The sequence below is a fragment of the Amphibalanus amphitrite genome, unplaced genomic scaffold, assembly GCF_019059575.1.
Source record: "Amphibalanus amphitrite isolate SeventyFive unplaced genomic scaffold, NRLGWU_Aamphi_draft 000756F_arrow, whole genome shotgun sequence".
Classification (NCBI taxonomy): Eukaryota; Metazoa; Arthropoda; class Thecostraca; order Balanomorpha; family Balanidae; genus Amphibalanus; species Amphibalanus amphitrite.
The window spans coordinates 227181-297310 of record NW_024882250.1 but is presented as its reverse complement, the minus strand read 5'-3'; the positions used below and the strand labels follow the sequence as shown (position 1 = coordinate 297310).

The 70130-nt window shown below is 52.3% G+C and overlaps 4 protein-coding genes across 5 annotated transcripts in view; 2 read left to right on the top strand and 2 right to left on the bottom strand.

Moving 5' to 3' along the window:
- The window catches only part of LOC122365661 (protein turtle-like), a 20526-nt gene extending 19214 nt beyond the window's left edge, over positions 1-1312 (bottom strand). The window contains exon 1 of the mRNA XM_043337069.1: positions 1267-1312. Coding sequence (XP_043193004.1) covers positions 1267-1312 — 46 coding nt within the window. The remainder of the gene's footprint in view (positions 1-1266) is intronic.
- Positions 1313-30680: 29368 nt separating this feature from the next.
- LOC122365654 (farnesoate epoxidase-like) lies at positions 30681-33355 on the top strand. Its single transcript, XM_043337062.1, has 3 exons — positions 30681-30780; positions 31457-31629; positions 31939-33355. The coding sequence occupies exons 1-3, from the start codon at positions 30696-30698 to the stop codon at positions 33151-33153; spliced, it is 1473 nt and encodes a 490-aa protein (XP_043192997.1). The 5' UTR covers positions 30681-30695; the 3' UTR covers positions 33154-33355.
- A 3224-nt stretch (positions 33356-36579) lies between these two features.
- On the top strand, positions 36580-58064 carry LOC122365664 (N-acetylgalactosaminyltransferase 7-like). 2 transcript variants are annotated; one of them, XM_043337076.1, is made up of 11 exons: positions 36580-36632; positions 40194-40371; positions 40799-41031; positions 42419-42585; positions 43258-43465; positions 44544-44720; positions 45042-45159; positions 45615-45740; positions 46114-46335; positions 56050-56274; positions 56501-58064. In XM_043337076.1, exons 2-11 carry the CDS (start codon positions 40228-40230, stop codon positions 56639-56641), a joined length of 1761 nt encoding a protein of 586 aa, XP_043193011.1. In that variant the 5' UTR covers positions 36580-36632; positions 40194-40227; the 3' UTR covers positions 56642-58064. The 2 variants fall into 2 exon arrangements, with proteins under 2 accessions (XP_043193011.1, XP_043193010.1); XM_043337075.1 differs by lacking the exon at positions 36580-36632 and adding an exon at positions 36864-36891.
- Positions 58065-59500: 1436 nt separating this feature from the next.
- On the bottom strand, positions 59501-69750 carry LOC122365666 (phenoloxidase-activating factor 3-like). The gene is made up of 7 exons (XM_043337077.1): positions 69586-69750; positions 68050-68132; positions 62914-63081; positions 62470-62639; positions 61440-61581; positions 60587-60676; positions 59501-60041 (listed from the first exon to the last, which is right to left on the bottom strand). Exons 2-7 carry the CDS (start codon positions 68123-68125, stop codon positions 59728-59730), a joined length of 960 nt encoding a protein of 319 aa, XP_043193012.1. The 5' UTR covers positions 68126-68132; positions 69586-69750; the 3' UTR covers positions 59501-59727.
- Positions 69751-70130: the final 380 nt, after the last annotated feature.

The following is a 70130-nucleotide window of genomic DNA, read 5'->3' as shown; positions in this document are numbered from 1 at the left end:
AGCCGCATTCAGAGCAGAGGAGACCGTACAAATGATTTATCCACCCCTTGGGCCAGGCACTGGGCGTGATATGGGCCTTGTGCTGGTGTATTTGTGTGCTCCTACGTAGCCTTGTTTCCCCACTGTCGAATTAGCGCCTAATTGGACAGGTTCCCGGCACACGGACCTGGTACATTATGCCTGCTGCTGTACGGAATTTCACAGACGCTTGCTGCTATGTAATGAGACATATAGCTAAGGCAATAAGCCCCAGCACGAGTAAATAGCTAGCCGTGGTGACTGCATTTGCAGTAAGGTCACCTGTGTGAATTCATAACTAACGCAATCTTTAATATATGTTCCAAATAATGATATGTCAAATAACTCATACCGATAAGCTCCTACCATTTGCTGCGTTAATCGAAGGCAGAACAGTAAGTGCAAAGAAAAGAACACAATGGTGCCAACTGGGATGTTTCCATTTGAAGATTGTCTTTTTGCGGAATGTAACGCTGTGGATAATGATAGATAATCTTCTTTCAAAGGTCGCCGCGGACGGCTATAAGTTTAGAAATAATCCCCAGTTGGATGGTTGTGAGCTTTAAGTCTGGATTTCCTGTCTTCCTATATGGACAGATGTCACCAAGGTTGCGTCAGAACGCAGAGCACTGTTGGGTTTTGTTTTAAACGGCAGCTTACTTACTGGAGTAGCCTTATATTATAAAGTTCAGGTTCCGTGTGGCCGAGTTTTGAGGCCGTGAGGCGCAGACTAGACTCTCACACCAGCGCCCATAATCTGGGCGATCGATGCCGAGAACTGATGGCCCATTTACAGATGCTAGTGGCCCAAAGCCGCCACCATTTATCAGGCCACTGAGACCGGCGCGGGATTTACCTAATTAGAAACGGAGTCAGAAATTCTCCGAGAAGGCAACTACTTATGCAGGGTATGCTATTGCTGGGTGAGACCTTTGTCGCGTGGTATTTAATATAGCGTATTGAAAATGGAGATGCTTTGTAGCTAGAGTCAGTCAGAGGCGTAATCCGTCAAAAATGTACCTAAGGACCTTTTTTGTGATGTTAGTGTCGCCAAGGTCATCAAAGTGCTTTTCAAAACGCACAGGGTAGAGGGATTAATTGAAAAATCCAAGTATACATATAAGCACATTTTGTTTGTCGGTCGATTTCCTGAGAGCATATTTCTTTCTTATTGAGTGTGCTTACTCTGCGGTGAGAGTATTGGAGCTTCCCCCTATACCAGGCGTCCAAAGGGCCCTCCCTACTCACCGACAGAAGGTGTGAGCACGAGCAGGGCCGCGCACATCAGGAGCATGACGTGGGCCGACACTGGGCGAGGCCGAGTCGCGCCATCAGCGGCTCGGCTGACACATCTGACGGCACGGGGGGGGGGGGGAGGGTCAGCAATCATACATTAAACAGATACAAATTACAAATTACTTTTGACGCAGCACGCCAAGACAAGCTTAGCACCTAATTCTAACAATATAATCACGCAATGTTGTTTTTTCTAGTCGTTATTGGCCGGAACACACAATGGGAATAGGCCGGTAACTCAACCGCTATTTGGCGAACTTAAACTCAGGAATAGAGGGCTAAAATTGTAACCAAACCCAGATTTACATTCATACATCAGTTGCAACCTCGGCAAAACGGTCAGAATCTGTCGATTGATACAGAAATCCAGTCCCATCTCGCGTCGCCGAGCGTTGCCGGTTTGCTGTAATGCGGCACAGTATAACTTCAGGCGTTACTGCTGCTGCCATCTGGCGACGGTATAAGAAAGCGCGCGCTCAAGCGTCGGCGGCAGTATCTTGTATTGCGGCACAGTATAACTTCAGGCGTTACTGCTGCTGCCATCTGGCGACGGTGTTAGAAAGCGCGCGCTCAAGCGTCGGCGGCAGTATCTTGTATTGCGGCACAGTATAACTTCAGGCGTTACTGCTGCTGCCATCTGGCGACGGTATTAGAAAGCGCGCGCTCAAGCGTCGGCGGCAGTATCTTGTATTGCGGCACAGTATAACTTCAGGCGTTACTGCTGCTGCCATCTGGCGACGGTGTTAGAAAGCGCGCGCTCAAGCGTCGGCGGCAGTATCTTGTATTGCGGCACAGTATAACTTCAGGCGTTACTGCTGCTGCCATCTGGCGACGGTGTTAGAAAGCGCGCGCTCAAGCGTCGGCGGCAGTATCTTGTATTGCGGCACAGTATAACTTCAGGCGTTACTGCTGCTGCCATCTGGCGACGGTGTTAGAAAGCGCGCGCTCAAGCGTCGGCGGCAGTATCTTGTATTGCGGCACAGTATAACTTCAGGCGTTACTGCTGCTGCCATCTGGCGACGGTATTAGAAAGCGCGCGCTCAAGCGTCGGCGGCAGTATCTTGTATTGCGGCACAGTATAACTTCAGGCGTTACTGCTGCTGCCATCTGGCGACGGTGTTAGAAAGCGCGCGCTCAAGCGTCGGCGGCAGTATCTTGTATTGCGGCACAGTATAACTTCAGGCGTTACTGCTGCTGCCATCTGGCGACGGTGTTAGAAAGCGCGCGCTCAAGCGTCGGCGGCAGTATCTTGTATTGCGGCACAGTATAACTTCAGGCGTTACTGCTGCTGCCATCTGGCGACGGTGTTAGAAAGCGCGCGCTCAAGCGTCGGCGGCAGTATCTTGTATTGCGGCACAGTATAACTTCAGGCGTTACTGCTACTGCCATCTGGCGACGGTATTAGAAAGCGCGCGCTCAAGCGTCGGCGGCAGTATCTTGTATTGCGGCACAGTATAACTTCAGGCGTTACTGCTGCTGCCATCTGGCGACGGTATTAGAAAGCGCGCGCTCAAGCGTCGGCGGCAGTATCTTGTATTGCGGCACAGTATAACTTCAGGCGTTACTGCTGCTGCCATCTGGCGACGGTATTAGAAAGCGCGCGCTCAAGCGTCGGCGGCAGTATCTTGTATTGCGGCACAGTATAACTTCAGGCGTTACTGCTGCTGCCATCTGGCGACGGTATTAGAAAGCGCGCGCTCAAGCGTCGGCGGCAGTATCTTGTATTGCGGCACAGTATAACTTCAGGCGTTACTGCTGCTGCCATCTGGCGACGGTGTTAGAAAGCGCGCGCTCAAGCGTCGGCGGCAGTATCTTGTATTGCGGCACAGTATAACTTCAGGCGTTACTGCTGCTGCCATCTGGCGACGGTGTTAGAAAGCGCGCGCTCAAGCGTCGGCGGCAGTATCTTGTATTGCGGCACAGTATAACTTCAGGCGTTACTGCTGCTGCCATCTGGCGACGGTGTTAGAAAGCGCGCGCTCAAGCGTCGGCGGCAGTATCTTGTATTGCGGCACAGTATAACTTCAGGCGTTACTGCTGCTGCCATCTGGCGACGGTGTTAGAAAGCGCGCGCTCAAGCGTCGGCGGCAGTATCTTGTATTGCGGCACAGTATAACTTCAGGCGTTACTGCTACTGCCATCTGGCGACGGTATTAGAAAGCGCGCGCTCAAGCGTCGGCGGCAGTATCTTGTATTGCGGCACAGTATAACTTCAGGCGTTACTGCTGCTGCCATCTGGCGACGGTATTAGAAAGCGCGCGCTCAAGCGTCGGCGGCAGTATCTTGTATTGCGGCACAGTATAACTTCAGGCGTTACTGCTGCTGCCATCTGGCGACGGTATTAGAAAGCGCGCGCTCAAGCGTCGGCGGCAGTATCTTGTATTGCGGCACAGTATAACTTCAGGCGTTACTGCTGCTGCCATCTGGCGACGGTATTAGAAAGCGCGCGCTCAAGCGTCGGCGGCAGTATCTTGTATTGCGGCACAGTATAACTTCAGGCGTTACTGCTGCTGCCATCTGGCGACGGTATTAGAAAGCGCGCGCTCAAGCGTCGGCGGCAGTATCTTGTATTGCGGCACAGTATAACTTCAGGCGTTACTGCTGCTGCCATCTGGCGACGGTATTAGAAAGCGCGCGCTCAAGCGTCGGCGGCAGTATCTTGTATTGCGGCACAGTATAACTTCAGGCGTTACTGCTGCTGCCATCTGGCGACGGTATTAGAAAGCGCGCGCTCAAGCGTCGGCGGCAGTATCTTGTATTGCGGCACAGTATAACTTCAGGCGTTACTGCTGCTGCCATCTGGCGACGGTGTTAGAAAGCGCGCGCTCAAGCGTCGGCGGCAGTATCTTGTATTGCGGCACAGTATAACTTCAGGCGTTACTGCTGCTGCCATCTGGCGACGGTGTTAGAAAGCGCGCGCTCAAGCGTCGGCGGCAGTATCTTGTATTGCGGCACAGTATAACTTCAGGCGTTACTGCTACTACCATCTGGCGACGGTATTAGAAAGCGCGCGCTCAAGCGTCGGCGGCAGTATCTTGTATTGCGGCACAGTATAACTTCAGGCGTTACTGCTGCTGCCATCTGGCGACGGTATTAGAAAGCGCGCGCTCAAGCGTCGGCGGCAGTATCTTGTATTGCGGCACAGTATAACTTCAGGCGTTACTGCTGCTGCCATCTGGCGACGGTGTTAGAAAGCGCGCGCTCAAGCGTCGGCGGCAGTATCTTGTATTGCGGCACAGTATAACTTCAGGCGTTACTGCTGCTGCCATCTGGCGACGGTATTAGAAAGCGCGCGCTCAAGCGTCGGCGGCAGTATCTTGTATTGCGGCACAGTATAACTTCAGGCGTTACTGCTGCTGCCATCTGGCGACGGTGTTAGAAAGCGCGCGCTCAAGCGTCGGCGGCAGTATCTTGTATTGCGGCACAGTATAACTTCAGGCGTTACTGCTGCTGCCATCTGGCGACGGTGTTAGAAAGCGCGCGCTCAAGCGTCGGCGGCAGTATCTTGTATTGCGGCACAGTATAACTTCAGGCGTTACTGCTACTGCCATCTGGCGACGGTATTAGAAAGCGCGCGCTCAAGCGTCGGCGGCAGTATCTTGTATTGCGGCACAGTATAACTTCAGGCGTTACTGCTGCTGCCATCTGGCGACGGTATTAGAAAGCGCGCGCTCAAGCGTCGGCGGCAGTATCTTGTATTGCGGCACAGTATAACTTCAGGCGTTACTGCTGCTGCCATCTGGCGACGGTATTAGAAAGCGCGCGCTCAAGCGTCGGCGGCAGTATCTTGTATTGCGGCACAGTATAACTTCAGGCGTTACTGCTGCTGCCATCTGGCGACGGTATTAGAAAGCGCGCGCTCAAGCGTCGGCGGCAGTATCTTGTATTGCGGCACAGTATAACTTCAGGCGTTACTGCTGCTGCCATCTGGCGACGGTGTTAGAAAGCGCGCGCTCAAGCGTCGGCGGCAGTATCTTGTATTGCGGCACAGTATAACTTCAGGCGTTACTGCTGCTGCCATCTGGCGACGGTGTTAGAAAGCGCGCGCTCAAGCGTCGGCGGCAGTATCTTGTATTGCGGCACAGTATAACTTCAGGCGTTACTGCTGCTGCCATCTGGCGACGGTGTTAGAAAGCGCGCGCTCAAGCGTCGGCGGCAGTATCTTGTATTGCGGCACAGTATAACTTCAGGCGTTACTGCTGCTGCCATCTGGCGACGGTATTAGAAAGCGCGCGCTCAAGCGTCGGCGGCAGTATCTTGTATTGCGGCACAGTATAACTTCAGGCGTTACTGCTGCTGCCATCTGGCGACGGTGTTAGAAAGCGCGCGCTCAAGCGTCGGCGGCAGTATCTTGTATTGCGGCACAGTATAACTTCAGGCGTTACTGCTGCTGCCATCTGGCGACGGTGTTAGAAAGCGCGCGCTCAAGCGTCGGCGGCAGTATCTTGTATTGCGGCACAGTATAACTTCAGGCGTTACTGCTACTACCATCTGGCGACGGTATTAGAAAGCGCGCGCTCAAGCGTCGGCGGCAGTATCTTGTATTGCGGCACAGTATAACTTCAGGCGTTACTGCTGCTGCCATCTGGCGACGGTATTAGAAAGCGCGCGCTCAAGCGTCGGCGGCAGTATCTTGTATTGCGGCACAGTATAACTTCAGGCGTTACTGCTGCTGCCATCTGGCGACGGTGTTAGAAAGCGCGCGCTCAAGCGTCGGCGGCAGTATCTTGTATTGCGGCACAGTATAACTTCAGGCGTTACTGCTGCTGCCATCTGGCGACGGTATTAGAAAGCGCGCGCTCAAGCGTCGGCGGCAGTATCTTGTATTGCGGCACAGTATAACTTCAGGCGTTACTGCTGCTGCCATCTGGCGACGGTGTTAGAAAGCGCGCGCTCAAGCGTCGGCGGCAGTATCTTGTATTGCGGCACAGTATAACTTCAGGCGTTACTGCTGCTGCCATCTGGCGACGGTGTTAGAAAGCGCGCGCTCAAGCGTCGGCGGCAGTATCTTGTATTGCGGCACAGTATAACTTCAGGCGTTACTGCTACTGCCATCTGGCGACGGTATTAGAAAGCGCGCGCTCAAGCGTCGGCGGCAGTATCTTGTATTGCGGCACAGTATAACTTCAGGCGTTACTGCTGCTGCCATCTGGCGACGGTATTAGAAAGCGCGCGCTCAAGCGTCGGCGGCAGTATCTTGTATTGCGGCACAGTATAACTTCAGGCGTTACTGCTGCTGCCATCTGGCGACGGTGTTAGAAAGCGCGCGCTCAAGCGTCGGCGGCAGTATCTTGTATTGCGGCACAGTATAACTTCAGGCGTTACTGCTACTGCCATCTGGCGACGGTATTAGAAAGCGCGCGCTCAAGCGTCGGCGGCAGTATCTTGTATTGCGGCACAGTATAACTTCAGGCGTTACTGCTGCTGCCATCTGGCGACGGTATTAGAAAGCGCGCGCTCAAGCGTCGGCGGCAGTATCTTGTATTGCGGCACAGTATAACTTCAGGCGTTACTGCTGCTGCCATCTGGCGACGGTGTTAGAAAGCGCGCGCTCAAGCGTCGGCGGCAGTATCTTGTATTGCGGCACAGTATAACTTCAGGCGTTACTGCTGCTGCCATCTGGCGACGGTATTAGAAAGCGCGCGCTCAAGCGTCGGCGGCAGTATCTTGTATTGCGGCACAGTATAACTTCAGGCGTTACTGCTGCTGCCATCTGGCGACGGTGTTAGAAAGCGCGCGCTCAAGCGTCGGCGGCAGTATCTTGTATTGCGGCACAGTATAACTTCAGGCGTTACTGCTGCTGCCATCTGGCGACGGTGTTAGAAAGCGCGCGCTCAAGCGTCGGCGGCAGTATCTTGTATTGCGGCACAGTATAACTTCAGGCGTTACTGCTACTGCCATCTGGCGACGGTATTAGAAAGCGCGCGCTCAAGCGTCGGCGGCAGTATCTTGTATTGCGGCACAGTATAACTTCAGGCGTTACTGCTGCTGCCATCTGGCGACGGTATTAGAAAGCGCGCGCTCAAGCGTCGGCGGCAGTATCTTGTATTGCGGCACAGTATAACTTCAGGCGTTACTGCTGCTGCCATCTGGCGACGGTATTAGAAAGCGCGCGCTCAAGCGTCGGCGGCAGTATCTTGTATTGCGGCACAGTATAACTTCAGGCGTTACTGCTGCTGCCATCTGGCGACGGTATTAGAAAGCGCGCGCTCAAGCGTCGGCGGCAGTATCTTGTATTGCGGCACAGTATAACTTCAGGCGTTACTGCTGCTGCCATCTGGCGACGGTGTTAGAAAGCGCGCGCTCAAGCGTCGGCGGCAGTATCTTGTATTGCGGCACAGTATAACTTCAGGCGTTACTGCTGCTGCCATCTGGCGACGGTGTTAGAAAGCGCGCGCTCAAGCGTCGGCGGCAGTATCTTGTATTGCGGCACAGTATAACTTCAGGCGTTACTGCTGCTGCCATCTGGCGACGGTGTTAGAAAGCGCGCGCTCAAGCGTCGGCGGCAGTATCTTGTATTGCGGCACAGTATAACTTCAGGCGTTACTGCTGCTGCCATCTGGCGACGGTATTAGAAAGCGCGCGCTCAAGCGTCGGCGGCAGTATCTTGTATTGCGGCACAGTATAACTTCAGGCGTTACTGCTGCTGCCATCTGGCGACGGTGTTAGAAAGCGCGCGCTCAAGCGTCGGCGGCAGTATCTTGTATTGCGGCACAGTATAACTTCAGGCGTTACTGCTGCTGCCATCTGGCGACGGTGTTAGAAAGCGCGCGCTCAAGCGTCGGCGGCAGTATCTTGTATTGCGGCACAGTATAACTTCAGGCGTTACTGCTACTACCATCTGGCGACGGTATTAGAAAGCGCGCGCTCAAGCGTCGGCGGCAGTATCTTGTATTGCGGCACAGTATAACTTCAGGCGTTACTGCTGCTGCCATCTGGCGACGGTATTAGAAAGCGCGCGCTCAAGCGTCGGCGGCAGTATCTTGTATTGCGGCACAGTATAACTTCAGGCGTTACTGCTGCTGCCATCTGGCGACGGTGTTAGAAAGCGCGCGCTCAAGCGTCGGCGGCAGTATCTTGTATTGCGGCACAGTATAACTTCAGGCGTTACTGCTGCTGCCATCTGGCGACGGTATTAGAAAGCGCGCGCTCAAGCGTCGGCGGCAGTATCTTGTATTGCGGCACAGTATAACTTCAGGCGTTACTGCTGCTGCCATCTGGCGACGGTGTTAGAAAGCGCGCGCTCAAGCGTCGGCGGCAGTATCTTGTATTGCGGCACAGTATAACTTCAGGCGTTACTGCTGCTGCCATCTGGCGACGGTGTTAGAAAGCGCGCGCTCAAGCGTCGGCGGCAGTATCTTGTATTGCGGCACAGTATAACTTCAGGCGTTACTGCTACTGCCATCTGGCGACGGTATTAGAAAGCGCGCGCTCAAGCGTCGGCGGCAGTATCTTGTATTGCGGCACAGTATAACTTCAGGCGTTACTGCTACTGCCATCTGGCGACGGTATTAGAAAGCGCGCGCTCAAGCGTCGGCGGCAGTATCTTGTATTGCGGCACAGTATAACTTCAGGCGTTACTGCTGCTGCCATCTGGCGACGGTATTAGAAAGCGCGCGCTCAAGCGTCGGCGGCAGTATCTTGTATTGCGGCACAGTATAACTTCAGGCGTTACTGCTGCTGCCATCTGGCGACGGTATTAGAAAGCGCGCGCTCAAGCGTCGGCGGCAGTATCTTGTATTGCGGCACAGTATAACTTCAGGCGTTACTGCTGCTGCCATCTGGCGACGGTATTAGAAAGCGCGCGCTCAAGCGTCGGCGGCAGTATCTTGTATTGCGGCACAGTATAACTTCAGGCGTTACTGCTGCTGCCATCTGGCGACGGTGTTAGAAAGCGCGCGCTCAAGCGTCGGCGGCAGTATCTTGTATTGCGGCACAGTATAACTTCAGGCGTTACTGCTGCTGCCATCTGGCGACGGTATTAGAAAGCGCGCGCTCAAGCGTCGGCGGCAGTATCTTGTATTGCGGCACAGTATAACTTCAGGCGTTACTGCTGCTGCCATCTGGCGACGGTGTTAGAAAGCGCGCGCTCAAGCGTCGGCGGCAGTATCTTGTATTGCGGCACAGTATAACTTCAGGCGTTACTGCTGCTGCCATCTGGCGACGGTGTTAGAAAGCGCGCGCTCAAGCGTCGGCGGCAGTATCTTGTATTGCGGCACAGTATAACTTCAGGCGTTACTGCTACTGCCATCTGGCGACGGTATTAGAAAGCGCGCGCTCAAGCGTCGGCGGCAGTATCTTGTATTGCGGCACAGTATAACTTCAGGCGTTACTGCTACTGCCATCTGGCGACGGTATTAGAAAGCGCGCGCTCAAGCGTCGGCGGCAGTATCTTGTATTGCGGCACAGTATAACTTCAGGCGTTACTGCTGCTGCCATCTGGCGACGGTATTAGAAAGCGCGCGCTCAAGCGTCGGCGGCAGTATCTTGTATTGCGGCACAGTATAACTTCAGGCGTTACTGCTGCTGCCATCTGGCGACGGTATTAGAAAGCGCGCGCTCAAGCGTCGGCGGCAGTATCTTGTATTGCGGCACAGTATAACTTCAGGCGTTACTGCTGCTGCCATCTGGCGACGGTATTAGAAAGCGCGCGCTCAAGCGTCGGCGGCAGTATCTTGTATTGCGGCACAGTATAACTTCAGGCGTTACTGCTGCTGCCATCTGGCGACGGTATTAGAAAGCGCGCGCTCAAGCGTCGGCGGCAGTATCTTGTATTGCGGCACAGTATAACTTCAGGCGTTACTGCTGCTGCCATCTGGCGACGGTGTTAGAAAGCGCGCGCTCAAGCGTCGGCGGCAGTATCTTGTATTGCGGCACAGTATAACTTCAGGCGTTACTGCTGCTGCCATCTGGCGACGGTATTAGAAAGCGCGCGCTCAAGCGTCGGCGGCAGTATCTTGTATTGCGGCACAGTATAACTTCAGGCGTTACTGCTGCTGCCATCTGGCGACGGTATAAGAAAGCGCGCGCTCAAGCGTCGGCGGCAGTATCTTGTATTGCGGCACAGTATAACTTCAGGCGTTATTGCTGCTGCCATCTGACGACGGTATTAGAAAGCGCGCGCTCAAGCGTCGGCGGCAGTATCTTGTATTGCGGCACAGTATAACTTCAGGCGTTACTGCTGCTCAGTGGCGTATCCAGGGGGGAGGCCAAGAGGCCATGGCCTCCCCCTTTGGCATCAAACATGCAAGTGGGCCCTTTGGGTCACTTGAGTGCAGTGACGTACCTAAGGGGGGCCATGGGGGCCCTGAGGGGCGCCCTGGTTACCTGAGGGTCCCCCTGGTCACCTGAGGGGTCCCTGGTTATCTGAGGGGCCCCTGGTTACCTGAGTGGCCCCTGGTTATCTGAGGGGCTCATGGTTATCTGAGGGGGCCCTGGTTACCTGATTGGTCCCTGGTTATCTGAAGGACTCTGGTTACCTGAGGGGCCCCTGACCACGGGGGCCCCGTTTACCTGAGGGGCCCTGGTTATATGAGGGGCCCATGGTTACCTGAGGGGCCCCTGCTTACCTGAGGGGCCCCTGATTACCTAAGGGGCCCGTGATTGCCTGAGAGCCCTTATTTTCTGAGAGGCCCCTGGTTACCAGTGGGGCCTCTTGGTATATGAGGGGCCCCTGGTTATCTGAGGGCCCCTGGCTACCTGAGGGGCCCCTAGCTATCTTAAGGGCCCCTAGCTACCTGAGGGGCCCCTGATCCCCTGGGTGACCCCTGGCCAGTGATCTGAAGAAACCCTGGTCACCTGAAGGGCCCATGTTTACCCGGGGAGTACCTGTATGAAGGGCCCGTGCAGTCACATAAAGGCCCTTAGTTACCCGTGGAGCCCCTGGTATAACCGTCCCCTGGTTATCAGAGGATCCCTTGGTCACCTGGTGGGCCCCTGGTCAATTGAAAGGCCCCTGGTCACCTGAGAGGCCCCTGATTACTGGAACGTCCCATGATCACTCGGATTCAATGGTATGGCCAGGGGCGAGGTGGCGCGTGTCCGTTATAGGGTTTAGGGTCCCCTCGGGCCCGAGAGGCCCTGCGGTGCCAATTGGCGGCAGAGGGCCCGCGCTGGTAACGCTTCAACTGGAAAGGAGACCACAGGGCTTGTGAGAACACCCCATGGGCTCTTGCGTAGTCACACTTATCTCCAGAAGGGCCTCACGCCAGGTTCTGAGGGACCTTGCCGGCCCTGAGGGCTCTTGCCGGCCAATAAGGGATCAGCTGTAAGGGCCCCATACCCGTTTGCTATGGCCCCACGGCCCACACCGGTGTTTCTGAGGGCCCTCACAACGGCGCCTGCGAGGGCCTCCACCGCCACCTCTAAGGGCCCTACAACAGTGCCTCTTAAGGGCCTACTTCGGCGGCTCTGAGAGCCCCCACACCGGTGCCTCCGAGGTAGTTACCTAAGCAGCGCATCTGACGGTCACTTACCAGCGACTCTGAGGGCCTCTTACCGACCTCTGAGGGTCCCTTGCCGGCCTATGAAGGGCCTTCAGTAACTTTCAGGGCCCCACACACGCCTAAGTGATGGCCCCCACCAGTGTCTCGACATAAGCCCTAAGGCCCTCACAACGGCGCCTGTGAGGACCCCACACCAGCGCATCTGATGACCTTTCACCGACACCTCTGAAGGACTAACACAGGTGACTCTGAGGCGCTCGCTCGCTTCACTTCCTCATAAACACCGTGCATTTTATGCATATTTCTCAAGCAAAAAATGATATTTTTACATGCCAATTTTGCACATTTTCTTACATGGCTTAGACAGACAGACATACAGACGGACAGAGGGGCCCGTCTGCAAGGGGGACCGCAAGATTACTTTACGGGGACCGGACCCACTGTGCCCAATCCCCTCATCGAAAGGTTCTGGATACGCCCCTGCCTGGGTTGACAGCGGCATCCGGGTGACCCGTGGGCCCCTTTGAGAGCAGGCGGCCCCCTCTTGGGCGAAATCCTGGGTACGTGTCTGCTTGAGTGTCCCAAGAGAAACGACCTTCAGGGCCTCATCCAAAGTACTGGCCCAGGCATAAATACAGTCAAACTGCGTCAAACTATCTTAAAACGCCATTTGATGGCCCTCATAGGCCCTCAGAGGCCAAGGCCGAGCCCCCAGAGGATAGCGTGGGCCCTCAAAGGTCGCTTTGGCGGCCATTAAGAAGCTTAGACTCGAGCGTGGGATCCTTTGACGCTGGTGTAGAGCCCTAAGGAGCCAGCGCTCGGCCCTCTAAGGCCAGCATGGGGCCCTCTAAGGCTATTGAGGGGTCTTCTAAGGCCAGTGTGGGGCCTTCTAAGGCCAGTGTGAGGCCTTGTGAGGCCAGTGTGGGACCTTCTATGTCCAGCATGGGGCCGTCTAAGTCCAGCGTGGGGTCTTTTAAGCCCAGCGACATGGGGCCTTCTTAGGTCAGACTGAGGCCCATTGGCCACCGAGACTAGCTTGGGGCCCTCTGAAGACAATGTGGAACCCTTTTAGGCAAGTGTGGGTTACTCTGTGACCAGCGTGAACCCTCTGAGGCCAGCGTGGGGCCATCTGTCATCTGACTTCAGACTTCAGACTACTGGTGCTGGGCCCTCAGAAGCCAGCGCGGGCCTTCATAGGCTGGCGTCGGGCCATTAGAGGCCACCTCGAGGGCCTCGGCAACCACTTTTCAGATCTTATGCATGTTTGGCCCCCCTCCTGAGGTAGGAGTGGCCCTTAAAGGCCGGCATGGGACCCTCAGGGGGCATCATGGGCTTCTAGAGACCGGCGTGGGTTCGAGAGCGGCATAGGGTCGTCAGACTGACTCAAAGACTCCCAGGAGCCAGCGAGGGGGGGGGGGGGGCTATGAGGTCAGCCATAGCAGGGCTTTCAGAGGCCAGAATGAGCCTTCAGAGGTCGGAGTAAGGCCAATGTGGGCGACATAGAGCCATCAGAGTCTAGATCAGAGCTCAACCCGAGTCAGGCCCTTTTCAAGTTAAGGGTATCAGCCCTCAACCAGCGCAAGACACTAAGAGATTGACATCTGCCCTTTGAAAAATGTTACAATCGTTAAAAAATTGGCAAAACATTTTGCTTTTGATAATCTTTAGTGGCCCCGGCAACGACCAAAGTAAAAAAAAAACTGTATGCCTACTCCTGAAATAAATTGTACACTACATACAGACCTATCGACATCGATGGCTTTTCACGTTTTTCTTTTCTATTTTAGATTGCCGAGTGTGCCTAAAAAAGCTCCCTCACATGGTGAAAGTGGCAGAGAACCGCACCTGGGCATGGGTTAAGTACGCCACTACTGGGGCCCCTAAGATAAGGGTGGGGCCCCTTGAGCAGGTTTGGCCTCCCCCTTTTCAAGATCCTGGATACGCCACTGCTGCTGCTGCCATCTGGCGACGGTATTAGAAAGCGCGCGCTCAAGCGTCGGCGGCAGTATCTTTTATTGCGGCACAGTATAACTTCAGGCGTTACTGCTGCTGCCATCTGGCGACGGTATTAGAAAGCGCGCGCTCAAGCGTCGGCGGCAGCATCTTATATTGCGGCACAGTATAACTTCAGGCGTTACTGCTGCTGCCATCTGGCGACGGTATTAGAAAGCGCGCGCTCAAGCGTCGGCCGCAGTATCTTGTATTGCGGCACAGTATAACTTCAGGCGTTATTGCTGCTGCCATCTGACGACGGTATTAGAAAGCGCGCGCTCAAGCGTCGGCGGCAGTATCTTGTATTGCGGCACAGTATAACATCAGGCGTTACTGCTACTGCCATCTGGCGACGGTATAAGAAAGCGCGCGCTAAAGCGTTGGCGGCAGTATCTTGTATTGCGGCACGGTATAACTTCAGGCGTTACTGCTACTACCATCTGGCGACGGTATTAGAAAGCGCGCGCTCAAGCGTCGGCGGCAGTATCTTTTATTGCGGCACAGTATAACTTCAGGCGTTACTGCTGCTGCCGTCTAGCGACGGTATAAGAAAGCGCGCGCTGAAGAGTCGGCGCCAGTCTACTGTATTGCGGCACAGTATAACTCCAGGCGTTACTACTAGTGCCATCTAGCGATAGTAGTCGGAAGCGTGCGCTCAGGCCACGGTACCGTGTGGTCTGCCGAGTGCTAGCCGCTACGAGACGTTAGTTATACACATTTCTTGTAGTTTTGATTCATGTCACTACGCACAATACTTTATTCATTTCCTCCAATCGGTGGTTGAACGACACTCGAACTGGTGTATCAATCAATCCATTTGACGACACTATACTGAGCTAACACACGCACAAGGGTCCTGTTTAACATTGGAGCATGTTCCATTCAGTGGCCGTGCCGACACCGACGGCTGTTTGCACTCCGCCACGACCCCGCGATGTCCGCCACAGAGGCGGTGGTTACACACTGGCCCGCCGCGGAGCTCACATTTCAGTTCATTGTCCCTCAGTGTGAGCCGCGGCCGCAGTGTCCGACACCGCTCCATTCAGACAGTACTGGCGCTGTAAATCTCTGTCACTGGCGTACACACGCTGATTACACGGATAATACCGCGACATACACCGTGCAGTATGTTCATGTTACTGGAGAATGAAGAGGTTATTTATTTTGTCGACTGTAATTGGCGTTAGGTATGCACCTAGCAATCATCCCAAAGTAGTCGCTATTGTTTGCTGGATCAAGATTAAAAAGGAAAATATTACAGGAAATGAATTAAATAAATTTTAGAAAATACATGCTTATGCCTAAAATAAACACTAGCAAATCACAGACACAAGTGACCACATAATTCCGTTTTTGCGGTCGGTATGCTGCTTCCTGTTTTACACCCCAGCAAATTTCATCGTAATACATAATTATAATTATTCCCTCTCTCCTTATTGGTGAAATTCGATTATTTCCACGCCAGTTATCGAATTTCACCAATGATGTAGCATCTGACCGCTCGTTGATCCGGCCAAAATTCTTGACTCGGCCTCAGTTGAAAAGGCTATCTATTTGCCCATACAAACAAAAATGGTAAGTGACGTTCACTTATCCGACCACAGGTCGATGATTGTGGACTATTAATGCGCTTAATATGGTCCATGTGTTATAATCGCTGCCATTTGCTGAACGCACCCCATTATCTTCAATGCACTGGCATCACTTATAGTCACTGCCAATGTCTGATCTATGGGTGGCTGTCAGATTTGATGGCTGCTGTCAGATTGGACGCCTGTCGCCGCGCACATACCCGCTGAGGTCGTCGCGTCGCCGCGCCAGACTGCGTGGGACTGCACCTGACTGCCACTCGGATATTGACCCAGCGCACAATATGCCGCGCGCCTGCCGTGACTGGCGGTCCTCAATCGAACCGTGCCGCGTTTAAGTGCCGCCCCGATGGCTTACCTAGCAGTGAGCCTCCCCCTAACCCCAATTTAGCCGCGGAACTCTACATTTCCTGTGTCAATTTAACTTTCTTCAGCTTTTCTCATATTGCACAAAAAAATATCGAATGTCCATACAATATCACATTAAAATGTTTTGCAATTGATTACAAACATCGTAGCCATAGATTACTCCATATGTTATGTCGTAACATAACAGAAGTTCTTCAAAACAACCGTCTGGGCCAGGTAAGCGCATTTGAAAGATAGATTCTGTCTGAGAAATAAAACATATGCGTCGATAGCTCTCAGCACTCTGATCGTATCGTGTAGGTACTTCACACGTGATCATTGTCTCACAGCGTTCAGCTAACCCTTTCCTAAAACAAATATGACGCTAATAAATTTCAGCGAAAATCCAAAGTGCTCTCAATTCTCCAGATGGCTCCGTTTTCGGCACGTTTCCAATGTGGCAAACACCGTCATATTTCAGATCTCTATCTTCTATGGCGTCCTAAAGCGCTCCTCAAATCCACCTTCCGCCTTGGGCTGGTAGCCAATCCAGAATGGAAAGAGTGGCGCCGGTTGACCTCAGACGGTGGCCTCTGAGCTGGCCTCTGAGCTGACCTCTGACCTTGCTCCACCGGCCGCCGGTGTGACCTCAGGTGATGCGCGGCCGGCGGGCAGACCGACGGACGGACAGCGGCAGCGGTGGCAGCGGCAGCACGGCCGCTCCGCCGCCTCCGGACTCGAGTATTGATCGATCAGAGACCGGCGGAACCTGCCGCCGCCGCGGGCCGGGTCGGGCCGGGCCGGGGCAGCGCTTCGTCGACCCGGCCCGGTCCTCACGTCGGCATCCTAAACCACACCCACGCACCCGCCCACACGCACACTCACACCCCTACGCACCCCAACAGACACCACTCCCCCCCCCACACACACACACAAGCCTACATGGCATTACAGACACCCCTTCCCCACACACAAATACACACAGGACAGGGATCAGGCCAGAGGCGAATTCTTATGGAACCTCGCCAAGCCAACCATCCGGTTGATGACCATTGTCGATGGCGAGTGTGTGTGTGTGTGAGTACCGCCGACACAGGGGGACCGGAGCGTGCTCAGTCGGAGCCGCGGGTGTGTGAGCGGTGCCAACAGGGGCCGCCTCGGGAGCGGCGCCGCCGTCTCCACCCGCCGATCGGTCGGACAACGAGCCGCCAATGGCCGGGAGCTGGCGGCCGGCCAGCGCCCGCGCCCCTTCCATGTCTCGTTTATTACGGATGTGGCCGCGCTGTCGGGCCGTCTTCCTTCCTGCGCCCGTGGACACGGCCTCATTTGTCCGCGCCAGGAATGGCCCGGAAACCGGCGGCCGGCTATATTAAATGATCTTTGTGCTGCAGCGGTAATGAACCGCGAAAGAGGTGCTCTATCTACGGCACTGAAGATTCAGTGGTGACACAATCCGCCGAGGTCATCTCTATCGTGGTGATAATAGTGCCTAACTAGTGCAAAAAGTTGTGCGAAAGTAAAAAGGCGGCTAAGGGCCACAAGTGGCCACACCTGTAGATCTGCGAAGTTTGTGATTTATGAGGAGAGAAAGCTCTCCGTAACTAACACTTTTGAGTTGGCATTTCCGCGCTGGAGCTTGGTGTCCGGAGCTTCCGTAAGGGTAACTTTCTGGAGGGAGTACTTTGCCGCCGTAGCACCAAGACGCTGTCTTCACGACACAACAGATACAAATGAGTTTGCACTCAGTGGGGCCAAGGCATTAGGTATGCAGTTAACACCGAAAGGTCCTGTGTGAAAACACGTGTACGTGAAGGTTGAACTGGTTGAAGGTGGTGTTGTAATATGCGTTTATCTAACTTATTCGTATAACGTAAATTCTCTTCAAATTTTGTGATTCGATATGCATATGCATGAATGTGTCGGAGATGTTTCTTTGTATTGCAATGAGCATGTTGCTCTATTTTGTTTCACTTACATCTCAATCTCTTAGTGGACCATGTGACCTCCACTCACTGTTATTTTATTTCGCATTGAAGCTTAAAACTGCGTTTGTTCACTCTTATTCACACTCACTTTTTCAGTTGACATTGTGTGTGACTACGCCATTGTTTTTCCCATTGTAAGTCAAGTGCCAGAGAGGTTCCTGCCGTACAAAGGAATTGGGAGAATGCCGTTTCCGTTCAAAGGAAGGATAGACGACAATGGACCACTCGCATTGTGGTTGAGGATGTATGTACATTGTACAATCATACTCTACTTAATTTAAAATTATCTGACTGATCAAAGCTGAACGTGTATAAACAATGCATATCTTCCGATGAGACATAGCGAGCCGACTGTTTCTGAATTGGTGAGAACAGGTAACCAAAATAACGAAGGGGGGCTGCGTTCTGAATTGGTGAGAACAGGTAACCAAAATAACGAACGGACTGCGGGAGCGAAACGCAACTAAGAAACGGTAACCAAAGTAAGGATTAGGAAATGAACTGTTGCAAGGTCCAGGACAAGGGCTTTACCACCGGGGGGACTCCCCCCCATTTATTTCCGGACCCCCAATAATTTCCGGACCCTCCAATAATCTCACTACCGAAATATAGCTTAATGTGAAAGGGTGTGCATTTTTGGGTTGGATCCTCCAATCCTGAGAACGTTGCAGACGTCCAGGACACACAATCTGGTGAGGACTCTATCGATCAGTTGCGCCCCGGGACATATGATCTGCTGGGACCTTCCATCGGCCAGCCTCCATTCGCCGCTCGTCAGAGATGGTTTGTAGTACCCGCCCCGCGGCCGTCACCCTCGTTAGGTGCGCCACCAGACGTGTCATTGGGCCGCTGCAGAAACCTCGGGTGACGGCGTCTGCCGGCTGCGGAACGCCTCCTGATTACCGGCGGCGCCACGCGCTGACATCAGCGGCTGGCGCCTGCGGCGGCAGAGCGCCGTCCCGCTGCGCCGGCAGCGGCGCGCCGACTCCACTTCGTTGTGCTACTCAGCCGTCATCCCGGCTAATGGTGTTATCTCGCCTCAATTGGTCCGGCGCCGCCGATATCGCGGGTCCATGAGGACGGATGGCGACACGAGGGGAATGCGTCTGGGTCATGGTGGTGGGTGGGTGACGGTTACTTCGGATCAGGTCGGTGGTGATGAGCCGGCGCGACAGACATGATCTGTCGTGTCAGCAGGCGGCTCTGCCGCGCCCCGCTAATCCGTGATAAATCAGTATTACATCTAATGGACCACGAAACTGCGGGCTCCCTGCAATGCTGGTTTTAGTTGCCGTTTGGAAAAGTGTTATGTATCTAGGCATGCCTACTTGGCTTCGGTTATCGAGAAATTTATTGATCATTAGCATGATCATAATTCGGTGATCAATTGCCGCGGACAGACCGTCATCAGTCTGTCCGCAGAGCTTTGCATACTCTGTGTGCACATATTTATACGCCCCGGCGTCTGCACAGTCGGCTGACGCCTCACCCACAGTCGACTTATCACACACCACCTGACCCGACCGACACCATTTGACCCGCTCCGCCATCTCGACGGAACCACTCAGCTGATGACTCGTCCGCTCGCCTCCCAGCTGAGTCCTGCGCTCCAAAGGGCGGCCCGCCTGCCCTCGAGCCTTCTCCGTGAAAACCGCCGCCTTGTGGCCCCCAGCTGCGCCAGGCTAATGCTGAGGAGTGGACCAGCCTCCCCTGGGACAGAGAGCACTTCTCAGGGCTCACATGTGGTACAGCACTGTAGAGTCATTAGCGTCGCCACGGGGGGGGCAAGCGGGGCAGCTTGCCCCCCCAACCTCGGACCGGGCACCCCCTGAGATCGATACAGATCCGATGAGATTTTGGAGTCGGGAAAAAATGGGGGTACCTTTCTGAGAATGTCTGTGAGGTCAGACTCGGTTGGAGCGTGCAGTTTAAACCAGAGTCTGACTCGCAGTCGCCAAAATCTTCAAGACTCCGAGTCCAGACTCGGAAATGTCAATGCTGTGATTCATTCCATGTTCCTAGTTCGTTCTTTATTACATTTTACAGCTGGTTTACATAAGTTTTGGACTGCTGACACAATTTTCGTTCAAAGTGTGAAACGAAATCTTCGGGGCCTTTCTCAACTCTCGTTAAATGTCTGCGACAGGCTCAATTACCGTACAAGTGTCGCAGGGCTCATGAGCTTGCTTTAAACAAAGGCTCATAAAAAGCTCCACTGAGCCCTAAAGAAGCTTTCAGAGGGCCCAAATGGGCCTCTGAAAGTCCCACTGGTGTCCATGTTCTCTGAGGGCCCATACAGGGATCTTTGAGCCTTCGAACATTTCTGAGAACCTTAACTGGCCTCTGATAGTTCAGCCAAACTTTTGAGGCGACAGACTTTGCTAACCCCAAGCCGGCATCTGAGGGGTTTCAGGCTCACGTGTCCCTCTGAGGTCCGCAACATATGTTTATTATGTCCCTACGTAAGGTCCTTAGGGATTCGACACAGACCCCGAGGGTCTGTGTCGAATGTGTGGATCACTGTTATCCGAGGGCTCCAGGCTCACCCTGGGCCTAGTCTCTTAGCGCCTGTCGCCCACACTGGCTTCTGAGGGCCCCACCTTGGGCTCGGAAAGCCCTAAAGCACCACGTACACGTAAATATTTGAGGTGACCCACGCCGATCTCCGGGATCCTAAGCATGCTTCTGAGAGTCAGCACTGACCCTGAGTGGCCTGAAATGGCCTGGAAGTCCCAAACCTATCTCTAAGGCATCCTTTGCCGCTATGCCGTGCGTAACTTTTGGTTCCGTTTAACAGTTTTTGTTCGCGTTTGCTGCGCTTCCCTTCTCACGAAAAACGAGAAACTTTTGTTCACACTCGAGTGTACAAAACACTTACTCTCACTTGAGCCAAGATGAATTACTTCCGATCCACACTTCCGACATTCACTCTCCGCCGAATGTCTGACTTAGCTATGTTCGGTGGCTGGGATAAGTCCTATGCATTTCACGTAAAACCTCTGCATGTATGCGTGAATGGAGGTCTTAGCAGGGTGATCCGATTAAATGGAGCGTTTTTCACCTTTGTCTGGGTAATGATCATGAGCGTCGAGCGTCTACACAAGGGCCCTCTGCAGTGCGTCGACAATCGCAGCCACTATATACTATAATTCTACCTACCAGTTGTTTTTGTCATGAAATTTCAAAATTTCGAATTTTTGTGTAAAAACTTACATGCCATAGCTAGAAGAAAACCTTTGTCACCATCGGATTCCTCGCACCATTGCGCGTCGAATGATATGTAAAACGAGTGAGTAAAGACTGGGGATATCCAAGTTTTAACACAAAAGTTGATTTTGCCCCCCCAACCGAAAATCTCTGGCGACGCCTATGTGTAGAGTGGTGACAGGGAGTTTGTGACAGTTGGGATATCCGTGGCCCAGTCATCCAGACGTCGCTCCGGCGTGGCCCGCCAACGAGGCTTTTCAAATGACCTTATCTGACAAAGAACCCTCTGAATGTCCGAGTGTTCTGTACTTCCGCGGCCGCCTCGCGTTCACAGCCGCTGGTTGCTGGGCCGAGAGGCCCCCAATACCCACAGTACACAGGTCCATTACCACCGGTAATGTGTTTAGTGGCGGCTGCCTGCCGGTACTGTCACTGGAGCTGTGTTTAGCGGCGGCTGCCTGTGGGGACTGTACTGGAGCTGTGTTTAGTGGCGGCTGCCTGCCGGGACTGTCACCGGAGCTGTGTTTAGCGGCGGCTGCCTGTGGGGACTGTCACCGGAGCTGTGTTTAGCGGCGGCTGCCTGTGGGGACTGTTACTGGAGGGCTGTGTTTAGCGGCGGCTTGTTGGGACTGTTACCAGAGCTGTGTTTAGCGGCGGCTGCCTGCCGGGACTGTTACTGGAGGGCTGTGTTTAGCGGCGGCTGCCTGTGGGGACTGTTACTGGAGGGCTGTGTTTAGCGGCGGCTTGTTGGGACTGTTACCAGAGCTGTGTTTAGCGGCGGCTGCCTGCCGGGACTGTTACTGGAGGGCTGTGTTTAGCGGCGGCTGCCTGTGGGGACTGTTACTGGAGGGCTGTGTTTAGCGGCGGCTTGTGGGGACTGTTACTGGAGCTGTGTTTATCGGCGGCTGCCTGTGGGGACTGTTACTGGAGGGCTGTGTTTAGCGGCGGCTGCCTGTGGGGACTGTTACTGGAGGGCTGTGTTTAGCGGCGGCTGCCTGTGGGGACTGTTACTGGAGGGCTGTGTTTAGCGGCGGCTGCCTGTGGGGACTGTTACTGGAGCTGTGTTTATCGGCGGCTGCCTGTGGGGACTGTTACTGGAGGGCTGTGTTTAGCGGCGGCTGCCTGTGGGGAGTGTCACTGGAGCTGTGTTTAGCGGCGGCTGCCTGTGGGGACTGTTACTGGAGGGCTGTGTTTAGCGGCGGCTGCCTGTGTGGAGTGTCACTGGAGCTGGCCCGTGTCCGCAGCTCTGTCACACACGGCCAAACGCGGTCAGCGTCGGCTGAGACGCCATGAATGAACGACCGTGGGCGGTTACATCGATTACCACATCGAAATTAACGAGTCCGAAAACTGTGCAAAATATAAGAGCACAGGTTAAGGCAATACTCTCTTTTGCAGCCTCTACCGGCTGAGCTTAGAGAATGGTTGGTATGGAAGACGTTTCCGTAAATTTAAGTCACACAATGCTACCCTGTAACCTCTTCGAACATTGTGTGACAGTCATCAGTTATATTTCGGATGTAGCGAAACTTATTAGTGGGACCATTTTATTTTTAATGGAACACTTGCCATCGTTAGTCAAATACTCAAACTATGTTACAGCTCTTCGTATATGGTCCTTTATCATTTCCACTTTACTACTGAAGTCAAATTACACTGATTGCTTTCTGTATGCCCGCAACATTCCTAAATATGACAGGTACCTCGAGCGAGTACGTTTTACATTTTGTCGCACATCCACATTGCAAATCATATATACTTCCTTCGCTGTTGCCTTGGGGAAAGGTCGTCACAATCCAGGCAATAAGCTCGGATGAAACGTGCACTGCGCAGCAGAAATATTCACATGAGCCTGAGCGACGTCAATTTCCAGTTCAAGACGTACGGGCCACCCTTGCTCGCAATTTCCCTTCTTATTGCTAGAACAAATAAAAGCAACAACTAGGGCAAGCGGGGGTAGCACCGCCATGTGGGCAACACCGCCATCCCCTCTATAGGCAAAACTCTGAATTGTTAATGTAAACATCAGCCATTTCGGTGTCCGAACGGAAGCGGGGCGCCGCGTGAGGTAGGTTTTGCTAAGATTTATTTGATTTTAAGATCGCAATTCCCCATTTTGTGAATTTCTAACAATCGTTGTAATCATTTGGCATGTTTTAGCAGCAAGTAACTGGTCATTTCAAGTAAAAATACCTCGATTTTTACGTTAAATTCGAGGGCATGAAGTGCTCTTCGTTGAGAAAGGAATTGCAGAAGAATCGCGTCCCAGCTTGTTTTCCCGTCGGGGCGTTGTCGATCCATGACTGTGTGTGTGGTAACACCGCCGTCCGCCATGCTCGGCGGTGCTACCCCAAGGGGTGGCAAAATGGATAAAGCCGCAATGATGATCACTCAGCTCGGAAAAGAGCTTTAGTTATTCCGCAAACGTCGTCTGTTTTTTAACCTCACGTTAGACTTCACTCGGGATGTTTCGAGATAAACGTGAATTTTCCTTCACCTTTGTATGCATATTGTCCGCACCAAACTGTCTGATCTGTGACAAACTAACAACCAACTCGTGTGTGTCTTATATGAGTATGAGTTACTATTTCAGACAGCAGTAACGGTACCAAGAGCGGCTGTTACCGTTTTAGGACGATCTGTGGATAACACTGCTATGGGTGGCGGTGCTACCCGCACATTTTTGGAGGACGAAAAATGCAGGAGTTGTTTGCAATGTCTGTTAAGCAGCGAAATTTTATAATGGAGCGCTGGAAATTTTGCTAACATGTAGAAAAACATCCCTACTTTCACATGAATGCAAAAGAGCTTCGTTTTTACTACGCATATCAGCTCGGTGAGCAGAAATGCTTAAGGTGGCGGTGCTCCCCCCGCTTCCCCTATGCCTATTGCCTATCGCCATCATTCAACCGTCCGTCGCTGATAAGCAAATATGTATTCAACCCGTATTTTCTAAAGAGCTTTGAAACTACTTGAAGCTAACATTTTTTTGTACGTTTTTTTCCTCATTCTTATTTGACGTGTTATCTGCAGGTAGATTTGTACGAGTAGCTGGTTTCAATGAGAGATTGAAGGAAGTTGAATTTGATTTTGGGCTCCTGTTACTGTTGCTTGAGGTTTAACAAGTTAAAACCCGCGTCGTCCGTTTCAGAAGGATATACAGTATTTGTTCGTTTAATATTTTTTTTTGCAACAATTCAACTTCCTTTCACTCGACCATTGCTTCGTTCTGTTCAGTATAGAAAGTCACGAGTAGATACCTGAAATCAAAGAAATGATACCTGGGCAAAAGCATAGGTAATTATGGTGCAAGCAAACAAACATTCGCTGCGGCTAAGTAGATGTATATGCAAATAACCTCCCCGTTAAGCACCAATGCTGAACAATTTCCGTCTGTGAACTGACTCCCGGACCCACCTAGTCGCTGGTGCGTTCGGCATCCATTGGTGTGAGGGCGCCGGGCGGCCGGCGGGAGGGGCGCCGCGGCCGAGCGCCCCCCGGCGCGCTACCGGCGCATCCGGCTCCTCCGCGGCAGCGCGCCCGGGCGCCGGGACCTCTGCGATGGTCGCGCCCGGCCTCCACCGCGCATCCACCACACGGACCGACGAGGCACGCGCACCGCCGCGCCGGGCGGCACCGAGAGGCGGCGCCGGTCACCGCGCGGTACCGCACTGAGATCACCTCGGGAGGTGACCGAGCACTGGATCCGGCGCGACGCAGGAGTTTCGCTGGACGATGAATTCAAATCGTCCGCTCGGAAGGCTGCACTGCGATCAATGATAGATGCAGGAACACTGCGCGCTGGAGTCGCCGCAGAGGCACCACGGAACACCACAAAACCACGAATACCCAAGATGCCGTGGTCCTGCTCTGTGCCCCAGCTCACTGGAGAGACCCACTGCCTTCCGCAGCCGAGTGGCGAGCCTGCGTGCGCCGTCGGACCGGCCCCGGGTGTCGCCGACGGACGCTGCAGCGGCCGACTGGGGCAGGCGGCAGCAGCCGCCGGCCGGGCCACGCTGCTGCGAGTATCGACCGGCGGCGGCCTGCAGCCGCCCCGCCGCCGCCCCCGCCCTCGCCCCCGCCGCCACCGACGGCCGGCCGACCTGGATGATCTTGTGACGGCTCTAATCATGCAGCTCGGACGCGGCCGGCGCGGCGAGAACAGTCCGAGGAGGGCGTGGGAGAGGGAGGAGGGGTCGGCAAGGGGGGAACGTGACCCGAGGGTGGTCTGCCTATAGCATAAAGGTCAGGTGGTGGTGACCGCCTCGGGGTCGAGCAGAATTTAGGTCCGGAACAGGAAGGGGATATTGGGAGGGCAGAGCAAGGATCTTGTAACCTTTTCGCCGCACAATAAACCCCTCAGTTCAATCGCACCTTTTTCCGAAATAATACCTAACGGCAAAACAATTTTAGAGTCGAACAGGCTGGCATGAAAATCACTCTGCAGTTGAATCGATGATCGTCTGCGGTGAGATGGCGATGCCAAAAATGAAGTGGAAACGATTGAAATTTCATTGGCCGATGCGGCCCATTATTGATCAATACTGCCCGGGAAAGTTGACGGTGACTGTAAGCAAGCTTGATGCGAGGGGTGGCGCATACTTTTTTGTGACGTTTTCCGGAAACAATTTCGAAGTAGGCATGATTATAGATACCAGCTCATTTCAAACGGACTTGCGGTCGACGCGGGTCAGTGCAGTGCAAGATTCGTTTGTAGGCGCGTTTTACTGCTTGCAAGAAAAGACGTAACTATCTACATAGTTACGTCTTATTTATCTGACTCGTGTAACGAACGCTCCTTTATTCCACAACGAGCGCCGCAATTATTGTTATTGTGTCACGATCTAATTCAATTTTAACCCTCGCCCGTAAACGGCGATCTGCCACCTTCGCCCATGCAGGGGGGGGGGGGGTTGGTGCGACCCCCCCTTGGCGTTTGAAAACGGAGCGTCGTAGAGCTTAGCGGAAAAGACCAACGGATTGCTCTCGCCGAGATCTCGCGATTGGTGGTATATTTTTTGGTCCTAGGTCAACATTTGACCTACTTTTGACCGGTCAAAGGTCAAATTTTCGGAAAAATAGCCTTTTTTAACTTTCCGCGGCGATTGCGGCAAAACGGTGGGAGATATCGACTTGAAACCTTCACTATCGTGTTCCTTGATCAATTCTCTATCGTTTGGTATGTATTTCGTTTCCCTAGCTCTAAAAATGGCGCGTTGGGAGCGCCGGAAGTCGGCAAGGTCACAGTCGGCGGCAGAAATTCGAAAAATCAAAATTTAAATTTTTGAAATCTGATTGTATTTTTGGATTTGGGAGGTCCATTTGCTCCCTATAGAAGCTAATATTGCTGCATATTCCCATTGAGGTGACAAGAATTAGCAAAATAGTGGTTCGGGCGCTTTTCAAAAATAGTACCGGACGCTGTTCCTCTTGTGACGTCATAGTTCCGTGACCTGACCTGACCCGGTCAAGTTTCTTATACCATATGATAGCCAATACTTGCCCCAACATGCATGGGAAGTTTCATCACGATCCATCAACCGATGTCCGTACCACCGGCAGGAAACCTCGGGCGTTGGCACTCAGTTTGTGAAAATCCGGCCGGAGGCTGTTCCCTTTGTGACGTCATAACTCCGTGACCTGACATGACCCGGTCAAATTTTTTTTACCAAAAGATGCGCAAGGTTTGCCCCATAAGGTACCCAAAATTTGGCGGCGCTGCGCGCCGCCGTTTTTGCACTATTTTCGAAAAACCTCAGGGGGGGGGGTTGCACCAACCCCCCCCCTACATGGGCGAGGGTTAATAAGTGACCTTACCCTCGTAGTATTTTACCCTTACCCTCGTATTTTAAAAAAGTTAAATCCAAACACCCTAATAATTTCCAGCACAGCTCTTCATCAGAATACAAAGCTAAAAATGTCACGATAAAAATGTCACTGAGAAACTAATTCAATAAAGGGTGAAATAGCGAATATAAGATTTAACCCTATTCCTGGCGGGGGGGGGGCCTCAGGAGCCCCCCTGAGGTTTTTTGGTTATTTCTCCCAAACGCGTTGAGCTAGGAAGCTCAAATTTTCTTACTTTTCCTAAAAGGCTTCTACGCAACATGTCTGAAAATTTTGAGTTGATCTGACCTCAGGTCAGGTCACCAGAGGCGGTTTGGTGACCCTACCTCAGAAAAGTTTGCAATCACGCCAGAGCTAGAGTTTTTGACCGATCAATTTCTTCTCTTCAGGCTTTAGTTAGGGTACCAGTATGTGCAATTTGTATATCTCGGAATTTTGATATCGGTGACCTAAGGTCAGGTCAGTTTCGCGACCTCCCCATTATAAGTCAATGGGGGAAAAATCAACTCCCTGTTTTTACCACTAAAACGGGTCGGAATGGCCCCATATACCATACATGACTTCATATACGATCAACCTTCACTACCTTGAGGTCTGTTTGCTGTTGGGCAGCTGTGAGTTCATGTGACGTCATCAAAGGTCACCAAAGGTTTTTGGCCAATAACTCCGTACAGGAACAAGATACAGACGCGTGGATGGTCTCATTGTGTTCAGCTCGTCAAGACGCATCGAATGATATACATGATGACCTCGAGGTCACGTGACCTGAGGTCAACCTTTGACCTTGACCTTTCGAGGTCAACATATATATCATTCGATGCGGATTGACGAGAGGATTACGATGATGCCCTTAGTTTGTTCCTATCTCGACTAATTCGAAAGTTATTCGAGAAAAACTCTCTCCATATCTAGCGCCGCCATTTTGACTTTTTCGACCCCTGTGACGTCATCTTTGACCTGACCTGAAAATGACCTTGGTAAAAATTGTAGACCTTGTCCATGCGTATCCGATGCCGTTTACCGCTTGTCGCTATCTTGCTTCGTTCTCGAGATCTCAGGGGGGGGGGGCCGAATCGGCCCCCCCCCCGCCAGTTTCTTGTCCCGGCGGAGCCCGCCAGGAATAGGGTTAATCGACCGACCCTGCTTTAAATATAAAAGCCTGAGCGTTCAAAACAAAATCAAGCTAAGAAATCTCGGGAAGCACTACGCGCCTTGACGCAATCACCGGCAGGTCCATGGCTATTAGTCTGCACCATATGACCTTTATCAGATGTCGGCTTTTCCGCTGATTAAACGTCAGGATTACTTCTGTTTGTTACGATCTCTGACCTTAGGACCTAAGGTACATGAAGCAAGGAACGACTCCTAATCACTGTAGTGACCTTCTCATGGCTATTGATTGCCTCATCCGAGCGGGTAAGGAGACGGCGTAAGTATTATTCATAGGCACTAGAGGTGAAAATGAACTCTTACGGCGGAATAGGTAATGAAAAGTTCCTGGTAGGTAAGTTTACGGGAAGCTGTTTGGGCATCGTCGGCTTTCAAATAGGGCCAGTAAGCTTCATATACCCAAAGCAGAGACTTCCTAACCGTTATATGATTATAGGACACGTTGGGCTTATAACGTAGCTGCGGGACAGCGGAAGCTGAATCCTGGAAGCCGGCAGCGTTATCGTTTTATGGAGACATCACAGTGGAGTGAAGTGAACCCATGGGTATACCTACCCTCAGATGTTATATAGGGTGCCTCAGGTCATGGAGAACGTCGATATGTTTTCACTTAGTTGATTAAAGCGCTCTGAGACTGATGGCTGTTTAAAACCGATTAAACAACTTGGGCTCAATGCTCAATAGAGTGTGTACTGTTTAGGTATTGCGCAGACTGCAAGGCTCCCCGTGAAGCCGGCTATATATATGTAGGTTGGACTCTGTTCCCTCCTGACCAGTGTCAACACATGACCGAGGGCGTTGGCCATTCGACCGGTGTTTATATCCGAGATCGGTCTGCAGGCGGCGTCACCGCGAACGGCGTGCGGCGCAATGTGACGTCGGGTCGGGCTTAGAAGGCACCACGTGTAACGGAGTATTAGGTGTGATCTAGCCGCGCACTTCACACTTGAAGTCGGTATGAAGCTATGCTTACACGAGTGCCTTCCAACCTTATTGATTTATTGGTTTGTTACTTGATCTGGAATTGCTCCACCCGAATGGCCGCTCGAAGTACTGAAGTTCCACTTGTCAAAAGCCTTAGCTGTACGTTTTAACCCTAGAACGCCTAGGGGGGGGGGGGTTGTATCACCCCCCCCCCTGAGGTTTTTTCGAAGTGCACGCTAAACGGCTTGTCGTAGCGGGCTGAAATTTTCAATACCCTCTGGTGCAACCTTTGCGCATCTTTTTCCGAAAAAAATTGATCGGGTCATGTCAGGTCACGGAGTTATGACGTCATAAGAGGTACAGCCTCCGGCCGACAGTTACCAAACGTGTGCGCCGAATCCCTAGGTTTTCTGCCGGTGATACCCACATTGTTTGATGGATCATGATGAAACTTCCCATGCATGTTGGGGCAAGCATTGGCTATCGTGTGGTGCAAGAAAATTGACCGGGTCAGGTCAGGTCACGGAGCTATGACGTCACAAGAGGAACAGCGTCCGGTACTATTTTTGAAAAGCGCCCGAACCACTATTTTGCTAATTCTTGTCACCTCAATGGGAATATGCAGCAATATTAGCTTCTATAGGGAGCAAATGGACCTCCCAAATCCAAAAATACAATCAGATTTCAAAAATTTAAATTTTGATTTTTCGAATTTCTGCCGCCGACTGTGACCTTGCCGACTTCCGGCGCTCCCAACGCGCCATTTTTAGAGCTAGGGAAACGAAATACATACCAAACGATAGAGAATTGATCAAGGAACACGATAGTGAAGGTTTCAAGTCGATATCTTCCACCGTTTTGCCGCAATCGCCGCGGAAAGTTAAAAAAGGCTATTTTTCCGAAAATTTGACCTTTGACCGGTCATAAGTAGGTCAAATGTTGACCTAGGACCAAAAAATATACCACCAATCGCGAGATCTCGTTGAGAGCAATCCGTTGGTTTTTCCGCTAAGCTCTACGACCTTCCGTTTCGAAACGCCAGGGGGGGGTCGTAACAACCCCCCCCCCCCCTGGTCGTTCGTGTTATGAGAAATGGCCTGGTCGTGCGAGGGTTAAACGTATCTTTGACCAGCAGAATCAAACACATCTTTATTTACGCAATATAGATAACTTCACAAACTTTTTCGGAAACTTGTCCAAAATTTCATCGAAAACCATATTTCATCCCACCAAATCATAAAGGAAACGTATAAAACTCGTGGCCCACTAAAGGGTCCAAAGGCCGACTCTTATTCAATGAAGGATGTATCGACTTGCATGCTTTTTGTACAGCTCGTGTTATCCTTGAACAAGTGACTGACGATCGATATGTTCTGCTGGTCCATCTATTTATTGTCCTTGACGTGCAGAGCGTAACAACAACTGCTACTAGTAAAGCTCTCAAATGACCCGTTGGCAAATAAATGATGACCCGTCTTATAGCTTTTGATACATTATAGGGCCGTCGCTGTAAGTTCGATGCAATGACTGATCCTTCATCATGCAGAACAGCCTTTCAGGAGGACTAAAAATAGTTCTGTGACCTAATTGTGAGTTCTCTCCTGCCGGCGGTGACCGGGTACGAGTCAAATAGCTGCAGCCAGTGCTTACGCTCAAACCTAGCCTTGAGCGCTGCAGTCGCTATATAACCTAACAGATATATTTAGCAGAGCGGACAAAGTCCACCTAAACAGCGGTGGACGGCCGGCTGGCGATCAGATTGCACGGCGCACACGCACAGTCTCCTTCCTCTCTCTGACGGAGCGCTGCCGACGGAGAGGAGATCAGAGAGTATAGCGCCGGTCAGAACAGTGAGAGCAGAGCATATCAGGGCCATGTGGGCCATCGCAATACTGGTGTGTCTTGTCGCCTTCTATGTCTGCAAGAGGATTCGGAATCATTCTAGCAAGCTGCCGCCAGGTATGCATAATACATATAATACGCTTCCCACCCGTGATATCTTATCAACGTGTTGTTCACAAACGACGATTGTACAGTTGTATTCTCCTCTTAGCTCTCAATGCTGTTTAGTTTTCATTTCAATAAGGTGACGATATCTATTGATGCATTTTTTTTTCACTACATAAACCAGTTAGGGACATCTCTTCACAATACCTTTATCTGACCTCTCGAACAATCACCGAATTGCAGTTATATAGATGGAGTTACAAGTATGTAGGTTAAATACCCAAGCATTTATATGCATCGAGGTGTGCAACGTTACAAGCAAAACATACCTAAACAATTACTTATCACACATCCTGTTGTCTTTTTTTATTTATTCGGCGGCCAGTGCAAGTACAAGACCTGGTTTAGCGCACGGTGACTATAAATAGCGGTTTAGCGGTTCGCTGCTGAACGTTGCCATTGGTAGGCATGACACAACATTTAGCGACATGGTAAGCTGATACGATAGCTCGACAAAGCACTTTCCTCATGATGCAATTCGAAGTCAGCCTGCTGTAGACAGTCTGATTGTTGTCTGGGAGTGTATTCACCAGAAGGCGTTTCAGTGGCTGGCGGCAATAGGACTTCCCAGAAGTCCCCGGCACGGAGTCTCCCCCGGCCCCATTGACCTGGACTGCCGCTGCCGCAGGGCCGTTCAACATCCCGCTACTGGGCAGCTGGGAGTTCATCAAGCTGTACCTCTGTGACGGCGACATGGCGCGCATGTACGAGCGGCTCGGCGCCCGCTACGGACCGGTCGTGTTTCTGCGCGTGGCCATGGACACGCCGGTGGTGGCCATCCGCACCTACGAGGCCATCAAGGCAAGTCACGAAGTGTCCCACACGCGTGGTTCCAAGGAAAAGTGACGATAAATCATATGAGTATTTAGCACGTCCTTAGTAAATGTAGGTTTATGATTGATTAGGCATGTTTTTTTTTAAGCGATAAAACGATAAATTAATATTTTTAGCGGCACAAGTTTGCTGGGCACCACGTACGAACGACTCCAATGGTTTACCTACCTATAAACGTGAGGCAGTTGCGATAGGAGGAAAGATGAGACGAGATCGAGTGCACTAAGTCGACTTCATTTCCGGTGACCTTTTCTTCCATTTCCTCGTTTTTACCAGGAGGCGTCCAAGGACCTGCAGCTGGGTGCCATCGGCGGGTCGTATCTGTACCGTCAGATGAGCGCGTGGCACAACCTCGGGCTCAGCTTCGCCGAGGGCAAGAACTGGCATGACAACCGGCGCTTCACCATCAACACGCTGGGGAAGCTCGGCTTCACCAGGCGGAAGATCGAGCCGCTGGTGGCGCACGAGTGCGCGATGACGGTGCAGAAGCTGACTGAAGCGGCCGGCCAGCCGGTGGACTCGCACCAGATCCTGCCGGCGGCGGCGCTGAACAGCATACTGCAGCTCCTTATGAGCAGGAGGTTCGAGCTCGACGACCACCAGGTGCTGAGGATGCGGAGTGACAGCGTCACTCTGTTCAGCATCATGGCCAAGATTCAGACGTACCTGGACTTCGCGCCATGGCTGAACAAACTCGCCGGCAAAGACTCAGTCAGCAACGAACTCAATCGAGTCATGGGCTCCTTCTACGAGTTTGTTGACCAGGTCATCGCTGAACACGAGGAAACCTTCAATGAAGACGAGGAGCCTCGTGACCTGTTGGACGCCTACCTCGCCGCTCGGAGTCAGGGCCGCACGGACCAGGACCTCTCGAGGGCCAACCTGCGGGTGCTGATGAAGGACCTGATCGTGGGCGGCCTGGAAGGGCCGTACACGACGCTCTCGTGGCTGCTGCTGCTGCTCGCCGAGCACCGGGACGTGCAGCAGCGCGTGCAGGACGAGCTGGACGCCGCCGTGGGCGCCGACCGGACGCCCACCATCGAGGACCAGCACGCCTGTCCGCTCACACTGGCCGCCATCGACGAGACGCTCCGCTACGTGACGCTGACTCCGTTCAACCGGCACTTCGCGGCGGCCGGCGGCGCCACCCTGCAGGGCTACCACATCCCCGCCGGCAGCGTCATCCTGGTGGACATCAACTCGCTGCACCACGACCCGGCCGTGTGGGGCGACCCGGACGTGTTCCGGCCGGACCGCTTCCTCGGGGAGGAGGGCGCCCGGCTGCGTCACCGGGTGCGTGGCTTCGGCCTGAGCCCGCGCTCCTGTCCGGCGGAGCCCTACAGTCGCACCATGCTGTTCCTGTTCGCGGCGGGGCTGCTGCAGAGGATGACGCTGCGCCTGCCGGACGGCCAGCAGCGGATGACCGCCGGCCAGGGCTACTCGGTCACCCTGCAACCCGGTCAGACCATGGTGATCGGCCATCCGCGCTGACGCCCGAACGGCAGCGACGACTGGGAGGGGACGAGTGGGTATGTCGGAGACTCCTGCAGTTCGGGCCAGTTGTCAGTAAATGTATGTACACTGTACAGGTAGGTACTGTTGCCAGCAATAGGTCATTTTGAAGCATGAATAGGTATATTGGGTGCCGTCGCTTGTAGTTATGCTGAATACACACTTACCTACTTTGACAGTACCTATGCGTATGTATATATGTAGTTATGCGTTTTTATGAAAAGGGCGTAGAAGCCAGTGAAATATTTGCACAATCACTTCTAACGTTTATATAAACCACCAAAGCGACTCGAACTCTGATCACCTACTCGATGATCAGGCCGATGGGGATGTCCAAGATCAGAGATCCGAGGCAGGTCAGTGAGCACATTGCTGATTGCACAGTCAGGAGGCCTTGACTCTGAGCCCTGAGAGTTTTCCCTAAAAAGTCCCTAGTACTTACGGAATATTGACTACAAAAATAAATATAGCTCAACTGTTCAATCTTCCGCAGAATCTCCCGTCAACAGGAGAATTTGATTATTAGAGGTGTAAATTCATTAGCATGTCAGGCGTCAAACTGCCACCTCTCTTGGAAATATTATAATTTCATGCGTTTTTTAATAAATCTAGCCCTAAGTTAAAAGTTATGATCTTTCAAATCAAATGAAAAAGCATTTATTATGACAGGATCAATATTATAATTTTATATACTTCTCACGATGCATATTTACGTCTGGACAACGAGTTGCGGGGAAAAGTGCTGATTGTGTTGCAGTTTTAGGAGCCGGTGATTAGGCTGGATTTTTGGGTTACTTTTTCGTTCCGATTCATGTATTTCATAGTGTTTGGCTTTTGAATATTTTAGTTCTTTCAGATAAATATTACTTGCCTTACAACTTTTGTAAAAACATTTCATTTTTTTATAAGCCGACGTTCAGAGTCCTAAAAATACATCACCACTACAATCATTGTAAACAAACAAATGGAGCACCACTTGGCTCTGTTCCAAGGCCATTTTTTAGTTTATCTGGTGGTTTTCTTGCTCTTGTACGTTGTTTTGTTGGATGTTTTGAATCCCTTAAGATTGACTTATATCAATATCATATTTAAGAAGCATGTTGACTGAAAACAATCTTGATCTGAAGTATCCAGGAGGCTGACAGAGGTCCTGACTATTGAGCAATATCAATATCAGGTTGAACAAGTTATGAAATTTTGGTTGATAAACGCAAGTTGATCGGGCTCATATATCAGCAAGAAAAAGTAAAATTAAAAGAGCTTATTGTCCAAAAACAAGCTATAATATTGCAGACCTTAGAGCAATACTGAAGAGCACGCTGAGCAGGATCATGCCAGAAAATGTTGACTGATGAGCGCATATTGATGTATTGGCATGAATATTGAATGATAACTTACAACAGCAAGATAAATTAGTGATAACTATCAAGTTAAAATCTAGAATAAATGGACTTGGGCAGTTTTACTATGCTTAGATGCTAAGCAGATTGTAATGTGCATCAGGTACTCAGTGTCTGGCAAATGAAACATGCGATCATTCCATTGCTACTGGAGGAGAAAGCTTGGATCACTAAATCCACTTTATGTTGATTTTGATGTTAATCATCATCACTGTATTTTCTGAAAAAAGGATTGTAGTAAAATTGTCAATGTGACAATCCATGCAACGATGTGATCATATTATGTGTTCATAGTCATTCGTGATAGTCATTATTGGTCCAATATACAATGGCAAAGCTCTCAGTCTCAGCGTTTCTTCCTGTGGATGGCCAGCAGTGACTCAGAGCTTAGAAGTATTAGTTTTCTTCACAGGGCTGGGATAAAAAGCACTGAGGGTAATCTTCCACCAAGGAACTCTACTTTGACATGGTATGAGATGTAGGCACAAGTAGGTAGGTGCTCAGTTCCTATAGTCAGTAGTTGTGTAGGTATGTTTAGCCGGGTTAGCTTAGATCAGATTGTTAGTTTTTTATTTGCCAAATGTCCATAAAAATGTGACCTGAGCAATGAGCATACCTGAACCTGACTAACCTGACAGCTGACCTAACCTCAATCATCACACATATTTGCAGCCTACCCAAGACCTGCATGGCAGTAGCACCCAGTTATAGGTAGGAACTCACCCTAACTCAATCTTACCTGCTAACCTTTAACTTGCCAAAAGTTAGCTCACATTGCCAAGCTGTGTCCAGGGAAACAGTCAACTGAGGAACTGGCTCATTGGGTGGCTGGTGTGAGTCTGTGAATTTAAAGTGTTTCTTCTCTGAAGCTGCTCTGCACTGCTGTAGCCTGTATGTCATGTTAGATGCTCAGAAAATGTGGGAAATGATTACTAAGCTACTTTAGTGCTTTGTCAATGCTCGAGACATGAACAAGTTTACAAGTACAGATCCTGCAGGGTACAGCTATGAGTTAGGTGCTAGGTGAGTATGTTATGTGAATGTGCTGTTCCCTGTTTGACCGTAAGTATACAAACAAGCACAGGGTCACATTTATATTCAATCTCCACATAAACATACAACAAAAACGGCCATAGCCTAACCCCGAACACACCACAGATAACTTAGGTAAGCCTTTGAAGGCACAAAAATGTTTTGATTAACAGGACAGGTTTACAATATATCCTCTGTCCTTGGGGGATCTTGCTGCCAAGTTGAGGTATGATGACTGAACTTCAGGATTGATCAACCTTTTCTTAGCCACTGCTTACATACGAGAAAGACCAAATGCTTGTTTGTTTTGATTTACAGGACATGTATACAATATATCCTCTGTCCTTGGGGGATCTTGCTGCCAAGTTGAGGTACGATGACTGAACTTCAGGATTGATCAACTTTTTCTTAGCCACTGCTTATAAACGAGAAAGACCAAATGCTTGTTTGTAAACTGCGTTGAAAATTTAATGATCCACCTTCAATTCTGACATGAAGGCACAAATGAAATAGTTCCCTCTCCTTTTGGAATACACAAAGCAAAATATTTAATAAATTTTAGTGGATGGACTAGTGCAATTAGCATAGCCTTCCCTCAAATTAACTTCTGGCACTGTTGATGAATTACACTGACGCTTATTCGCTTCATATTTTGTAACAAACGCGCTAAAACTGCAATATAACAGCACTATATGCTTCTTGACAAAATGCAATAGTATTAAAAATTTAGCCCTGATGGCATTCATTCTTGGTGGAAACGTAATTACAAAATATTTTGTAGTAACTATTAAATTCCGGCCGAAAACAGTGCACGGTTTCAAAAAGAATCATTCCAATGACGGTCCATTCTTGCGGTCCTCAAATCGCCACTATTTCCGGCCTCTCCAACGCAACTCGTTGTCCAGACGTAAATATGCTCTCACGATAGCGGTCAGTCTCAAGAATCTTGAACACGCCAGCTGTTTCCTTTATTTGTGGATTTGTATACGTGGAGGCGTGGAGGCGGCGGCGGCGACAGCGGAGAAGGTTAGGGGGGTTAAATACCTTGGTTAGGGGCTGGGGACCCTAACCAATGTTGTTTTAGGGCCTTGGCTAGGGGTTGGTTAGGGGTGCCCTTGGAATTATTTTTATTGTTTGGGGGTTACAATCTTACAATATATTTGTGTGCTTATATTTATAATTTTCAACGTTATGTTTGTTCTTGTGGGACTCCATACCTCCAACTGAACTACCTTTTGAGAAATTCACAACACTGACTGCTAATAAGCTTAGACAGCATTGTAGGGTAAGTGGCTCCTATCACGCACACCTAGTAGGAAAACTGCTTTTGAGACTTACTGAAACCTGTTTTGCTGATAAAATGGTCACAAGCAGTTTTCATAAGCATTTGCTTTCTTGATTTGACTTTTATGTTCCAGCGTTCCTTCATCATTTATGACATATAAGGCAAAACCTCCACCAACGTCCGACGTGCGCTAATAGAGCACTGGTGCTCTTATGACGCACATTCAGCTGCCTCAAATGCGCACAAGAACAATTCCAACAGGTTTAATAAACATGTCGAGGTATTGATCAAATCACTTTATTTTAAAGTTGAACACCATGAGCACATCATGAACTTTGAACTCGACACATCATGAAACACACCATGAACATGAACGCATCATGAACACATCATGAACTCGAAACCTTTTCACTGACTCAGTATCTACTGTCGGCAGAGGTCACAAGTGAAACTTGTCTGTTTTGTTTCAGCGTCAGTGCATGGCACGCATGCCCAGCCAGTGCACACTTGACATTGTATCCACTCTTCACACGATCGTGAGAACTTCATGCAGCAGTATATGCATGTCGTCTCACTTCCTGATGACTGGTCTTCATTGGGCTTTACCTTACCTGTTTTATTTTCACGTGTCCATGTTTGGCTGTTTTCTTTGTTTTTTCCTTGTTACCGTCGGACTCAAACAATGCCCTCTTTACCAGCACAGCATCTCTATTTACTGTCCTTCGCTTACCTTTCCTCTGCACGCGAGGGGTTGGCATCACGTCATGCAGACTTTTATCTAGTTCTTCGTCGTCCCGCATGGATACGGAGTCAGCACGAGATGTTCCATCAGCCGAGCTCCCGGGCCCGGCGTCACCAGCCGAGCGCCCGGGCCTGGCGTCACTTGCCGAGCGCCCGGGCCTGGCGTCACTTGCCGAGCGCCCGGGCCCGGCGTCACCAGCCGAGTGCCCGGGTCCGGCGTCACCAGCCGAGCTCCCGGGCCCAGCTTCACCTGCCGAGCGCCCGGGCCCGGCGTCCAGCTCCACCGCGGGAGTGGAGCTCAATGCCGCATTCTACACTGTGCCAATGCCTAACATGTCAATTCATCGTGATATAAGCTGTTCCTTGTAAGAAAGAAGGCTAGATAATCATCAAATGTACTGTGCGCATTTGCAGCACTGAAAGTGTGCGTCATTGCAGAACCAGTTGCCCTAAACACGCACACCTGACATTCAGCCCCCTCCCGTCAGCACTGACGCATGCTGGGTAAAGCATGCACGCCTAAACTGAGTCCCGTTTCATTGCCATCCGGTCAGTGCCCATCGATCTTTCCGGCCTATTCAGGTTTACGCGAGAAGTGCATGCGTCTTAAAACATGCATTATTGCTTCAGGCACTTTTTTGCTGAAGAAACATTGCACCTCAATCACAATATCCGCCATAACTACTCACCTTTTGAGCCGACAACACCCCACCGCCGTCCACACGCAGCACAAATGTCGCTCTCGCTGGAAGTGATTGACAGCTGATTTTTTCGTTCCTGGCTTCTGCTGAAGGAACTACATTAAAAAAGTTCTTGGTGTGCGCTTTTAGGAAGTGTGCGTCATAGGAGCCACTTACCCTACCTGTTCTGTTGTTCTGCATGTTGCCATGGCTGAGCTGGCTGGGCGGTCAGAGAGGCTGTCTGATAGCTGTCAAGCTAGTTTAACTAATTTCGGGGTAGTATTTTTGTAGTTACGGAGTGGGGTAGTTTGGTATTTTACCCCAAATTGAGTTTACCGCATTTGGTGAGATTGGGCCTGCATCCATCCTAACAACCTTACAACCTACCAACCTACAACCTAGAACCTACAAACCTACAACCTAAAATTTCTGCTGTTTCATATAATTCATATCAACAGCATCACAGTTGTATATCTGGGCCCTGTTTCACCGGTGATAGCAGCAAGCTGCTTTTACACGTGTCAAATTGGGTTTCCATGGAAACATCAACAGGCCCATTGCTCCAACACTACCGCAAGTGTGACGTCAGCTCGCGCGGTAGCAGCGTCCCGTGAAACACCGCCCTGACCTTATCTTGACAAATACCAAGGATAAAAACACAGGAATTCCTGACCCCCAATATTGATGTGTTTAAGCATTGCTCCCAAATTAATTACTTTCATTTTCATGTTTTCATCATGGCTACTTACCCACCAAGTTGGTCATATAAATATTATATATGATAAATGGGTACTTGAAATTATATTACCAGTATAACACCTTTTGGGGCGACTAACGGAGCTAGCAAGAGGGTGAGCCTTGCACGTGGGAAATTTTGCGGGGGTTCTCTTACCTGGTTCTCTTACCTGGTTGGGTTCCCATTAGTGTCGGAAAGAAAAAGGCAAGGTGGAAGGACCAAAAGGAATTGGAAGGAACCCTGAATGCCAGACGCGCCAGCCCTCCAACTGACTTGTGCACGGCACATTACTAACCGGTCTCTAGCGATGTGCCATATTTGAGCACAATCGGCTCAGCCATTCTCGAGATCTGGAAGCGGCACCCTGCACGTGCGCACATGCAAAATGGGTCCCAACTGACTTGTGTGCGGCACCCTACTAACTGGTCCCTAACCGTGTACCAAATTTGAGAGCCATCGGTCCAGCCGTTCTCGAGATCTGGAAACGAACCCTGCACATGCGCATGTGCAGCAGCACCCCAACTCTGGCACATGAATATGCAATATGCATTGCCTAGTGGGTGCCTACCTACATGCCAACTTTCAGCGCAATCGGCCAAGTAGTTACCGAGATATTGCAACAAATACAAAACTGACCTCTTCGTTTTGCACGTGGCACACTGGCACATGCATAAGGGGTCGCCCACATGCATCGGAAATAGTCCAATACTTGGTAGAAGGAATGAAGCTACCCTACAAAAATTACCGCATGTAAATCGGTCAAGTGGTTGCTGAGATATAAGCCTCGTAAAACCGTCCGCACGGCCGGCCGGCCGCTCATACCTACTCAGAAATTTCCGTTAATCTAAGGAAAGAAGACTACGCTCGCTCCGTAATGAGTACTGAGTATTTTATTCATTATATTCCCTTCATGGTTTAGAAGATGCAAAAAATTGTGTTTTTTCCTTATTGATAATTTTTAAGGCATACCTGAATTTTGCTTTAATAGTTGAATGGTCTGTGGGCTAGGTAAGCAGTGCTTGTTGCAAATGATACCACTGACCCACCAGGCACCAGCTGACCTGGCCCGTGCTAGGTTTAATGGTGATAATAATTTGAATGGAAAGTCTAGCATAATGCCAATGCTGCTGCTGCTCCTTTCACAGGCAGGCTCTGTCGGGTTCTGGCACCGGTGGCAGGATGAGTCTGGTGATGCTGCGCCGCGGTCGCGTCCTGAAGCTGACGGCCGTCGTGCTCTGCCTGGTGCTGATCATACTCTTCCTGCTGCCCGGGGACCGCAGGGGACAGCTGCTCGAGCCCAGCATCCAGGCCAGAGTTAGCAAGGTGAGCAGCCCAGTCACAGGTGGCATGAACTCGTGGATGTTGTCATGACATCATCGGCTCTTTGCCCAGACTCTTGATGACCTTACAGCTGGTAAATCTACAAGAGCTACGCTTACAGTCACTCTAGAATACACTCTAATCACTCTGGTTAACCTCACTGAAGAGGGTGCTTGTCTTTGATATGATTATATATGTTGTTGTTGAGCTGGGACGGATTCATTTGGTAAAAGATTGTTTTACCAAATGAATTTTATTAATTTTTTATAAATTTTAATTTAATTAATTTTTATTGATTAAGCTCCCAATAAAAACTTAAAGCTGGTGTTTGAACAATCTTTTACCAAGTGCTTGTCTTTGCTTTATATGTTATTGTTGACTTTCCAGTCACACACCGATTTATCTGATGCCCCTGTCTGTCATTTCACAGCTGACCAGCGGACGCGTCGTCTCGCCGCCCGTCTACAATGCCAACAAGCCAGGCAACTATGAGCCCCCGCCGGAGCGGGAGCGCACCGGTCCCGGCGAGAACGGCCAGCCGCACCGCGTGTCACGCGCCAAACAGAACCTGGCCGCGCAGAGCGAGAACGAGTACGGCATGAACATGGCCGTCTCGGACGAGATCTCGCTGGACCGCAGCGTGCCCGACACCAGGGACCCCGAGTGAGTACGGGCGCAGGGAGTGGGGAAGCGAGTGGGTGAGGTGAGGGTGAGGGAGAGGAGGAGATTTAGAGCTGCGGCCTGTACCGGTCCGTCGTGGTGAAGGAGAGGGAGAAGTGATCACGGGAAGCAACTGACACGCTTTAAACACGTAGAATATCTGGTGGCGCATGTTTAGTTCTGATGATAAACTGCGGTTAATTTTGCAAGCAGGCTTATTCTGAGTATCATTTGTTTACGTGATTTGCCCGTCAATTAACTGGTCTGTAATTTCCTGGTCGATCGGTTGTAACTGACACTTGGCACACGTAATTTTCATCACGGTTTTAGGAGAATGATGTTTAGGCGAAACAGCCAAGCAAAACAAATTTAGAAGTCATAAATTAAAGCAACCTAATTTTGTTGTAAGCAATTAGTAACTACAGGGTGATCGAAAAAAAGTGTCACCCCTAATTTAAAAGCCATATAACTCGCGATTGGTTGGTCGTACGACTTTGCGCCAGGCAGCATTGGAAAGAGCATACAATTTCCTTTCGAATGGATGTAAATATGCATGGTTTATGCCGCAAACGAAGATGTAGCTATTCAAAAAGTATGTTAAGGACGCAATTTGGCGTGTTCAAAAGCGTCGCCTCCAAAAAGTCCTGACCTAAACCCGATGGACTTTTTCGTATGGGGAGAACTGCAGAGGCTCGTGTACCGCGGCGTGAAGATCCGTGATCTAGACCACCTGAGAGAGCGGCTGCAGGTGTGTCGGGCTAAGATCTCCCAGCGTCAGGAGATAAAGGCAATCGAGGCCTTCCCAAAACGCCTAGGCGTGCATCGCCTGCGGTGGCGGTCGGTTCGAGCACCGACTCGACTTCGAGTGAAGACGAGTCTAAGGTCAGCTGAGAAACAGTCTGCAGTGAACAACATACACTCCATGTGTAATGTGTAAGGTGTGTGTCATGTTGAGTTACGATACTCATTGTTCTCGTTCAGCGGTGTCCGATCCCGTTCGGTGAATTTCGTTTCACGTGAAAGCCGCACATTGACTGGTTTTTGAGCCCATGGGGACATGATTTGGAATAGAAAACAATCATGAATACATTCAATTGCAAAGAAATTGCCTGCTCTTTCCGATGCTGCCTGGCGCGAAGTCATCCGACCTATCAGTCGCGAGTTATGTAGATTTTAAGTTAGGGGTGACACTTTTTTTCGATCACCCTGTACTATGTCGTCATCACCACCACTCCCACACATGCCTTGCCCATTTCATCTATTTCCTGTGCTACTAACTCCCTCCCCCTCCATCAGGTGTAAGCACTGGGACTACCCGCTCACCTTCTCCTCCGTCAGGTGTAACTGTGTAAGCACTAGGACTACCCGCCCACCTCCCCCTCCCCGTCAGGTGTAAGCACTGGGACTACCCGGAGGACCTGCCGAGCACCTCGGTCATCATCGTCTTCCACAACGAGGGCTGGTCGACGCTGATGCGCACCGTACACAGCGTGGTGAACGGATCGCCGGCCAAACTGCTGCACGAGATCATCCTGGTGGACGACTTCAGTGACAAAGGTGGGGTCACGGAGCGGTGGGTGGGTGAGGGAATATTGGTACACTTTGGGGATGGGGATGAGGATGAGGGCGGCCGGTGTGCGACTTTTTGGGGTGTATTGTTTTCCTATGGGATTCATAGAAGTTCACAGCAGACTTTGTCTTGATTTTGATGCTTCAGTAGGTATTCTTTATCATCGTCTAGGGATGCCGGCCCAAACGCTAATCATTGGATCACTTATAGTGTCAGGCAGATAGGAGTGTCCTGTGTCAGCCGCCAGTACTGGGCCACGGCTAGCTTTGACGGCGTCCTCGGGCCTGCTTACAGTGTCTTTATCCCATTTTTGTTGTATGCGATAAAAGCGACCATAGTGTTGTCCGTGCCGCGGGTCTCGGTAGTCGGTAATGGATGCAAACAATCGCTACCTCAATGACCGCAGCCCTTCGATACTCCATAGAACTTGTGGAAGAAGCTGGTGTCGGTTTTTTGTCGCCGTCCCCTTATTAATCTGGGCTGCCTCTCTAGGTTTTAGCCGACCTGATAGACAGGCTGCTGTTCCGTCACCATCCTTACATTGAGCCGCACCCTTACAGAGGACCTGAAGGAGAAGTTAATGACCCACACCCCTCTCTAACCCTTCCAGAGGACTGATAGAGAAATTCGTGACCCACTCCCCTCTCTGACCCTTCCAGAGGACCTGAAGGAGAAGCTGGTCACCCACATCCGTCAGTTCGACGGCCGGGTGAAGCTGCACCGTAACACGGAGCGCGAGGGTCTGATCCGGACCCGGACGCGCGGCGCCCAGCTGGCCACCGGCGAGGTCATCGTGTTCCTGGACGCCCACTGCGAGGTCAACGCCAACTGGCTGCCGCCCCTGCTGGCGCCCATCGCTCTCGACAGGTGGGACGGAGACGGGGTGTACGGGCTCGGTGCATTGACCGTGTGTGGTAAGGGGGAGGGTTACTAGCGTCCATCGCACCGAATAGGTGAGACAGGAAGAGAGGGGGATAGGGGGTACCAGGGCTCGGTGCATTGGCCATGCGTGGTAACGGGCGGGGGGTTACTGGCGCCCATCGCACTGAACAGGTGCGACTGCTTGTGTTGGGGTGGACGTGGTGGTGGTGGGGGGGGGGGGGGGGGGGGACCGCAGTGCTGGAAATGAGGCCGCTTTCTGGTCCCGGCGTTTTATTCTCCTCGCGGGTTAATCCCGTCCAGCGTTTCAGTTTAGCCTTTCGGGACCCACTCAGGGTCGTGGTTGTTTTCGCCGCTCGCCCTAGTCGAGATGCAAAGTTAATAGTCACACGAAGCTTATTTAGGGCCAGCCAAACCAGTCTAGTCTGGAGTTACTGTTAAATGTATGCATATAGATGAAAGTAAAAGGTTTTGTAAAATCGATTAATTTCGAAGTCGTATATTCAGAGGCCCCAAATAAACTTCGTGCGACTATCAACTTTGCATCTCGAATGGGCCGAGCGGCGAAAACAACCGCGGCTCTGAGAGGGTCCCGAAAGGCTAAGCGCTAGACGGGGCGAACTCACCCGGATAATAAAACGCCGGGACCAGAAAGCGGCCTCATTTCCAGCACTGGGGGTGGTAGAAGGGACAGATGCGGGCCGCTGGTGGTGGGAGTTGGGGAGGAGTTGCTGATGTCTATCGCCCTGGACAGGTGTGGGTGGTGGTGAGAGGTGGGGGGGGGGGGGGGCAAAAACGCACATCGTGCTGGTTAGGTGTGCGAGACAGACACGTAATGAAAACGGCAAGATATAGGATAATAAGACAAGATATAGATAATAAGATAATCGGATAATAAGAGGACATTGAAATGCGTATAACATGCGACTTCACTTTTGATTTCCGTTTAGACCGACTAAAACCCGGTTGTTCAGGTTGAACTTTTTCAGCGAGTCGTTGCGTTTGCGTTTCCAAGTTTGACGCCCCCCACCCACTGACCGTCACCCCTCTTCTCTCGCTCCGTCAGGACGCGGATGACTGTTCCGATCATTGACGGCGTGGATCACAGCACGTTCGAGTACCGCCCGGTCTACCAGTGGACGTCCCGTTTCCGCGGCATCTTTGAGTGGGGCATGCTCTACAAAGAGAACGACATTCCCGAGCAGGAGAGCAAGCAGCACGCGCACAGATCAGAGCCATACAGGTGGGTCAGGACTCGGAGATTTAAACCGTGGAGAGGTGTGGATTAATTAGGTGGGGCAATCCTATTGGATTAATAACAAAACAGTCTGGCTCTGCGAAATAACAATCATGTCGTTAGATGCTTTTACGAATGGGTCGAATTATCCATTTTAAATGTCGACATTGAAGAAGAATACCGAAGGTAAACTGTAGAATGAGGAAAGTTGAAACGATACCTTTTTTTAGATTTCTTCATCGTGTTTCACGTACTGCACATGTAGCTAACTGTGTCACAGCTGACTATGTTGGACTGACCTTGACCGACTATGACTGTGTGCCGCAGGGCGCCGACGCACGCGGGCGGTCTGTTCGCCATTGACCGCTCCTACTTCCTGGAGCTGGGCGCCTACGATCCCGGCCTGCTCGTCTGGGGCGGAGAAAACTTCGAGCTGTCGTTCAAGGTACCGCCGGCCGCCGGTGGACGCGAGCGTGACAAACTTGTGTATCGAGACAGAGTTCTCGGGAAGTGACATCCTAAATCATTGGATGGCTGCTTCCTCATTCACGTGAACTTTTCTTGCAAACTGTCGCAATTTTTCAGTAAGCCTATTGTGATGCCTTAGTGCCTTAGTGCAACCTATATATGGCCTTGAGTGCAACCCTCATATCTCGTATTACCCAACTGGGCTCACTATAGATAGTAATTGTGTCTCTGCTCCTTCAGATCTGGCAGTGTGGTGGCAGCATCGTCTGGATGCCCTGCTCCCGATCCCGTGTATGTAAATATCCCCGCCGTATGTGACAGTGCCTCTGCTCCCTCAGATCTGGCAGTGTGGCGGCAGCATCGTCTGGGTGCCCTGCTCCCGCTCCTGTGTAAATCTCCGTGCCCTGTGTGACAGTGCCTCTGCGCCCTCAGATCTGGCAGTGCGGTGGCAGCATCGTGTGGGTGCCCTGCTCCCGAGTCGGACACGTTTACCGAGGCTTCATGCCCTACAGCTTCGGCGAGCTCGCCAAGAAGAAGAAGGGACCGCTTATCACTATCGTAAGGAACGCTACTCTTTGACTTTGATCGATTGCTAGCGAGCGATGGGTGTCTTCAGTCGTCGTAAAACTTGGGTTGTCTTTGATATAGGATTTCATGTCAGCTTGATTTTCTGAAATGAACCATCCCATGTTGGAATATTGTGTATATTTAGTATTTACCCTACTTTCGATGAAATAATAGTGATAACAACTTGGCTCATGCATAACCCTAAACCTTGTTACCGTTAGGTTGCCGGCCGATCAGGCTAATTCAATCGGAGAGCTCAGCCGAGCAGATGGCGTGATGATCGCGGCCTTGCAGGGCCGCACGCTGTGTGTTGCCTGTGGCGGGTGTAATTGGATCTAAGATGCCGTCTCTGCTCTTTCCCCAGAACTACAAGCGAGTGATCGAGACTTGGTTCGACGAGAAACACAAGGAGTTCTTCTACACGCGCGAGCCGATGGCGCGCTTCCTGGACCACGGCGACATTTCTGAGCAGCTGGCCTTCAAGGAGCGCAACAAGTGCAAGAGTTTCCAGTGGTTCATGGACAACGTGGCGTACGACGTGGTGGAGAAGTTCCCCGAACTGCCGCCCAACATACACTGGGGAGAGGTGAGGGGGATAGTGGGGACACTGGAAGCTGCCGCCCAACATCCACTGGGGAGAGGTGAGGGGGATAGTGGGGACACTGGAAGCTGCCGCCCAACATACACTGGGGAGAGGTGAGGGAGATAGAGGGACACTGGGGAGATAAAGAGGAGGCCGGGTGGGGACACTGGAAGCTGCCGCCCGACATTCACTGGGGAGAGTTTAGTGGGTGTATTGGTCACACTGGGAGAGGTGAGGGGGATAATGTGATCGGCGGGGGATAGTTGGAATGCTGGAAAAGGGATAGAAATTGGGGAGAGGTAAGAGCGGTGGTGAGATCTCGAGACCAGTTACCTGGTACCTGGTAACTCGGGCTGGATAATTTTGTCTTTATACGTCGCGTCGGCCAGGTGTTTTTTTTTATAAAGAAATAATGTTGTTTATTCAGAGCAAGAAAATGTAAAGTCATCATTGTGACACTTCTGATCCGGCGCTTACTGACAAGATGAGACTGAAGGCAGATTATCTATTTAAATAACCTGCATGACGCCTCATTTGTTAAACTTCAATATTTTATCTGCATGAGGGTTGAATCGAAAGCTGGCATGGTAGCTGTTTCCTTAACCCGCGCCGTGCTGGTGGCCTGAACTTTCCGCCGAGTGCTGGGGGGGGGGGGGGGGGGGGGGGGGCGTTTTCACGCCCCCCGTCTAACTCGGCTCCTGGGCCACGTAGCGACACGCGGTAAGCGGCAATCGAAAGAGCGTCAAAAATAAGGACGAAAACACTTCGGTCATTTTTTGGGTCAGGTCAAAGGTCAGGTCACCAGAGGTCACCAAAGGTAAAATGTTGACTATTTCAACATTTTGGAAACGGCTATCTCGGGAACCGATAGAGCTACAGCGCCGCGGAAAAGCGCATTCGATAGCCCTTTTACAGACCTTTCTGAGTAATGTTCTCAGATTTGACCTCAGGTCAACGGTTTAGCCTCCAGAGGGCAAAAGCTCCAAAAATAGCCGTTTTTACGAAAAACGTTTTTTCGTCAATAACTTTTGACTCATAAGCGCCATGACATTACTTTTGCCAGCATCGTGTTCCTCTCGTCGAGACGCGTCGAATGAACTATTTGTTGACCTTGAAAGGTCATTTTGAAAATTTGACCTCAGGTCAAGGTCATGACCTGACCGAAAAGGGTCATGTTGCATATCAGTCGATCCGTATCGTCGAGCTGAACACATCTGACGTGTTTTCACCGCTCTAGCACGTCTCTATCAAAAGTTATAGCCAAAAAACTGCTGGCGACCGTTCATGACCTGAGATGACCTCAGGGGCACACAGAGGGGTCACAGGTGCATTTTTCCTATTCAGTGTGTCATGTTTACCTATGAACCGATGTTTGAGAGCGTTTTGAACGATATTCGTCCAAAAGAGGCGCATTTCAATTTTCTCCCATTGACTTATAATGGAGAGGTCGCAAAATTGACCTGACCTTAGGTCACAGATATCAAAAATCCGAGATATACATTTTATACATACTGTTACTCATATCAATCGCTGAAAGTTTCAAAGTGATCGTTCAGTCGGTGTAGCTATAGCGAGCCTTTGAACTTTTTCTGAGGTAAGGTCACTTGACGTGACCTGGTGACCTGACCTTGAACGGCCTAGGTCTGAAATTTTCACAACATGTGCGGAAATGATGTAGGAACACGTGTACCAAAAACGGTGGCGCTGCGCGCCGCCGTTTTTGAGATATTCGCGAAAAACCTGAGGGGGGGGGGCGTAAAAACGCCCCCCCCCAGCACGGCGCGGGTTAAGCTGAACGACAGGTGTTATTCATGCCATCGCCAATAACGCCAACACCCTTCCCCCCATGTGTTTGTGGTTAATTTCATCGCATGCATTTACATTCCGCTTTATTGATGTGCCACTTTCCAATCAACATTATGGTGACAGCAGCAGTTATCACCGCCATCCGTCTTCTGAATTCAAGGTGAACCGGTGGTGGGAGCTCAGCACCAGCCCTAGCGGTCCGCTTCTCCCAACCCCTGGTTATCGCAAAATGCAGCGGATTTACTGATGTCGGTCCTATAAATTATGCCTTTCGTGATAGTTTAATGATGTCATATTGGTCAGTATTTTTCTTTCATTTCCCTTTGCCTGCCTGTGCCCTTAACCCTGTGAGAGCCTGTCGTTTTTATCTTGTCCCGGTGATATATACTCTGCTCCTCTGACTTAACCTTTATGGCCGCTCCCCGAGATAACGGAGTTAGAAATAACGGATTTGGAAACAGTGGTCAAAGAGAATGGACGTTCCTGTCTCCATCGCTGCCGCTGAGTGAATCGCCGGTGAGGGCATAAAACACCTGTAATTGGTTGGCTTGTTGCATGGAAATGTAATCATCAAGTCAGTCTGGGTAAAATTGGGCCACCTGTCCACGGCTCTTGAATAGTCTTTGACGTTGGGGACTCCTAATATGGAAAATGGTTGGTAATTGTCGTCGTATGCTTTTCATGTGACTACTCCATCAGTCCTATGATCCGAGTCGAACCCTTCCACAACCCTGATGACAAATAATTTGGTGGTTAAGTTACAAATGAACAAGTTAACCCTTTTTGGCCTTGTACGTTAGCCATGATGTTCAAGGCAATCGTGCTATGGTTAAAGGTAGTGTGCCAGCTTTGCTGGACCGTATGGAGTTAATGGCCCAGATAAGGAGAACCGGATTTTTAGAACTTATCCATACCTTCAAAACGCATGGAAACGTCTTAAATTCTTCAAATTTTGAGTACCCCAGTGCGAAATTCGCCCCGACGGGTTGTCGGTCGTACCCCAACCACATTTCACACCACTATGAACAATAAATGCACACACTGAAATCGCTATTACCGATAGGCTCATCCAATCAAGTTTCGATAAACCCGTTCATCATCATCTCCTGCGGTTTCGAACACGCCTGATAGGTGGTACGGTAGACCGCGCCCAAAGCCAGGGCCCCGGTAACGTGAGGTAGCCGAGTCGGGGCAGCGTGCGCTGACCCAAGCCGGGGCCGCGCGTCCTCCCGGTGTCATGTGATAGCCCGGGGCTGTCCGCGGGGATGCGGTAGACCGCGCCCAAAGCCGCGGCCCCGGCTTGGGTCAGCGCACGCTGCCCCGACTCGGCTACCTCACGTTACCGGGGCCCTGGCTTTGGGCGCGGCTTCTGCTTATACTTTGTGGTGCGGTGGTGGTGCGTCGGGGCGCGCGCTCTGACTTCGGCCAAGTAAAATGCGTCAGCTGATCATTGTCATTTCTGCCACTTCATGTGGTGAGATGGGGTCATAACTTTAGAGACGGCTGTTCATATCAGTTATTTTACATAAAATAATATTTCAAACCATAAATTAATGTTCGACAGCCAAATTAAAGAAACAATACCAATACAGGCTTACAGTTTAAATTCGACATTGTGTTGTCTACGATTAGACAGCTGATAACTCATTCCCGTACGTCGTAACTCTATAATGACCTTTGCTTATTGTCACATGTGCGCCGCATTCGCGATTGTTGCCGACGCTGTTTGCAGGTCAGCCCACTACAGTTGTTATACATATCGAAAAACCGATAAACTTTTAGGCGAAAAAAAAGCACTATTTTAGGCCCATTTTTGATTTTTTTTTGCGATATTAGGTAAAAACAGAAGCTTCTTATCCTAGAAAAAATAAAATGGGAAATCATTTGAAGGTGGCACACTACCTTTAAACGTTCAGCGAAATGATCATATGCTGACATCTACACTCTACAGTTCGTGGTTTCCCCTAATTATTTGATATGTGTTCTGTTCTGCGCCCGCCGGATCCTCAGTCCGCACTGACACGACACGCACCGCTCTGTACGTATATTGCCGGCTCGGACGGCACGCACACCTTGACGGCTCGCTCGACACTGCCCGCTCTCCGCCGGCGCCGGCCGGCGGCCGCTCGGCGGGCCAAGGCCGGGCCCTTCTCATAACGGGGGGTGCGGGCCCGTATCATAACACCTCCCCCCAAGACCTTCGCTCTAACAAAAGCATACCTTGATATGTTAGACGAATGTCTTCAAACAAAAGTAATCTCCGTTAAGCGAAGCATCCATCAAGGAAGACGAGAACTATCGCGCGATACAACGAAATGCAGTTACAGTAACAAAACACATGTCGGGGCATTTGTAGCGTGCACACGCTATCAGTCATATGTGTTGGTGTCCCAGCGGACTTGCAGTCGCTGCGGCTCACGACGTTGGCGACCACTTTGACGGGGCTCCGCCGCTCGCGCCGCCGCCGTTCGGCGGGTGGGCGGTTGCCGCAGCGCCTCCCGCCGGGTCGGCGGCGCCCGCGCCGCGCCGGGAACCTCCGGTGGCTGCGGCTCCGCGCCGCTGGCCAACATCGGGCGGTGTGGTCTCAGGAAACGCCTGTTTCTCCAATATATGCGTCCGCTTGGCATCTTTACAAGGTAGGTGCGGCGCTGTCCCACGCCGTCGATCACACCCGTACGGTCCCAGCGGCCGTTCTCGGTGCTCTGCACGTCGACGCGGCAGCCGACGCGCAGTCCAGAGAGGGGGCGCGCTGTGGCGTCGTGACGGCGCTGTACGTCGTCTCGGAGGTCGGCCGCCCTCGCGTCGCACGCGTCGGCGGCGCGCTGCCATTCAGGTGCGTATGCTCGGTGATGGGTCGGCACGCCTGACCGCAGCGGATGACCAAACAGCGTCTGGGCTGGTGACCTGCCGTCGGCCCGTGGCGTGTTTCGCAGCTCGAGGAGACCTCGGTCGAGCTGATCGTCGTCCAGCCGTCCGCTCGCCGAGGCAGCCACGATTATTTTCTTCACCGTTTTCACGGCAGCCTCGGCGTGACCGTTGGATCTCGGGTACCGTGGGGATGACATCTCGTGGCGGACTCCCCACCGGTCCAGAAATCGCCGGAGCGTGGAGGAGGCGAACTGCGGTCCGCCGTCTGTCCGCAGTACGGTGGGAACACCCGTCTGAGAGAACAGCCGCCGCAGCTGCTTCACCAGGTGGTCCGCCGAGGCTGTCCTGGGGCAGACCGTTACATACGGCCAGCCTGACAGTCTGTCCACGTACACGAGGTAGGTCCGGCCGGCGACATAAAAATAATCTGCTGATACCGATTCGAAAACGCGGCTGGGGAGATCGTCTTCCATCCATAAGGGCTCATTGCTGTGACTGGCAGCGAGCTGCCTGCAGCTCTGGCATGCAGAGACGGTGTTGCATATGTCCCGGTCAATCCCTGGCCAGTACACGGACAGCCGTGCGCGGCGTTTGGTTTTCTCCATTCCTTGGTGAGAATCATGTAGTCGGTCGAGAACGTTGCGGCGTAGACTGGCCGGAATCACGAGCCTCGCTCCGTAGACGATGAGCCCGTCGTCGACCGCCAGCATTGAGCGGACACCCCAGTACGGCCGCAGAGCCGGTGCCACTTCGTGTCGGTGGTCGGGAAATCCTGCCAGGATGACGTCACGGAGGGCTCGGTACTCGGGATCGCGGGCGGCTGCCGCCCGAACCGAGTCCAGAGTCCGGTCTTGGAGCGGAGCGACTAGGACACCGTCCTCGGAGGTCGCGCTCAGAGTAGCGACCACGGCATCGTGCAGTGCCTCCGTCACCTCCGCGACCTCGTCTCCCGTTGCTGGATCGGAGACTGGAGCGCGTGACAGGGCGTCCGGGATGCAGTGTGAGGCTCCCTTTTGCCACACAGCAGTGAAGCTGTAGATCGACATTTTCTCCCGCATCCGCTGGAGGCGAGGGTTGTCGATCTCTGATAACCTCTTGGAGTTGAGGATCGGGACGAGAGGTGATCCATCGGGACGAGGCGGTGATCCACGATGAGGTCGAACTGTGGAAGTCCTGCCAGAAAGATGTGGCACTTGCGGAGGGCCCACAGGCAGGCCAGGCACTCCAGCTCCACCACCGCGTATCTTGACTCTGTATCTGTAAGGAAGCGGGAGCCGCACTGCACCATCTTCCATGTGTCTCCGTGGCGCTGCTGGAGAACGAAACCCAGACCGCGGGTTCGTGCAGAGTCCGTTTGAAGCTTGGTAGGCAGCTGCGGGTCGAAGAAGGCCAGAACGGGTGGCGACACCAGCGCTCTCTTGACGTCCTTGAATGCCTCTTCATGTTGCTCAGTCCATCTCCAGGCGGTGTGCTGCTTGAGCAGGTCTCTGAGGGGCTGAGCTGCACTGGCGATGTCTGCTGAGAAGTCGGCCAACTGATTGGTGAGTCCCAGGAACGATCTGAGATCGGTGAGATTCTCCGGCCGCGGGAACTCAGAGATCGCTTGCAGCTTGCGGTCGTCAACCGTGTAGCCCTGTTCCGAGATGCGGTAGCCGCAGTAGTCCAGCGACGGCCGCGCAAACTGGAATTTGCGCGGGTTGATAGTGATGCCTGTCTCTCGGCAGCGTCTGAGGACCGCGACCACGTGAGAGAGATGGGCGCTGTAGGTCGCGTCGTGCAGCAGCAGATCGTCCACGATTTTCAGCGTTCGCGGTATATCTCCGAGTGCTGCGTCGCCCCGCCTGTTGTATTCGTCACCTGACGAGATGAGACCCATCGGGGCCCTGAGGAACTTCATCCGGCCCCATGGAGTTATGAAACAGGTGAGGTCTTGCGATTCCTCGGCGATCGGGACCTGAAAGTATCCCATAGCGGCATCCAGCGTGGTCAGCCACCGCGCGTCCCCGTCGATAGACGCCACTGCGTCGTGAATCGGTCTCACGGGGTAGGCAGGTCTCTTCACGAATCTGTTGATGGCGGTCATATCCACGACCAGTCTGGCTCCTCCCTGGCGTTTTGCAATTGGTACCATGGGGTGACACCACTCCGTAGGGTAGTTCACCGGGGCCACGATCCCTCTGGCGACCAAGTCGTCGAGCTGGCTCTTTATTTCCTCTCTCCAGCAGTATGGGATGTTTCTGGCAGCGGTGAGAGCCGTGGGGACTGCGTCGTCTGTCAGGTCGATGACCATCGGGCCACCAGCCATCTCGCAGAGCGTCTCATTGCCGTCGAACACGTCTTTGAATTGTTGTCTCAGGGCCGCCTCATGACCTCTGATGACATCGTCTGACGGGTCGTATTCGTGCTCCCATACAGGCTGGGCACTGGCCGCTGTTTGTTGAGACGACGGCTTCGTGCTGGATCCTGCGGCTCCCGCGCCGCCCGCCGTGGTTCCAGCGCCGCCCGCTGCGGCTCCCGTGCCGCCCGCCGCGGCACCCGTGTCGCCTGCCGGGGCTTCCGTGCCACCCGCCGAAGTTCCCGTGCCGCCCGCCGCCCGGGCCGCGGCCACGTGTTGCAGCGGGTGACCAGTAGGCGGCGCCAGGTGTTCGTCGACAGGTGGCGCCGGCGGACGGTCGGGTCGCTGCAGAGGCCGCGAGCTGATCGACTGTGAGCGGACGTGGCTGCCGCGGCTTTGGTCTGGAACGGACTGACTGCGCCAGATGTTGACAGGGATCTGGGCCGGGAAATTGGCGGGCAGGATCCGCAGACGCACGGAGTCACACCAGCCGAGCAGGAATCCGGTGACCTCTCGCAACACATACACTGTTGTGGCGGTCTGGCAGTCGCCGAAGGTCACCGTGGCGCTGAATTGGCCGATGCAGGTCAGCGGCGTGCTCCCGGCTGACGAAAACTTGATCTCGCCGCCTACCGACCCGGTCATCTTCGTTGCGACACCCAGGGACGCAGCCATGTCAGCGCCCATGACCGTAGCTTCCGCCCCGGTATCAGGCATGCATAACACGGCCGACGATCCCGTCGAATGGACGAGTGTCACCCTGATCCGCGGCGTGCGGCGTGCAGTCAGTTGGTCCACGTAGATATCTCCGACGATTTGTCGAACTTCGGGTCGGTCACCGGCCGCGTCCGCGTTTGCCGGCGCCGCGCCAGGACCCGTGCCCCGCCCGCGGCGTAACCTTGACCGGCCACGGCCGGGCGGCTGGTCGCCGGCCGCGCGGTCACGTGATCTGGCATCCTGCCAGCCACGGCCGCCGCCCCGGGGACCGCGGTCGGGCGGCTGGTTGGCGCACACCGTTGCGAAGTGACCGGAGCCTCCGCATGCATGGCATGCTGCATCCATCGCAGGGCAGCGCACGCCGTCAGCGTGTCGAGCCCGACCGCAGCGTCGGCAGGGGTCGTCTCGACGCGCACTGTTGGAGCATGGATGGGCACGCGACCGACGGTACGCCGACAATGCTGTCACGTTAGCCGGCTCGCCGAGAATTGCGGCACTGTTCGCGTTCGCCGACTCACACGCACGACAAATGTCCACCGCCCTCTGCAGCGTCAGCTTCGGCTCATGCAGCATACGCTTCAGCGCCTCCTCGTCACGAATGCCGACCACGATCCTGTCACGGTACTGATCGTCAGCACACTTATCGCAAAAGTCACAATACGCGGCGATTTCCTTAATAGACGATACAAAATCGTCGAACGTCTCATCCGGTTCTTGCACTCGCGAGTAGAAGTCTCGTCTGTCGAGGATGATGCTGCGTTGACCACGCAGATGAGCCTCCATCGTGTCGATCACTGTCTTCAGGTCGGCTTCCGAAGGGATCTGGAGGCTATATCGCAGCGTTCGCGTCCACTCGTCGTCGAGCAGTGACATCAGGGCCGCCTTCTGCTCCGCGATAGGCAACATCTCCAGGTGAGTGAGGAGCCTGAAGTCGTCGAACTTCTGGCGCCACGTGCCGAACTCCTTGAGGGACGCGGAGGAGGTCAGGTGCGGCGTCGAGATAGCGCTCGACGGGAGTTTCGCTGGCGTTGCAGCGGGCTGTCTGCTCTCGGTGACGGCCGTCTCGCTCCGTGCGATCGGCTGTTGCACCTGGTTCGCCAGCGCCCGCTCAAGCATGGTTGCGAGTCGTTCCTCCCGCTGCGCCGCCTGCTCGGCGAGCCGCTCCTCCCGCTGCGCTGCCTGCTCCGACTGCTGGGCCAACAGCGCCGTCAGGCGCTCGAGTTGTGCGTTGTCCGCCATCACTGACGCGAGCGATCCGACACGGCTGCACGTAGTTCAATGTATCTCGGAATCGGTGTCGCACGCTACCGATCACACTACCGACCGCGCCATGTTCTGTTCTGCGCCCGCCGGATCCTCAGTCCGCACTGACACGACACGCACCGCTCTGTACGTATATTGCCGGCTCGGACGGCACGCACACCTTGACGGCTCGCTCGACACTGCCCGCTCTCCGCCGGCGCCGGCCGGCGGCCGCTCGGCGGGCCAAGGCCGGGCCCTTCTCATAACGGGGGGTGCGGGCCCGTATCATAACAATATGGAGCCAGTGTAGCAAAAAATAGCATTTATGGCCTGCTTCCAGTTATTAGCTCTGACTTTGGAATTGATTGTTGATTTATTTTGCAATTTTTAATGTATTCTGGCTGAGACTATTTTATGGATCATTCCATAAAACGCATGACATTCTGGTGTTGGTTGCTGGGTACTAATTGGTGACGGTTGATCTGCAGGTAAGTATTTTTTTTCTTTTGTACCTTACAGATTTTAAATGCTTACGTTGTTGCTTCTTCCTTTTTGTGTCCAATTTTGTATTTTATATAATAATTTATAACTACTCCCCCTATGTCGCAAACATTTCTCGTTGCGTGCCTTTTTAACGCACATTTACGCAAATAAATTAACTGCCTTTTTACGGTGCAATATGATAATAAGGTAACAGACGCATTGTGAGCGTACAGTGCCCCTATCACGCCATTCCCGTCCTCGTGCAGCTGCGTAACTCTGCGGACGGCCGGTGTCTGGACACGATGGGCCAGCCGGCGCCCACCAACATGGGCGTCTCGCCGTGCCACGGCTACGGCAACAACCAGCTGATCCGACTCAACTCGGCCGGCCAGCTGGCCGTCGGCGAGCGCTGCGTCGAGGCCGACGGGCACACGGTCAAACTGGCCTTCTGCCGGCTCGGCACCGTCGACGGACACTGGCAGTACAGCGAGGTGGGTGGCGACGAACTACGACGTTTCGTTGGGATGGATGGAGGGGTGGGGTGGAATATAAGTGTCTTGTGGGTCGTGATGTTGCCTTTTATGTTATGCGGCAGTAGCTAGTTTGTCGATGGTGCCCTAAGTTTTCCGAGTCTATCCCACTCTATCGCTTCGGTCAAAAGGTGTGTGTTCCTTTTGAGGGCTTCCGTTGATATTTTACCTCCCATTTTTTTTTCAGACGAGTCAGTCCATGTTCCACCGTCGTTTGAAGAAGTGCATGGCGCTGGACCCAGGCTCGGGGCAGCTGAAGATGCTGGACTGTGATGAGCGCGACAGCTACAAGAAGTGGCAGTGGAAGCAGCTGACGCCCCGCTGGTGATCGGACTCGGTGTGATGGTCCCGGGACTGAGTTTCGTTGTGAAGGCTGAGACAGGAAGGCTGAGACTGATACTGCAGCCGAGTTCTGAGCTGTGTTCCAAGTGAAGCTGACCGTCTGTGCCTCGATTTTGTTGGCGGCCTTGTATCGGAGCGGTCAGGAGTGTGCTGGGACATCCCGTGCAGGGGACCACCACCGTATGCTGACCAGGCCGCAGTCTGACCCGGGCCGGCACTCCCCACATAATTGAGGTGACGCCTTCCTCGCCGCTGCGGTCTGCGGTCTCGGTTGCCGGCCGGCCGGTCCGGTAGCTGTGGCACCGCGGTGACCCGGCTGGTCGCTGCGGCGGCCGCACCCCGTCCTCTATCAGCCTGCCGACCTGTCCGGCCCGGCGGCCCGGATCTCAGCGGCTAGTCCGGGCTGCGGTCCCGCCTGCCGTCACGGCAGCGGCGGCGGATACCACCCTGCAGGACGGGGCTGGCGACCCGCTCAGACGCTCCCAGGAGCGACTCGGCGACAAACCGCCCGGCTGAGTCTAGCTGTGGGCAGGAGGGGAGGGTGGACCATCTGGACTCTGCGGTAACACCTAACGGCACCGCACGCCGAGAAATTATGTGATCCTGTCACTGAGACTGTCGCTAGAAGTTTGTGCAGTGGTTTCAGTGGCTATAAATCTACTGAGCCTCCCAGTGTGTGAGCAGTGCGATAGGACGTCCTATGGAGGTTAGCGCTGCGAGGCGGTCACTGCGGCACAACTGGGGTGGGCACTCCGAGTGTGTTTTACGCTGGCGGTGATTTGGTGGGGAGGAGACGCGCTGAATGTCGTTCAGCGACATTTGAGTGCCGTGACATGAATTTGAGTGATGTTAATGAACCAAGGGCTCAACTCCGTGGTAGATATTGACGTGATTGCTTTGGTGTTTGTTCTTGCGTCCTGGGACATGGGAGAGGCTCCATCTAATGTTGAGCTGAAAGAGCATTCCTCGTATTTGTCCGCTACTTTGTGCTGTTCTGGAGGCCAGGCTGTTGGCAATGCCTGGCTCGAGTGTTATGACGGGAGTTGTATTTTTCACATTGTTGGCTTCCCACTCGTTGATAGAATACTTACGATTTATTATTGTTCTAAGTGTTGATGTTGATGTTTCCAAACTATATAGGGTATCTCCCAAAGATAACGAGATAGTTATATTACGGACGGACTCAACCATATTGAATTTAACATTATGCTTCTGTTTTGTCTCCATTGTGACCAATGAACTCGATTGGAGGTTTTATGGGACTGCTGTGCCGTGCATCTTGTTCTGTTACGAGTGATGAGCACGACTTGTGGCGATATACTATCTGATACACCGTTCCATGTGTGCCGCAACAAATTACCGCTGTGCATCAGACGGATGTGGTGACCAAATAAAGGTGCTGGGAAAGAGTTATCTCTTTTGTATTGACGCAGCGCGAAGTTATGGGTGGATGATTTGTCAAATGGAATGTGTTAAAAGCACGGCTTATATTGTTCGAGGTAACCTGCTTGAGTAGCATGCAGAAACATGCCTACACCGGGCATCGCACAAGAATCAGGAAAACTCCTTTTCATGAGATGTTGAAGCTTTCTTCCGGCTCACAGTTTTTAATGAGGTAGTTGGAAGGAGCAAGGCGAGAGACTGCACTGAAAACGCGTCGCGGGGATCGCACCCAGCTAGGAGCCGATGCGCCATCAGGGCCTCTCCGATTGCGTTCCCGACTCCAGTGGCCGCAATCAGCGTGCCCGGCCAACTCTCCCGTCGTCTGTTTTCCTTTGTTCATTGCCCAATGCCCAAGACCATAGCCGTCTGAAAGTTGACGACAGTCCCACGAGCGGCGAACTCAGCTCGGCTTAGTGTTATCTGTCCCACATCACCTAATTATGTGGGTCATTAGCAATCCTGATCAGGGCGAGCTATTTAGTGCACGTCCCTCTACTGGCGCTGTTGCCGAGTGTCAAGTGATCGATAACTAATCCGTTCATGTTCGCTGCCGAGGCTGGTGTCGAAACCCTTTTGCCAATCGGAGGATCTCCCCGACAGACTTGCAACTATCTGCCGCTGGCTGACCTTTTGTGTTCCTTTTGCTAGACCCTTTCCAGCATGTAACTTGGTACAGTAGCGGCGGAACACCTTCAATTAGGGGGGGGGGGGGCACTGCCAACTTTTGGTCCCATTCTTTCCATGCAACGCCCATAGGGCTAATGTTAAAATGCCAAAATCAAAGAGGGGCACGGTGCTCCGGTGCCCTCCCCGTTCCGCCGCCTATGACTTGGTAATGCAGTTTCTAAGGGTCTTTTTTACGTAACCTTATGTTGTTATCCCAATATCTCGGGGTCTCGTTGCATTATTTGTTGCCACCAGTTTGAGTCGTTTCCCACTTCTATCATCGCCAGACCGACCAGGTCCACAACTAAAACCGTCAGCCTTTGTCGCAAACCGGTCCGGTAAGATCTTCATGTCACCCCTCCCCCTCCCTCAGCTCTCCCCTCTCCCACGGTTCCTCCGAGTTGAGCGACTTCTGGTTCTCCGGACAGGCATGGTAGCCGAGGATTATAATTGTTATCGGTGTTTTAATAGTGTCCCGTGCATTAGCGGGTTGTGGTATTCTTACATACGTTATTTTATAACGGGGTAATTTGTGATTCAACGTTTAAGGCGCGATCAGCCATCATGTTCAATGTTCATCATTTGAAGCCTAATTGCTTGCTACAGACTACAAAGTGACGATTGAGCCAGGTGTTGTTTCACGACTGAGGAATGGATACCGGCATAAAGCTGTTTCATTCATTGTCTAGTTGGATCGCATCATAAAAGCAGTTAGTTTTGCACTGGTGTATTCTCATCGGACTCTCAAAGGAGTCGGCAAACAAACACAACACGGCACATCTTATCGCCACAGGCGGCATCGCTAGTGGTGGCCCGCCACGTGAACTCACAAAATGAGTTTGTCTTTCCTCCACGGATTACCACTTATATATATATATATATATTGTAATATGATATCTATTTTTATTCACGACCGGTCCCAGCGCCCAGCGCCCCCGGTCCCTCACAGTAGACCCCAAACTCTCAGTTTTTCATATTTTCGACAATCCAGTCCTTGTAGTCGGCCACGCGTGTGTACACGTCCGGTACGTTCTGCGTCCCGCACGTAGCCGGACCGAACGACACCACTCCGACGAGCACCCTCGGCTGGCCGGGCACAGCAGCCGCCATCAGAGGGCCGCCGGCGTCCCCTGCGCATGCGCCGCGACCCTTCTGCCCTCCGGCGCACAGCTGGTGCGGACCAATCGCCGTGCGGAAACGCTGGAACGCTTTGACGCACTTCTGGCTGTCCACCACGGGCACGTGCAGCTCTCGAAGGGCGTCATTGGGTACGCCGACTGCCGAAGGGAAGCGATGTTAGGCCCAATGACACCCCGGCTGTGCGTTTGGGGTGAATGACTGATGGGGCTGTAGTGTGCTCAATAGGAACGGTGTACGAGAAGTCTGAGAGTCATTTCTGTTAGATGACTGTGCAATAAAAAGAAACTGGAAGGAAGTAGGAACTAGGAGCAGCCGTGCTGCTGATATTTATACAGGGTGTTCCAAAAAAGTGAGCCCCTAACTAACATTGCTTATATCTCCAAAACCGTATGTGCTACGATAATGAGAGACCCCTTGTTGGCAAGAACGGCCAATTTCGGCTCTAATAGGCTACCTAGTGTAGCTCTAAATGAATACGTATTACACCGAGAGCGACCAGAACAAAAGGTGTTGCGAGATCGGGTGAAACACGGCGAAGAATGAGATGTTGTCGATCTTAATTGGGGGGCTCACTTTTTTGGAACACCCCGTGCTTACTACTCGTAAGGACATCTGATTAACAGACCGGTAACCGTATTTCAAACCCCGCCTGCCGTCCTGCACCGCCCGAGCCATCACTCACTGGATCCGAATCCGGCGAGTGTCACCGTCTTGCCGGTGATGTTTCTGCGCACGGACGGGTCGAACGGAAGACAGATGGGCCGCACGAACTCTGCCAACACAGCCGAACGGCTTGTCATCGGTACACCGTCCATCACATCAGACCCAGCCATGCATCATGGCCTGTCTCTGTATCGCTGATCACGAGTCATGTATCATGGGCTGTCCTCGTGTGTCAAGACACTGTTTGAGGTAAATGCCAATTCATCTTTGCACGGCGCAATTGAATGTTGTAGCTGCCGTAACTCTTTGAATATGTATTTATCCGATCGGTTACACGGCGCTCTGCTAGCTGCTGCTGTGGTCATTGTTTGAGGGGGATTAAATAATCCTCTCTTCTGCAGAGCCAAGGTAACGCGTGCTCGGCATGCTAAGCGCCATTGCGATAACGGATGTGCCGCAGCCGTGAGACGGTCGCCGCCGGGCGATGTATTTAATCACGTCACGTCAGATGACAATGACATTAGTCGACACGGGAACAGGCCTCCACTAATAAGAGCTATGCGGAGACTGGGCGGCACAGAGTTATAATATGACACTGATCCGATTATCATACTGGAGACAATCAAAACACGCCACTTTTGCCGTCCCTGAATGTGTATGATTCCTGACCCACCCCATGGAACTCGTTGCTCTCCAAAAACGGAGCTAATACATTACAGACATCTTTATATGGTGCTTCGCCCTGAGTGCTTCCGAACCTTTCAACGAGCCACTAGTCGTGAGACCTTGGTAAAGTATAGCGTCGGTAAAGTTTCAACCTGACCTCCCTAATTAGGGGACCGTGTCCACAGGGTCGTCAGCTCTGTACCCACCTGACCGCTCCACGGGTCTGTCGAGCCGCACCAGGGCGATGTCGTTGTGGTACTGCCGCGGCCTGTGGTGCTCCGGGTGCGGGATCACCTCCTCCACGCCAAAGTCCTGCACCTCGTCAGAGCACACCTCGCCAGAGGGCGTCTGGGGGGGGGGGGGGGAGGGGGGGGGGAGGTTCAAAGCACGCCTCACGACGATTTGTGGGGAGGGAGACGTCAGTCTACCGGACGTCTCTAGGGGAGGGGAGATTGCAAATGTCTCTCGCTCTTGGAAGATGGATCTGTTTCATTATTTATAAATGACTCCCATCGCTCCTGGTTATAGCCTCGCCGGGGGTCTGACGGCAGAGCTAAACCATTTAGTGAGCGATCACCAAATAACTATGTAAATCATTATCAATGGCGCTCATATGCATTGCGTGTGTACGAAAAAGTGTGCTGCAATGATACGATAAAAGCAGAGAAAATGCCAAGCGATCGGGGGTAGCATCGATTGGATGTTAGGATTGCAGGTTGAAATAATGTTCCAATGCAACTGATTCATGCTTTCAGGGCTGCTGCATATCATGCATTCATCCATGTCTGCGCTAAGACGAACAAGCTGACCTTCAATATAATCACCGTATTGTCTTCTCTCTAAACGGCGAAAGAGCTAGGTATCCAAGAAACCAATCTGTGCGGACATACCCTAGTTACCATCAGTAGCGGCTGAACCCCTTCAATTAAGGGGGGGGGGCACTGTCGACTTTTGGTCCCATTCTTTCCATGCAACGCCCATAGCGCTAATGTTAAAATGCCAAAATCAAAGGGGAGCACGGTGCCCCGGTGCCCTCCCCGTTCCGTAGCCTATGGACTTACCATTCCTCTCCAAAGATTCCACGGTGCCGATTCCCGTCGCTCATGGCTCTCTCATTGAATTTGACCTCGTGGAAAATGAAATAATCGAGAAACTTCTTTCACTGTAAGGTAGCCCCTTTCGTAGTGAGCCAGTCTCCCCCTTCTCTCCCTCCCTCCCTCCCTCCCTCCCTCTCACCTCCAGACAGTCCCTCTCCGTTGTGATGTTGTGCTCCCCGAGTCGGACTGCCGTCATGGCCAGGTCCTTGGGCAGCCGGCTGACACAGTGGGCTGCCGTCAGCACGTACCGCTCCGTGATCAGGGTGCCGCCGCAGCTGTACACCACGCGCTTCGACTTCTTAGAGCGTCCTGGAACGCATAGTCGTAGATAGTAACTGACAAACTTTGCAGATGGCAGGTATCCTCGGAGCTTCGTTCCCTACTTATATTGTAATGAAAAACTTACGGAGCCCAATAGTTTGCATGAACATTGCAATTTTAGACATGAACAATGCCGACTGTGCTCGATTTTTATTTCAGTGATGGATATATCACACTTGTGTTTACCAACATGGCCGCTTAGGTTGTAGCTCATAAGAGCAGCTGAGCTCTCAGCTAAAAGGTCCGATCTACTCCAACTCACTGGTGTAACCGAGCCTCGCCATCCACGGGTACTCTCCGAGGTGGACGGCCTCCTTGGTGGGCTCCGCGCTGGGTACGTTCACCCCGCACCGGGTGTCGACTGCTGAGGAAGCGGCAGTCTTGGTGACTGGCGGTAGGTAGCCGAGGTCCTTCGGGTCCAGCAGCACCACTGAGGGAGCGGGAGGCATGGGCGGGGCGGGGTGGTTAGCACTTAGCACCGCTCACTGGGGGGACGGCTAGCAACGGTAAGGGGAGGTTTGAAAAGAAGACGGGACGTTCAGGACCACTAGGGGACTTGCATAGGTGATAGGTAGGTATACGGGAACGGGACAGTCAGGAAAAGGACCATCGAGGCGGGAGGTAATATATAAGGAGACGACAGGGTCGGCAGTTAGTCATGGTCGCAAACCTAAGGTGTCATGTTTTTAAATCACCATAATCGGTTTACTGTAATTAAGTCGTCGGCCTGCGCGCCGTTCCGGCTTACGTAAATAGTAGTTTCGGCCCTCACTAACACCGGACCACAATTCCATGAAATCCTCACATCTTATGAGGCTGCTGTATGCGGTGTTTGCACCGGCCAATAACGAGTGTAATCCTATTTGTTTCTGCAGTGACTGTGAGTCGTTAGAACACCCGGTGACCGCAGAGCTGCGACCGGGTGCCGAGATACGGGTCTTAAGAGGAACGGCGGGCTCCCCTTTACCACAGCACGCCGAACTTAAAGGTAGTGTGCCAGCTTTCTTGGACCGTATGGAGTTAATGGCCCAGATAAGGAGAACCGGATTTTTAGAACTTATCCATACCTTCAAAACTCATGGAAACGTCTTAAATTCTTCAAATTTTGAGTACCCCAGTGCGAAATTCGCCCCGACGGGTTGTCGGTCGTACCCCAACCACATTTCACACCACTATGAACAATAAATGCACACACTGAAATCGCTATTACCGATATGCTCATCCAATCAAGTTTCGATAAACCCGTTCATCATCAGCTCCTGCGGTTTCGAACACGCCTGTTAGGTGGTGCGGTAGACCACGCCCAAAGCCAGGGCCCCGGTAACGTGAGGTAGCCGAGTCAGGGCAGCGTGCGCTGACCCAAGCCGGAGCCGCGCGTCCTCCCGGTGTCATGTGATAGCCCGGGGCTGCCCGCGGGGATGCGGTAGACCGCGCCCAAAGCTGCGGCCCCGGCTTGGGTCAGCGCACGCTGCCCCGACTCGGCTACCTCACGTTACCGGGGCCCTGGCTTTGGGCGCGACTTCTGCTCATACTTTGTGGTGCGGTGGTGGTGCGTCGGGCTGCGCGCTCTGACTTCGGCCAAGAAAAATGCGTCAGCTGATCATTGTCATTTCTGCCACTTGCGTGTGGTGAAATGGGGTCATAACTTATAAGACGGCTTTTTCATATCAATTATTTTACATAAAACCATATTTCAAACCAAAAATTATGTTCGACAGCCAAATAAAAGAAACAATACCAATACGGGCTTACAGTTTAAGGCTCGACATTGTGTTGTCTACGATTAGACAGCTGATAACTCATTCCCGTACGTCGTATGGTCGTAATACTATAATGACCTTTGCTTATTGTCAAAGTGCGCCGCATTCGTGATTGTTGCCCGACGCCTGTTTGCAGGTGAGCCCACTACAGTTGTTATACATATCTAAAAACCGATAAACTTTTAGGCGAAAAAGGCACTATTCCAGGCCCATTTTTGATTTTTTTTTGCGATATTAGGTAAAAACAGAAGCTTCTTATCCTAGGAAAAATAAAATGGGAAATCTTTCAAAGGTGGCACACTACCTTTAATGTGAATTTATACTTATAGACGAGAACACATTTATCATTTTGATAGTGTCATATTTACAGTGAGAATAAGCTGACAGCACGGGTGGAGAATTAGGGGTTTTGGGGGTCAGGGGCGGATCCAGGAATTTTCGGGAGGGGGGGCGGCAAGTCGAAATAGGGGCGACCTGGCAATCCGGGGGCGCTCCAAACTAAGGGGGCGCCAAACCGTCAAAATCGGGAGCTAAAAGCCCGCGCCGTGCTAGGGGGCGTTATCGCGCTCCCCCTCAGGTTTTTCGCAAATATCTGAAAAACGGCTGCGCGCAGCGCCGCCATTTTCAGCATACCTTATCATGCATCTTTTTTGCACATGTTGTAAAAATGTCTGACGCGGGTGATGAAAGGTCAGGTCACCAGGTTATGCCAAGTGACCTAGCCTAAGAAAAAGTTCAAATGCTTACCATTGCTATACCGACTGAACGATTGCTTTGAACCTTTCAGCGATTGATGAAAGCAACACTATTCATGAAATGTATATCTCGGAATTTCGATATCTGTGACCTAAGGTCAGGTCAGTTGTGCGACGTCTCCATTAGGTAGGTAGGTATAATTAAGTCTTTGGGAGAAAACTGAAAGGCATCTCTTTTGGACGAGCGCCATTCTAAACAATATCAAGCATTGGGATACATATAAAATTAACACACTGAATAAGAACATTGCACCTAGTGTGACCACTCATTATGTCCCAGAGGTCATCCCATGTCATGAAAGGTCCGCAGCAGTTTTTTTTAAAATAATTTTTGATAGATTCAAGCTAGAGCGATAAAAACACCTCAGCTGTGTTCAGCTCGACGATACGCATCGACTGCTATGCAGCATGACCTTTCCCGGTCAGGTCATGACCTTGACCTGAGGTCAAATTCTCAAAATTACTCTTCATAAGGTCAACCTTTAGTTTGTTCGACGTGTCTCGACGACAGAAACGCAATGCTGGCAAACGTAATGTCGAGACTCCCTTGAGTTAAAAGTTATTGCAGGAAAACATTGTTCGTAAAAAGGCTATTTTTAGAGTCTTTTGCCCTCTGAAGGCTAAACCGTTGACCTGAGGTCAAATCTGAGCGCAGCTTGCAGAAACACCTTTAAAAGGGCTATCGAATGCGCTTTTCTGCGGCGTTATAGCTCTATTGGTTTCCGAGTTATGTGCCGCTGCTTCGAAAACGGAAAAATGTTGAAACAGGCAACGTTTTACCTTTGATGACCTCTGGTGACCTGACATTCGACCTGACCTAAGAAATGACCGTTTTGTTTTCGTCCTGTTTTTGACGATCTTTCGAATGCCGCTTATCGCGTGTCACTACGCGGCCCAGGAGCCGAGTTAGACGAGGGAGTGTGCCCCCCCCCCTCCCCAGCAGGACACGGAAAACTCAGACCACCAGCACGGCACGGGTTAAAAGTCGTAGATGGGCACCGCTACCCTAGCAAAAGATATTAGCAAAAAGGTGACCTCCATTTACTGGTGCAGTCCTCCTTCTCCCGGTGATGCCCCCTCCTTTTTCTGGAAGCGTCTCACTTCTGCTGGTATGCCTCACTTCCCGGGGGCGCCCAACCTCTGCTTGGATCGCCTAATCCATTATGGAGAGACCCACTTTGCTTAAGTCGCCTCATTTCTTCCTTCTAAGAACAACCAATTTGCTGTAGGCGGCCCACTTATCCGGGACGCCCATCTTCTGCTAGAAGTGCCCCTCTTCTTCCTGATGCGTCCCACTTCTACTACAAGTGCACCTTTTCTGTTAGGGCGCCCCTTTGCTGCTGAGGAGTCTTTTCTACTGTGAATAGGGCGGCCCTCTCCTGTTTGGCGACCCCAAATTCTGCTGGAGGCGCCCCACTTCTGCCCAACTTTTGGTGGGGTGCCCCTCTCTTGCAGGGGGCACTTCTCTTTTGCTGGAGACGCCACTCTTGTGGGGGCGCCCTTCCATTGCGGGGAACGTCTCTCTTCTGCCAGAGGCACCCCTTTTCTTCTTATGGGGCTCCTGTTTTTTCTGGGGCGAGGCGACCCTCTGCTGCTCGGAACGGGGCACACCTCTCCTTTTACTGGGGCACCGCCCCTCTGCTGGGGTTGCCCTTCCGCTGTCGTCAGGGGCGCCCCTCTTGGTAGAATATACTCCTTTTCTTTTTGTAATGGGGCGCCCCTCTTCTACCGGGGGCGCCCATCTGCTGCTGGGGCGTCTGTCTTCTGCCGGATATTGTCAATGGGGCGCCCATATCCTGTTTGGCGGGCCCAACCTCTGCTGGAGGCTGCCTATTTCTGATTAACTTTTGCTGTAGCGCCTCTCTTCTGCTGGGGCGCCCCTCTTCTGCTTGGGGCGCCCGTCTCCTACTGGAGACCCCTCTCTTCTGCTGGGGCGCCCCTCTTCTGCCAGTGGCACCCATTTTCTTATTATGGGGCTCCTTTTTTGCTGGGGCGCCCAGCTGCTGTCAGGGCGCCCCTCTTCTCGGAATGGGGGCGCCTCTCTCCTTTTGCTGGGGCGTCGCTCCTCTTCAGGGGGACACGTCTCCTGCTAAGGGTGCCCTTCCGCTGCCAGGGGCGCCCCTCTTGAACAGAAGGTATTTTATATTCTTGTAACGAGACGCCCTCTTTCTGCTGGGGGCGCCCATCTGCTGCTGGGGCGACTCTCATCTGCTGGGAATAGGCAATTGGGCGTCACCCTCCTGCTTGGTGAGCCCAGCTTCTGCTGGAGGCGCCCTATTTCTGCTGAACCTTTGCTGTGTCGCCGCTCTTCTGCTCGGGGCGCCCTCTCTGCCGCGGGATATGGGCGCCTTTTTCGTATGGCGGGGGGGGGGGGGGGGGCGGCCGCCCCCGTCGCCCCCCCTGGATCCGCGCCTGTTGGGGGTGCTCAAGCACCCCCTGAAATTCAAAGGTCACCATATAATAGTGCTCCAGTGGTTGCTTAAATTACGTCTGAGACACCAACTGCTTTGCGTAAGCCACGAGAAGAGTGATGCTGTCGGGAAAGCGTACTTATATGTGCTTTTCCACGCAAAAATTCGACGTTTCCATTCGCCAGGTGCTGAAAAGCACCCCCTGGGAATACGACAATTCTCCGCTCCTGGCTGACAGTGAAAATATATTGCGGTTTTTGTGTCAGGGTGTCACTCATAAATGTGACTTATGTAATATACAAAGGCTTGATAAGGCTGAGTCGGATTTTGATTATTTGGAACCGTCCCAGCCAGGGTCTTATACTGTTCCGGGTAGGGCGTTATATCGTTCCCTTTTTACTCTAATCAGCAAATGTTTTAATTCAGCCGCTCATTGTACCTCTAAGCTCATCTCAATCTCATTGTTCCTTACCCTCGGGCGGTTGTCCCGATACAGCTGGCCAGGCTGTCCAGCAGGCAAAACAGGTCAGCAGCAGACGAGACAGCATGGCAGTGCTGAAAATAACAGACAATACACATCAGACAGGGAAGAGAATAGACACGGAGGGACAACATATATGTGTCGATGTCACCGCTGAAACACGGGAGCTCATCACGTCAAATGGTAATCGCCGTTTATTGCCAGCTGTGTTGGTTCGCTCAGCGGGTGCGGCGTTACGGCGGTAATTCTATAGGAGGTGGTCTGACCGGTGACAGGGGAGAACGAGTCGGCAGGGGAGCCCGTCAGAGCCCCCTCCACTCCGCTCCAGGGAGCTATCTGTCCGCCCGGCGCCGCCGGCGGATAAATTAAACACTGACGGCCTTCCGTGGATCTGCCGGGTGGCGGTGCCCGCGGCGGTACAGCGCGGAGTTAGAGCAGAGACGGGGACTCGTCTCCGCGCCGGGCCCCCGTGCCTGTACGGCGGACTGCCCGCCGCTAAATCCCCCGTATAAACGACTCCGTGCCGCGCTGTGGCCTTCGGTACGGAGATGGGGGAAACGTGACTAGATGGGTGAGCGGACAACAGCCGAGTGACAACGCCGGGTGACGGGGGTAGACGGTGGGTATGAATGAACTTAATTAGTGGTTTATCATGGTTGGAATTTATATGCCTACTGATGCCTTATGCATGTTGAACCAGTAATGAGTCACACCGGCGAGTTTGAAAGATCCTCTCATTTCGAAGCTTTTATTTTATTTGTTGTTTACAAGCTACAGCATTGCTATTTTGAAACAATGTTGAAAATGACCGATTGACTCATATTCAAACTGATTGACTCTATAATCAAACTCTTGTGGATGGCTTAACTTTCCCGTAAGTCTTTCCTTATGTCCCGTCCAAATAGTCTCCGAACTAGTTCTTCTGAATGCTTGAGACGAGGTGTTAGTATCACTGATGTTAGTTGTCGGACTTTCGTCCCCGTCTTGAGTTGAGATGTTAGTTTCACAAGTTGAGATGTGAAACTAACATCTCAACTCAAGACGGGGACGAAAGTCCGACAACTAACATCAGTCTCCGAACTCTCGGTCCGCACCGTCCATGACGTACAGTCCGTCCGTTCTGTCCCATTCTGTTCCATTACTCAGTACGTCTCGCCCGTATGAGTCCGTCTTTGCCGAACAGTTTCCCCGTCCGTCCTTCTATCTGCTTGGGCGACACGTTTGTCTACCCATCGGATCGGTTTCGTCCGAAAATCGTCTTTCAGATATCTCAACAATTCAAACGAAATTTGTTTAAATACAGCAAATAACTTAATGAAAAATATTCGTTCGCTGTTTGACAACAGGTCAGCTCTGAGGGTGAGATCAGATCAGACAGTGACTACCGTACGCTGCTGCACTGAACTCCGATAACAAGCAGAAGCCATGACTGTCTGAAGTACCGTGCATATACGGTACTCCAGTATGCTGGACTGACTGTGCTGAAGTGTCCCATGGACTGACCGCTGGAGCGTCCCGAGAACTTACTGCTGGAGTGTCCTGAGAGGTCCGCCGCTGGAGTGTTCCCTCTGTGCAGGAGCCGGCTCCGACCCCGTGCCGCCTCTCGTGGTGACCGCCGCGGCTCGCTCGGTGTCGTCTGCTGCGCTCCTGCCTCTGCGGCGTCCCCAGACCGAGTGATCAGGGAGAGGAGCCGTCCAGAGCACCAGCCCCCTGCCCCCTCCCACCCAACCAGCTGTCCGGCCAGCTCCGCGGCGCCGAACCACGGCCTCGTCAGATCGAACCAATCGGCCGCCGGACCGGGACACGGTAGGTAAATAAAAATACGGACCGGGGCTGAGCCGGCCATCGAGATGCAATCTTCCAACGCTCGTAATGGTGTTAGTGAAGTTTTTTTAACCCGGCAGTTGCTGGGGTATTTCGCCACCCACCGTTTGCTGGGGGGGGGGGGGGGGGGCGTTAAACGCCCCCAGCCGATAACTCGAGAACCAATAGGCGCAGCGAAACGCACGAGGCGGCAAACGAAAGAGCGCGACGAGACGCTTCAGATGAGTACTTTAAAGTTGAATTTTGAG

Coding starts and splice junctions, on each gene's coding strand:
- LOC122365654 (XM_043337062.1), top strand. CDS start 30,696: ATGTGGGCCATCGCAATACTGGTGTGTCTTGTCGCCTTCTATGTCTGC. Junction 30,781..31,456: donor TTCTAGCAAGCTGCCGCCAG/GTATGCATAATA, acceptor CCGCTGCCGCAG/GGCCGTTCAACATCCCGCTA. Junction 31,630..31,938: donor GCACCTACGAGGCCATCAAG/GCAAGTCACGAA, acceptor CGTTTTTACCAG/GAGGCGTCCAAGGACCTGCA.
- LOC122365664 (XM_043337076.1), top strand. CDS start 40,228: ATGAGTCTGGTGATGCTGCGCCGCGGTCGCGTCCTGAAGCTGACGGCC. Junction 40,372..40,798: donor TCCAGGCCAGAGTTAGCAAG/GTGAGCAGCCCA, acceptor GTCATTTCACAG/CTGACCAGCGGACGCGTCGT. Junction 46,336..56,049: donor CCAACATACACTGGGGAGAG/GTGAGGGGGATA, acceptor GTCCTCGTGCAG/CTGCGTAACTCTGCGGACGG.
- LOC122365666 (XM_043337077.1), bottom strand. CDS start 68,125: ATGCTGTCTCGTCTGCTGCTGACCTGTTTTGCCTGCTGGACAGCCTGG. Junction 63,082..68,049: donor ATCGGGACAACCGCCCGAGG/GTAAGGAACAAT, acceptor CCGCTCCCTCAG/TGGTGCTGCTGGACCCGAAG. Junction 60,042..60,586: donor ACTCGCCGGATTCGGATCCA/GTGAGTGATGGC, acceptor TCCCTTCGGCAG/TCGGCGTACCCAATGACGCC.